Here is a 61033-nt window from a genome sequence, read left to right on the forward strand (position 1 = left end):
TCTTAGGACTTGTGATTGTGTGGAGAGAAAAGTCAGAGAACCATCTGGAAGTGTGCTTCAGTTCATGGGATGCAAACACAGCCCTGGATGTAAGCACATCAGATGCCAATGTGTGTCTCTCCAGACCTTTAGGATGTGACAACCTTAGAGAGTGATCTGTAAGTCACTTTACAGATAAACTGGTGTAATCCTCCATCTCAGAAGGTAAAGTATGGATAGCCCTGCACCAATGGCCACGGCCATCTGGGAGGGTCTGGGCTGGCGAGGGATTGGGGAATGATTTAACTTCAACTGTGGTGGTTTAACTTGTTTCCAAGAAAAAAATTTGTTCACTGCCTCCATGTTTTCCCCTCAGAGTTTCCAGTGAGCCCTGTTTCCCATGCCTTTATTCATTATGAGTCAAATTGTGTCCCCCCAAATTCAAAATGTTTAAGTCCTTGCCCCCAGTACCTCAGAAAGTGACTGCATTTAGAGATAAAACTTTCAAAGAAGTGATTAAAATGAAGCCATTATGGTGGTCCCTAATCCAAGATGATTGGAGTCCTTATAAGAAGAAAACTGAACATAAGAGACACCCGGAGTGTGCATGCAGAGTGATGACTGTGTGAAGAGACAGCAAGAGGGTGACATTGACAAACCAAGAGGAAAAGATCAGAATGAAACCCAACTCCTGAAAGACTGGAAGCTTTTCCTCTGAGATCAGGAACGAGCTAAGAATGCCCACCTCTATTCAGCAGAGTACTAGCAATCCTAGCCAGAGTAACTAGGGAAGAAAAAGAAATAACAAGCACCTAAATTATAAAGGAAGAAATAAAATTATCTCTGAAGATGATATGACCAATATGTAGAAAACTTTAAAGACTACACTCCCCCACACACTCCAGTTTTATTAGAACTAATAACTGGATTCAGCAAAGTAGCAAGATACCAAGTAAACCCACAAACATCCTTTGCATTTCTATCTACTAATGATGAATAATCTGAAAAGTAAATTATGAAAACAATTCCGTCTACAATACTATAAAAAAGGATAGAACACTTAGGAATTAATTTAATCAAGGAAGTGAAAGACTTGAACAATGAAAACTACAAAACATTGTTGCAGGAAATTAAAGAAGACATAGAAAAATGGAAATTTTTTGCTACTATAACAAAATATCTGAAGCAGGCTACTTTGTGAAGAAAATAGACTGATTTAGTTCTTGAGGTTCAAGGGGATAGCTGTGTCAATGGCTTGGCTCTCGTGAGGACCTCATGGTAGATGGTGTTAAACAGCAGTGCATGTGGGAGGAGAGAATGGGAGTCACTGTTTAATGGATGCAGAGGTTTGCTTTTTAAGAGGTCTGAGTTCCGGAAGTGGAGTGCAGTGAATGTTAAGGGTGATTAAGACAGTAAATTTCACATAATAATGGGGCGGGGGACAGTGAAACCAAGTACTTTGTTCTTGAGCTTCTAGCTTCCAGAATTGTGAGGAAGTAATTTCTATGATTTAAGACTCTCCGGCTCTAGCCCCTTGCTACACCCTCCCATGTGGGCTGATGCAGTCACCTGTCACTTCTGACCCTGGGGGAGGCTACACTCTGCACATCAGAGGAGGCCTAGGAGCACATGACAAGATCGAAGCCCTTTCAGCATGCTGTCCAGTGGCTCTGGCAGGCAGTCTGTGGGCCCTGGAAAGTCAAGCTGTGGGAGCAGGGAGTGGAGAGCAGGAGGGCAGCTGGCCGGGCATTGGGAGAGGGAGGCCAGGGGATATGCAGCTGGAGCCTGAATCTGAGTAATGGGAGCCAGCCAGGAGAGGGGAAGGGGCATGAAGGTCAGGAGAAGGAGGGGGACAGGGTCAGGGGAGGAAGGTCCTCAGGCCACAGAGAAGAGTGTGCTGGCTGGGAAGAGGTCAGAGAATCGGTTTTTGGGAATGAGGCTGAGGGAAGCAGGAAGAGAATGGTGACACGGTTCAGGGGAGGATGAGTTGAACAGGGGTAGGAGAGCCATGTGGTCAGGGGAGGAGGGTGAGTTTGTGGTGCTCCCTCCTGTCCCCTGGCCCCTTTGTGTGGCTTCATTTCCTGTGCTGGGAACATTCCTCTCTCCTTGCTTGAGGGAGAGAGGAGGTGACAAACGAACTTGGAAGTCGTTGGCACGTGTATTTAGGGGAAGAGACGATGGTCCTGGATGGACTACTGCAGGTCATCAAGATTTAAGGAGCAAAAGAACTGAGGGACAATGCAGGCAGAGAAGAAGGTGGGAGGCCAGGACAGTGCAGAGTCACTCACGCCAGGAGGGGTTGGGAGAGGTTGTGTTAAGGTGCGGGGAGTGGGGGGTGGGGAGGGCAGTGGTATCAAAGGAGAGCAGAGGTTCAGGAAGATAGGGTGGAGGGGCCTTGTATTTGGCAAGGAGCTAACCAGTGACCTAGAAGGACCTGTTTTCTGTGGAGTCCTGGGATGTGGGATCTGAAGTCAGATTGTTGTGGACTGGAAATAAAACGGGATTTTTGGGGAGGGGCAAATGTAGCAGACCAAACACATGTGTCTACTTTAGTGCCTTCTCACAGTCACCCTCAAATGACAGCAGAGGTTGTTCCTAAAAGGTATCCACCTACATGGACGGGGCCATAGGAGACAAAAACATCACAATTTGGGAAGTTGAAAGTCAGGTGGAGGAATGGCTCTGGTTTATCATCCTAGAGAAAAAAGTCCTAAGTGCTGAGGGAAAGCCTAGGACCAAGCCTAGGTGTATAACACAGAGGTCTCCAGAGGCTCCGGAAGGGCTACCCTAGGGAGCCTGGGGAGAGGGGACTCCAGGGTCTAAAATAAGAGTGGTCAGAGGATCTGTTCAATAAGGAGAAAGATCTCCCCATTCTCCTCCACCCTGCAGAGGCGGGAGACTCCTCTAGACCTGTGCCTGGAATGGTGAGGAAGGGCAGGTGTGCCACCCAACACTGGGGCACCCATTCCAGAGTACCTACTGATGGGTGCTCTCCCTCTGGGATCCCACCTGCAGATGCTGGCCTTTCCCCACTAGGTGAGGAAAGGTGAGACTTGGGGTGGTGAGGTTCCCTCACTATGTAGCCTCTCCCGGCCACCCAGCAGTGATTCCTGGGGAGCCCACTGCTGCACCCAGAATGTCCAATCAGCGTTTAGATCCAACTCTCCTTTTCGGTTTGTTTTCTGGTTTTTTTGAAATAGGGTCTCACTAGGTAGCCCAGGCAGGCCCTGATATTGCAATCTGCCTGCCTCAGACTCCGGAGTGCTGGAATTACAGGCATGTGCCACCACACCCAGCTCTTAGGCCTTTTTCTTCCTCCCTCCCTCCCTCCCTCCCTCCCTCCCTTCCTTCCTTCTTCTCTCCCTCCCTTCCTCCCTCCCTCCCTCCTTCCCTTCCTTCCTCCTTCCTTATCTCCCTTCCTTCTTTCTTTCCTCCCTTCCTCTATCCCTCCCTTCCTCCCTCCCTCCCTCCCTTCCTTCCTTCGTTTCCTTCCCTCCCTATCTTCCTTCTTTCCTGCCTTCCTTCTCTCTTTCTCTCTTTCTTTGGTGGTACTGGGGTTTGAACTCAAGGATTTGCATTTGCTAGGCAGGCACTCTACCACTCAAGCCATGCCTCCAGCCTGAGAGCCTACTTTGAATATGAACTAATACATAAAGGAAACATTTAAAGAGAAAAATGATAGCAATCCCACACAAGTGGAAAAGGAGGGTACTATGGGTCGAATATGGTTTGTCCCCTCCAAAACTCATGTTGAAATGCAATCCCCATATGAGATGTTAAGGGGCAGGACCTTTAAGAGGAGATTTGGGCTCTGCCTTTGTGAATGGACTAATCCATTCATGAATGGATAGTTAATGGGTTGTTTTGAGAGAGGGTCCACTCTAAAAGCTAGTTTGAGTTTGGCTAGGCCATGTGATGTCCTGTGCCAAGTCAGTAACGAGGCCATCACCAGATGCTGCCCTTGACTTTGGTCCAAAGCCATGAACCAAAATAAGCCTCTTTTCTTTGTAACTTACCCAGTCTGTGGAATGTGTTATTAGAAGTAGCAAAAGAACTAAGACAGAGAATGCTCTCCAGCTCATTCTATATGTTTTTGTTTGGTTGGTTGGTTTGGCTTTGGTGGGACTGGGATTTGAACTCAGGGCTTCACACTTACAAAGCAGGTGCTGTTCTGCTTGAGCCACACCTGCAGTCTCTCAGCTCAGTCTATGAGGCTAGCATCACTCAATTACCAAGCCAGGCAGAGAACTCTACAAGAAAACTGAAGACTAAAACCCCCTGTGAACACCTGCAGGAAAATATTTCAGAAAATATTTGAGAGTTGAATCCAGCAAATTAAGTATATCATAACTAAGTGGAGTTCAGCCTAGGAGTACAAAGTTGGTTTAACATTAGAATAGCAAGTGTTGTAATTCACCATACTAAAAGAATGAAGAAAACCTATATGACCATCTCACCAGATGCAGAAAAAGCATCAGACAAAATCCAACTGTTCATGAGAAACATTCAGGAAATTTCTTCAAGCTAATATCGACCATCTGTGAAAACACTGCACCAGAGACTGCAGTTAATGGTGAAATACAGAATGTTCCAAGATTGGCTACAAGGCAAAAATGCCCATTACCACATAACTACCCAGCATTACCCTTAGGTCCTAGGCAGTGCAATAAGGCAAGGAAGAGATATAAAAGGCCCTCAGACTGAAAAAGAAAAAAGTCATACTGTATTTGCAGATCATATGATTGTAGATGTATAACATCTGTAGGAATCTGCAAAAAGCTATAGAACTAATAAGTGAATTTAGCAAGGTAAGGCAAAATCTATCTATTTATCTATCTATCTAGTCTCTAAAGAGAAATGTACATAAACAAGCTTATTTATTTATCAGCTGATGAAAATGTTGTGACCATAGGAACCTACTCCTGGTAGCAGCAGTTCAATATTCACTAATTCAGTGTTTGTGGTGCCGTTATAGAACCTAACTGTGAGTAACAAGAATTGAATATATGTATTCTTTCTTTCTTCCCATTACACAATAGAAAATGTACAGTAGGGGCTGGGTGCAGTGGCTCATGCTGGTAATCCCAGTTACTTGGTAGGCAGAGATGGGGAAGATTGCTTTTTGAGGACAGCCAGGGCAAAAAGTTAGCAAGATCCCATCTCAACAAGCTGTATATAGTGATGTGCACCTCTAATCCTGGCTACAAGGGAGGATCGGGTAGAAGGATCATGGTTGGAGAATGGCTCTGGACAAAAATGTGAGACCCTTTTCAAAAAATAACTAAAGTAAAAAAGGGTTGGGGGTGTGGCTCAAGTGGTAGAGCACCTGCCTAGCAAGTACAAAAGCCAGCATTCATACCCGGTACTGCCCACTCCCCAATTACATATGTACAAGCTGGGGTTTAGCTCAGTGACAGAGCACTTTCCTACCATACATGAGGTCCTGGGCTCAATCCCCCAGCACTAATGGGGGAAAATGAAAAGAAAATTGAGTAGTCAAGTAATAGAAGTTCCAACATGGTGCAAAAAAAAAAGGAAATTATCCAGAGCAGCAACTCTGGAAGCTCGGATGTAATCGAGCAACGTCTATACAGTTTTAACCCAAATTCTATTCCCAGCTAAACTGTCCCTCAAGTGTGAAGGTAGAACAAGACATTTCCACACAGGACAATTAAAAACCAAACAACTCGACCCCCATTAAGGGAAGTTACTGGACCAAGAGTTCCTGCACATGAGAGAGTGAGCCAGACATGGGCAGGGGCTGTGGGGGCTACAGAAAGCAAGAGAACAACATGGGGGACACAGAGGATGATGACATGGGGACAGCAGTTTGGGGGCTCTGGGAGAGAAGTCCTCAGGAAGGGGGAGCTGACAGAATGTCTGGTGTATCTAATGATTTTTAGATAGATTCAGAAAACTGTCACCATATTTGATATATTGGAGTTGAATTTATGATAAATAAATAGAAGATAATAAGTTCCTTCCTTGGAAAAAATAAACCCCAAAACAAAACAGCCACAGGCAATAGTTAGCTCCATGAGAAAAAAACTAAAAGAAAAGAAATCGTGGTCCACCAGGTGGCCTGTCTCAGAATATCTAGTTATTACTCTAGAGAGTGAACCTGACCTGAGCAAAATGACCATGTGTCCTAGTCCTTTCTCTGCTGCTGTAACAGAATACCTGAGACTGGCTTATGGTTCTGGAGGCTGGAAAGTCTAAAAACATGGTGCTGGCGAGGGCCTTGTGATGTGTCAAGTCATGGCAGAAGGCAGAAAGGCAAGTGGGGGTGTGCAGAGGACAAGGGCATGAGGGCAGCTTGGCTTTGTAATGGTCTCCAACTCCCCCCCCCCCGCCGCCCTTTTTTTTTTTTTGACAGTACTGGGGTTTGACCTCAGGGCTTCATGCTCACTAGGCAGGTGCTCTACCACTTGGCCAAGCCTCCAGCCTTTTATTTTGGAATTAGAGTTTTACTTTTTTCCACCCAGGCCGGTCAGGAACATGAACCTCCTATTTTAAGCTTCCCTCTGTTGCTGGAATGACAGGTGAGCACCATCATGCCCAGCTTTTTTCTCTTGAGTCTTGGAGTCTTGCAAACGTTTTTGCCTGGAGCTGGCCTTGAATCATGGTTCTTCTGATCTTTGCCTCCCAAGTAGCTAGAATTGCAGGCATGAGCCACTGGAGGACCTTGGCTCAGACAGATCATTCTTGCAGTAACTAATCCAGTCCTTCAAGAGTGAGGGCTCACTCCCTTGAGAAAGACATTAGTCTCTCTTAATGACCAAATCACTTCTTCATCCTGTCACTTTTCAGCACAGCTATATTGGGAATCAAAAAATTTCAGCATGGCAAACCACATTCAAACCACAGTACCATGTAGCCCTTACAGGAGGGTGGAGGGATGGGAAGTGAGTGTGGAGGTGGAGGAGGAGAACTAACTTATTATCCACAGCAAGAAGTTAGTAACTAAATCCTAAACCTAAAAGCCCCATGAAACTCATCACATGTTTATTATTTATGCCCATTAGCGAACACCATGGGGATCAACCACAGGGGTAAAAGTGGTTGTTGTCTCGGGGGAGGGGGACAGGGGAGGATGCAGAGGGCAACAGTACAGGGTAATGTGGGCTTTTTAAGTACAATATTTTGAACTCTTCAAACCATGTGTATGTCTAAGCTTGATAAAAATAAAAGTTTAAATTACTAACAAAGATCAGAAGAGGACGTTGGAGGTAAAGGAGGGGATTGAGCGATGGAGCTCACTCTTCCAGGAAGTCTGGCTGTGAACTGCTGTGAAGGAATGAAGAGGAGCAGGAGAGATGGAGGGCTTGGGTTTCTTTTGGGTTTGGTTTGACTTGAGGAGTTGTTAGTTGGTTATCTTTTGGTTTTGCTTGCTTATGTGTTGGTCATGGCTGGTGGCACTGTCTTGCAGGAGGCAGAAATTTGAGTACAGCAGTCTTTCCTTTTCCATGGAGGATATGTTCCAGGACGCTCAGTGGACGCCTGAAACCGAATAGAACCAAACCCTATCTGTGCTAAATTTTTTCCTGTACTTGCACACACACGTTTAATGCCTTTTCTGTCTCAACTAAGCACTTGTCACACAGTTTCCACATTTGTAGTTTGTGTCGCAACAGCAAAACTAATGAATTTCTTTTTCCTTCATAATTTCACGTATAGAAGTTTCATTCTTACTGTAAATCTCAGTGACCATAACATGATTTTTTTTTCTTTCCTTATTAGTTGAAACTTATACCTTTCTACTTAAAAGAAGTACTTTATGGCATATTCAAGTTCCCAGCATCACTACTCTTGTGCTGTGGGACCACTGTTAAATAAAAGAAGGGATACTTGAACACAAGCACTGTGATACTCTGACAGTCATCTCAGACAGATACTGTGTAACTAACGGGTAGGAGGCATATACAGCATGGATACGCTGGACTAGGGAATAATTCACATCCTAGGCAGGATGGAGGGGAATGGTTGGAGACTTCATCAACACTACTCAGAACAGGACATGATTTATAGCTTATGAATTGTTTATTTCTTAAGTTTTCCATTTACTGTTTTTGGACCTCAGTTGACTGTGGGTAACTGAAACCATGGAAAGCAAAATTGTGGATAAAGGTGGACTCCTACACATACTGTAGGGAAGACCCAGCAGGAGGAGAGCAGCCACTGGAGATTGGGGTGGGAACCTCCTTCTGGAGGGTCAAGGTTCATGAAGAGGGGTGCATAGGACTTGGGCAGGTCATGGGACTCAATGTGACCAGGAGGATGGAGGTGATGGGGAAAGGGCCCAGGAAGGATAACGACAATGGGGAAACTTCTTAAAAAAATTTTTTTAAAAAATTTTATTTTTTGAAGTAGGAGATAAAGTTACTTGCTGTCCCAGAGGGGATAACCAACAGGGACCTGGGGAAAGAGTTAATTCATGTTTTGGTTGCCTGCTGAACCCTGCTGAGTTAGAGACAGGGAAGGACGGCCATGGCCAGGTGCCCCAATTCTATGATGCCACAGAGTGCTTCTAGCACCCTGGTAGAAGGATAAGAGAGAGAGAGAGAGAGAGAGAGAGAGAGAGAGAGAGGGAGAGAGAGAGAGAGGAAGAGAGTCAGAGAGTCAGAGAGGGCAAGGGAGAGGGAGAGGATGAGGGTGAGGGTGAGGGAGAGGGTCAGCTAAGGAGATATCCTTCCCTGACTAAGGAGGAAGGGAGGGTCCCCAGGGCCCACCCTCTGGGCAGGTGGCAGGAGAGCAGCCTGTGCCCCACATTGACTCAATGGCTGATGTGGAGGCTCCAAGACATCCATTGCCACACAGAAATCAGGTCCCTGAGCCCACAATGCCAGGGAGGGGTTCCCTTTTCCCTCCCTGATCCTTGCAGCTCTCCTGCTACCTGGCCACTCACCACAGACCTCTGGAGGCTTCTATGCCACAGTGGTTCTCCCTCCTGGCCTGGCCTCTGGGAAAAACTTGGCTGAACCTTGCTTATGCCAGTGGGAGCTTCCTGATTGGGTGGAGGTCGGTCCCCTACCCTAGAAGGAGGAACACTCTCATTGAGACAGATAATTCGGGTCAGGAGAGAGGACGAGAACTAAACCAGCTGAACCTCTGCAGAAACCGGGAGTCCTCCGCTCAGACCTGGGCACTATGTGGACTGACCCTTACAAGCCCAGAGAGAGAAACTCTGCGATTCCATTTCCCCTCCCCAACCAACCAGGGCACAAAACAGAGGCAGGTGATTTCTTTTTTTTTTTTTCATTTTTCTTTTATTATTCATATGTGCATACAAGGCTTGGTTCATTTCTCCCCCCTGCCCCCACCCCCTCCCTTACCACCCACTCCACCCCCTCCTGCTCCCCGCCCTCAATACCCAGCAGAAACTATTTTGCCCTTATTTCTAATTTTGTTGTAGAGAGAGTATAAGCAATAATAGGAAGGAACAAGGGGTTTTGCTGGTTGAGATAAGGATAGCTATACAGGGCATTGACTCACATTGATTTCCTGTGCGTGGGTGTTACCTTCTAGGTTAATTCTTTTTGATCTACCCTTTTCTCTAGTTCCTGGTCCCCTTTTCCTATTGGCCTCAGTTGCTTTAAGGTATCTGCTTTAGTTTCTCTGCGTTAAGGGCAACAAATGCTAGCTAGTTTTTTAGGTGTCTTACCTATCCTCACCCCTCCCTTGTGTGCTCTCGCTTTTATCATGTGCTCATAGTCCAATCCCCTTGTGTTTGCCCTTGATCTAATGTCCACATATGAGGGAGAACATACGATTTTTGGTCTTTTGGGCCAGGCTAACCTCACTCAGAATGATGTTCTCCAATTCCATCCATTTACCAGCGAATGATAACATTTCGTTCTTCTTCATGGCTGCATAAAATTCCATTGTGTATAAATACCACATTTTCTTAATCCATTCGTCAGTGCTGGGGCATCTTGGCTGTTTCCATAACTTGGCTATTGTGAATAGTGCCGCAATAAACATGGATGTGCAGGTGCCTCTGGAGTAACAGTCTTTTGGGTATATCCCCAAGAGTGTTATTGCTGGATCAAATGGTAGATCGATGTCCAGCTTTTTAAGTAGCCTCCAAATTTTTTTCCAGAGTGGTTGTACTAGTCTACATTCCCACCAGCAGTGTAAGAGGGTTCCTTTTTCCCCGCATCCTCGCCAACACCTGTTGTTGGTGGTGTTGCTGATGATGGCTATTCTAACAGGGGTGAGGTGGAATCTTAGTGTGGTTTTAATTTGCATTTCCTTTATTGCTAGAGATGGTGAGCATTTTTTCATGTGTTTTCTGACCATTTGAATTTCTTCTTTTGAGAAAGTTCTGTTTAGTTCACGTGCCCATTTCTTTATTGGTTCATTAGTTTTGGGAGAATTTAGTTTTTTAAGTTCCCTGTATATTCTGGTTATCAGTCCTTTGTCTGATGTATAATTGGCAAATATTTTCTCCCACTCTGTGGGTGTTCTCTTCAGTTTAGAGACCATTTCTTTTGATGAACAGAAGCTTTTTAGTTTTATGAGGTCCCATTTATCTATGCTATCTCTTAGTTGCTGTGCTGCTGGGGTTTCATTGAGAAAGTTCTTACCTATACCTACTAACTCCAGAGTATTTCCTACTCTTTCTTGTATCAACTTAAGAGTTTGGGGTCTGATATTAAGATCCTTGATCCATTTTGAGTTAATCTTGGTATAGGGTGATATACATGGATCTAGTTTCAGTTTTTTGCAGACTGCTAACTAGTTTTCCCAGCAGTTTTGTTGAAGAGGCTGCTATTTCTCCATCGTATATTTTTAGCTCCTTTGTCAAAGATAAGTTGCTCATAGTTGTGTGGCTTCATATCTGGATCCTCTATTCTGTTCCATACATTCTTTTTCCGTTTGCTCATTGTTAGTGTATAGAAATGCTAATGATTTTTCTATGTTGATTTTATATCCTGCTACCTTGCTATAGCTATTGATGATGTCTAGAAGCTTCTGAGTAGAGTTTTTTGGGTCTTTAAGGTATTAGGATCATGTCGTCTGCAAATAGGGATATTTTGACAGTTTCTTTACCTATTTGTATTCCTTTTATTCCTTCTTCTTGCCTAATTGCTCTGGCTAGGAATTCCAGTACTATGTTGAATAGGAGTGGAGATAGTGGGCATCCTTGTCTGGTTCCTGATTTTAGAGGGAATGGTTTTAATTTTTCTCCGTTAAGTATAATGCTGGCTGTAGGTTTGTCATATATAGCTTTTATAATGTTGAGGAACTTTCCTTCTATTCCTAGTTTTCTTAGAGCTTTTATCATGAAATGATGTTGGATCTTATCAAAGGCTTTTTCTGCATCTATTGAGATGATCAAGTGGTTTTTGTCTTTGCTTCTGTTAATGTGGTTTGTTACGTTTATTGATTTTCGTATGTTGAACCACCCCTGCATCCCTGGGATGAAGCCTACCTGGTCATGGTGAATAATCTTTTTGATGTGTTGCTGAATTCGATTTGCCATTATTTTGTTGAGGATTTTTGCATCAATGTTCATTAAGGAGATTGGCCTATAGTTCTCCTTTTTGGAGGTGTCTTTGCCTGGTTTTGGGATAAGTGTAATAGTGGCTTCATAAAATGTGTTTGGCAGTTTTCCTTCCCTTTCTATTTCATGGAACAGTTTAAGGAGGGTTGGTATCAGTTCTTCTTTAAAGGCCTGATAGAATTCAGCAGAGAATCCATCAGGTCCTGGACTTTTCTTTTTGGGGAGACTCTTGATTGCTGCTTCAATTTCATTTTGTGTTATAGGTCTATTCAGGTGATTAATTTCCTCTTGGTTCAGTTTTGGATGATCATATGTATCTAGAAATCTGTCCATTTCTTTTAGATTTTCAAATTTATTTGAATATAGGTTCTCAAAGTAGTCTCTGATGATTTCCTGGACTTCCATGGTGTTTGTTGTTATCTCCCCTTTTGCATTCCTGATTCTACTAATTTGGGTTTTTTCTCTCCTCATTTTAGTCAGGTTTGCCAGGGGTCTATCGATCTTGTTTATTTTTTCAAAGAACCAACTTTTTGTTTCCTTAATTCTTTGTATGGTTTTTTTGGTTTCTATTTCGTTGATTTCAGCTCTTATTTTTATTATTTCTCTCCTTCTATTTGTTTTGGGATTTGCTTGTTCTTGTTTTTCTAGGAGTTTGAGATGTATCATTAGGTCATTGATTTGGGATCTTTCAATCTTTTTAATATATGCACTCATGGCTATAAACTTTCCTCTCAAGACTGCCTTAGCTGTGTCCCATAGGTTCCGGTAGGTTGTGTTTTCATTTTCATTGACTTCTAGGAACTTTTTAATTTCCTCTTTTATTGCATCGATGATCCATTCTTCATTAAGTAATGAGTTATTTAGTTTCCAGCTGTTTGTATGTTTTTTGTCTTTACTTTTGTTGTTGAGTTCTACTTTTACTGCATTGTGGTCAGATAGTATGCACGGTATTATTTCTATTTTCTTATATTTGCTGAGGCTTGCTTTGTGCCCTAGGATATGATCTATTTTGGAGAAGGTTCCATGGGCTGCTGAGAAGAATGTATATTGTGTAGAGGTTGGATGAAATGTTCTGTAGACATCTACTAGGTCCACTTGATCTATTGCATATTTTAGATCTTGGATTTCTTTACTGAGTTTTTGTTTGGATGACCTATCTATTGATGATAATGGAGTGTTAAAGTCTCCCACAACCACTGTGTTGGCGTTTATATACGCTTTTAGGTCTTTCAGGGTATGTTTGATGAAATTGGGTGCGTTGACATTGGGTGCGTATAGATTGATGATTATTATTTCCTTTTGGTCTATTTCCCCTTTTATTAGTATGGAATGTCCTTCTTTATCTCGTTTGATCAATGTAGGTTTGAAGTCCACTTTGTCAGAGATAAGTATTGCTACTCCTGCTTGTTTTCGGGGGCCATTGGCTTGGTAAATCTTCTTCCAGCCTTTCATCCTAAGCATATGCTTATTTCTGTCGGTGAGATGAGTCTCCTGTAAGCAACAAATTGTTGGATCTTCTTTTTTAATCCATTTTGTCAAACGGTGTCTTTTGATGGGTGAATTAAGTCCATTAACATTAAGTGTTAGTACTGATAGGTATGTGGTGATTCCTGCCATTTAGTTATCTTAGTTGTTTGAAGGTTTGATTGTGTGTACCTAACTTGATGTTACTCTCTACTGTCTTGCTTTTTCTTATCCTGTGGTTTGGTGCTGCCTGCCTTTTCATGGTTAAGTTGGGTGTCACTTTCTGTGTGCAGGATCCCTTGCAGAATCTTTTGTAATGGTGGCTTTGTGGTCACATACTGTTTTAGTTTCTGCTTATCATGGAAGACTTTTATTGCTCCATCTATTTTGAATGATAGCTTTGCTGGGTAGAGTATCCTGGGGTTGAAGTTATTTTCATTCAGTGAGGCAGGTGATTTCTTTGCAAGCGTTCCCCATCCCTTAGGTGAAAGGTTAGCACAGACACAGTAGGAAGAACTTGGTGAGGTTGTTCTCTGCCTTCCGAATCTCTAAATACCCAGGTGGTCCTATGCACTACCTGGACAGCTTTCTTTGTCTATTCTCAAGGGTCACCAACTAAAATGCAATGTCTTGGTGGGGGTGGGTGGCATTGAACCTTTCCAGCCTCAGAAGGGAGCCAAGGGCACTCTGGTCTGGGGACCGGGCTGATTGTGGGGGCACAGTAGGAACATGGAGGATGTTTTAATCTGTGCAACACTTCTGACTGGGCGGCCTAACCTGGGACAAGGTCTGGCTTAGCCTCTTGGCAGGGGCACTAGCTGGGTGCCATCCAGTCCCTGGAAACCTGCTTCCTTATCTGCACAGTGGGAAAGGAGCAGTGTCTACCTCATGGGATTATTGCAAGGTGACAGCAGAGAACGTGGGTGGCACTCTTAGCTCCCATCCTTTGGGGAACACACATGGGCCACTTGGGACCTTATAGTTAACATAGGAGGGGACAACGTCCAGCCAGTGGAGAGAGGAGGGAGGCCTGACATTGACCAAATGGCTGGCTTTGTCCCTCCAGCATCCCTCTCCCCCATGTTGCTGCTGAGTGAGGTCAGAGTCCCTGTCCCTTCCCTTCAGGGGCACTGGGCCAAGGTGCAGGAGAGTGTCTTGTGGGAGGCCCACTGAGAGGGTCCAGAACTCTCTACCCAACTGGAGGAAGTGGGGTAAAAGGCAGGACAAGGACATTGCCCAAGAGGCCAGCTGGGCTGGACATGCATCTCGGGGCACATTCCTCTTACTGTTTGCCCAGGTGAGGCACAGGCCAAGAGTAGAGGCTCCACCCCCAACTTCAGATGTGAAAATATGCTGTATGTCCACTCTACCTTCCCCATAGGCCATTGCTCGCAGGAATCAGTCACAGGATGCATGCTGGAGCCACTTCACTTCCTCTTCCCTGTGCCACAACCAGTCCTAGGGGCTGGAAGCACCCCTAAGTCCTTTTGGCCTTACCCTGTCCCACTGGGGGTGGGACAACGGGTGAGCAATGGCAGGGATCCATCAAGGTGTCCATCTGGAGGTTGTGGCATTGGGGGGATAGACTGGGGATGGGATCTTGTAAGCTTAAGGAAAAAGGAGGATGGTGTAGGGGCTTAGACATCCAGGAGCAGGACAGATGTGGAGACAGTTTCCTGAAGGAGGCAGTGTGTGAACAGGGTAGGATATGAGCTGGGAAGCATCATCAATCATCATCCAAACTCACAGTAAATGTACCCATGCTGCCCAGACTGACTTGTGTGAGATGTTTGGGGACAGCCATGCCCCTCGTTCCAGCCACTGCTGGATGGATGTCCTCTGTGAACCTCAGCTTGTTATGTCATTGGCTATAACCTGAGTAATTGGAGGCTGAGAACAACCTGTGGGAATAGGTGTTGAAGTGGCACCCAATGAGACTTCACTGGCATTTTTCACCTTGCCCTGTCGTTAGTGCAGGTCACCAGCTATTCTAATTCAGCCCTGTTGTTAACCTGTACCTCAGTGCAGAAAGCTGTAGGGTGTCTTAAAAGAGTCAGGTAGCAGGGGCTGCAAGATGAGGTTGGTCAGCAGAGGCAGTGCCTGGAGCCTGAGGCTGAGTCTCGTGCCCCTCAGGCCTGGGTTCTCCATCTGTAAACTCCCCACCGACTTCCAGCAACACTGTCCCTGGTGAGTGAGGCTGCTCAGGCCTGGGTCCTCATACCTGGGAACTGAGGACTCCCAGTTCTGGTCCAATGACTGACCATCTTAGGCCCTCATGGCACACTTCTCTGGTGGTCAGAGGGCTTTGGCAAGAACAGTCTCCTTTCCAAAGAATTGGAGTCTGGTTTACAAAGTAGGCTATTTTAAATGTTGTCATGGCCAATTAAATTCAGTTCTTTGGGGAAAAAAAATCAATCCAAGTTTATGACAGGGTGTCAGGAATATGGTTAATGGGCTAGAAACTTTGGGGTCATTCCAGACCTTTCCCTCCACCATTCCCATCATGATAACTGAAGCTGGCCCTTCTTGAGCCTGCCTTGGTCTCAGGCTCTTACTGAACCAAGTTCTCAAGTCCTCCCAACAACCTGTGAGGCAGGATTAATGTTCCCACTTTGCTGACAAGTCACTGAGTCTGAGGGAGGCAGCACACTTGGGCCAGCTCAGGAATCAGTCCTTGGACAATTTCTTCTGCCAGTTTCAGTTCACAAAATCGCATCAAGCTTGCCCCACCTCCTCCTGGTCCAGCTGCCTGCCACCCCCTGCCACTGCTCAGGCCCATGGTGATGTTACCCCTGCCCAACAGACAGCTTGCAGGGTCTGTTTCTTGGGTGAGAGCCAAGCTGTAGCTCTGCCTGTGGGACTCCAAACTCCTGAGACTCCCACCCCAAAACAGGCCTGGGCTGGGTCATCCTGGCCAACTCCTTTGTCTGGCAATTCTCCCTCATCTGAGATGCACCTCCCAGGCAGGTTTGGCTCCTGGCTGGGCTTCCCTGTCATCCCTCATGTTCTGTTTGAGGCCTTCAGCATTGGTGAGGCCAGTGTTGTGAATGTGACATGCCTGTGCCCTCTGCTCCTTAGAGGCACAGGGACCCTGTTGTGGTGAGACACTGCAGGAACTAGAATACCCTTCTGCTGGGGGGTCTTAGGAAAATCACTTTACCTCTCTGTGCCTCAGATTCCTCATTCTAAATGGTACTGACTTGTTATAGTTTGGGTCACAAAGGCCATATGTTGAAGGCTTGGTCATGAAGCTGTGGTTCTTTGGAGACATGGTAGAACTCTTCAGAGGTGGATAGTAGAAGTTAGGTCACTGGGGACATGCCCTCGAAGGGAATACTGGGACACTGGGATCTCTTCAGGTCTCTGTCTTTGCTTCCTGGCTGCCATGTGGTGAACAGGCTTCCTCTGCCACACACTCCCACCATGACGTACTGTGCTGCCACAGGCCCAAAACAACACTGTGAGCCAAAACAAACCTTTCCCCTTATTAAGTTGAGTATCTTGGATATTTTGTCACAGTAATGGGCCACATGAGGTTATCATGAGAACTAAATGAAGCACTAAAGTGTTTCCAGCAGCACTGGGTGCCTGGGCAGGGCCACATGCAGCTGACAGGGGTCCTGGCAGCTCGGCTACCTGTATGTACCAGACCCTGCTGGTGCCATCAAGCAAGCCCCAGCATCTGCCTCCAAAGCCCCAGCTCTTTGCAGCTGCCACCTCTGGGCATGATGGGGACAGAACAATAGCCACTGGATCACACAGAGTGGGGAAAATTGCTTCAAATCTGTTTTCTAAATCACATTATTTCAAATACCCTGGGCAGATGCCCACGTGTGCAGAGACACTTGGCTGGGCCAGAGGCGCTTTGTTCCTTGAAAGGCCCCATTGTGACCCCACACCGGTCCCAATTGATTCCAGGAACAACGGGCCCTTGTGTGGGCCCACAGGCCGGCTCGCTCCAGCCCACGGTTGGCAGCACGGGACGAACGCTTTGCTCTCTCTTTCAGGGCAGTGCAGAGAGGCTGTCAACCCTCCATTTGGTTGGCTTTTGTGACTTGTGGTTTTCAGAGTTAGAGTCTAGGATGCTAATGAAGTCCAGATCCTATTAAGTGTGTCTTTTCCAGACAGCCAGGTCCTGTGGACCTACAGTGTGCAGGACAGCCTCTGGGGCAGGGGGACTGTGTGGGATGTGCCTCCTGCCAGGTCATCCTGCATGGGAAAGGCCACCAGGAGCGTCCCTTACACACACACACACACACACACACACACACACAGAGCCTCCATAAAGCAAGGGACCATAGCCAGTAATGTCATGGGTGAGAGCTCGTAACGCCCTAATTGGATTTGATCTTCAGCTGCCTTTCACCTGGTGCCTCCCACTGGTGCTCACCCTCTGCACACATTTGCAACACCTGATTGTCAGTCCCATGGCGCTGCCCCTAAGGGCCACAGAGAGCAGGAAGCAGTGATGGCTCACCAAATCACTGTGGACCTAAGTCATGGTGGAGCTCTTCTGACCACTGTCCCAATGCCTAGATCCTCACCCTGACATGTGGCATCTGTCCACCACAAGATCTCCTTGCTGTCATTTCCCAAGAGACCTGCATGAAGACAGGTTGGCTGGAGATGCCCGAGGCACGGGCCCCACTCATTCATGCAGCTGTATTTACAGGGCACTGGCCTGTGTCCTGCTGGACTCTGGTTGGGCGCTGAGTGTTCATATGTGTCCGTGGGTGAACTGGAGGAAGATGAGGTCTGAGCAGTGACCCCCAGGCCCAGTTGCTCCAATGACCCCTCTTGTAAGGTGGAAGGGGAGCTGTCCCTTTCCTCAGCTAGACCTGTGACTCAGACTTTGGGCTCTTGGCTGCTTCTTAATCCTTTCTCATGCCCATGAGAGGTTTTAGTTATTTGTTCTGTGAGCTTAAAAACACCTAGTTCTTCAGGTCCTTAATAAAGTATCCACTGACTGGGCCTTTGGCTGCAAAGTGGAACTCAGAAACCACCTGACCTCACACTGTGATGACCCAGCAGCTCAGAGCAGTCAGCCTCTCTCGGGAAAACAACCCACCCACATGGCCTCCTTCAGGCCTGCTGGCAGTCTGGGTTGTCCCTAATGCCTGACTTCATCTTCCACTGAAGGCCCCTGGCCACCATAAGACCTCGTGGTCACTGCCTGAGAGGCCAGAGGACAGACCTACACAGGGACAGACCTGGTCTCCTCAGGACCTCAGAGTCAGAGGCCCAAACCCAGCTCCAGTCCACCAGCTGCAGGGGCTCGACTCCTCACCTGTAGAATGGAGAAGAGGCCAGGAGGCTGTGGACACATGTGAAAGTGCTTACTAGGTGCCTGGCAGCAAGTTGACTGCACAGGTGGGAATGGGGCGCTTTGAGTGTTTGTGTTGGTGTTGGAGTCAGGTGTTGGTGCTGCCTGATCTTTGATCTAAATTAGGGCCATGGGAAAGGCAGTATTTAGGGAATGTCCATCTACCCTTAGGAATGATACCAGAAGATCCTCCAGAGCAATTCCTCTTGCCCAAGACCCCAGTGAAATATGTGAGATGTGCCGGCCATGAGAAGCTCTGAGGTACAGATATCATCCTGCTTCCTTGAGGGACCAGTGGAGCCAGCACACAAAGGTGCTTGACCAGCACCTGTTTTCTGCAGCCTGAGTTCCTTCTGGTTATTGTCCAGCAGCCTCTTACAGGCCAGTGGGTTCCCAGAGGAGCAGGGGCCTTGGTGGCAGGGGTGCCTAATCTGCCAAGTGCTTTACCTCAAACCCTGAACTACTGGATACGAACAGAGCCGAGCACTGAGCTACAGGAGTGGGGAACCTGGGCATGGGGGAGATAGGGAGAGGAGGAGGAGCAAGATCTGGAGAAGGCAGTTTTTGAGACTGGGAGAGGTAAAACCATGTCTGTCCCTCCATTCACATTCAATTCAAATAAGATTCCATTCAAATGGAAAATGAAAGTGCAAATTTTAAAAATGACTCAGCATAGAAGGAATGATAGAGTCAGGTTAGAGAACCATCTGCAAAGTCCACAGCAATTCGCAACTGAGAAAAGAGAGAGGAAGATCATACAGAAGTTTCTTTAAATGGAAGTTTCTTTAAAAATGTAAAACATTGAGAAACTCTTAGGAAATTCAGCTAAGTCTGTCTGTCCATCCTTCCTTCCTTCCATCCTTCCTTTATTCCTTCCTTCCTTCCTTCCTTCTTCCCTATCCCTCCCTCCCTCCCTTCCTTCCTTCTTCCCTCTCCCTCCCTCCTTCCCTTCCTTCCTTCCTTTTGCCAAAAATGAGCCTCATTTGCATTGGGCCACTGGGTTAGTGTAATACAGCGGAGCAGTTTTATTGAAAAATTGAGACTTTCCTCAATCAACACTCAACTGTAAATTTTGTTAAACACATGGCAAACTTCCTGTCATTTTAAAATTTGTAGTTTAATTTTTAAGCCCCAACCAAACCTTTTATTTATAATTTAATACAAAAATTTGGTGTGCTAAGTAGACTCACCAAAAGTGACAGGTTTTTGGTACCAATGAACCTGGGACAACACTGGATCTCTTGAACATGCCACCAAGGTCCAATTTAAGGCTGGGGAGGTGGCTCAGAGGTAAAACACTTGCCTAAAATGGCCTTGGGTCCTTGGGTTCCATCCTAGCCCCTTCCCCCAAAATAAAAAATTCCGAGATCTAATTTTGTCATGGGACCAATTCCAAGTTGGAAGTAAAATGTCATCTAGTTAAGTCCTCTGCTGGAGGCTTGAATTTTTCTCTCTGGTTGCCAGCAGGAAGTCATGTTTCTGCCACCCACATACCTGCACAGCTGGGAGTGGACAGTGTTTGAGCCATCTTGTTTGGGGTCCCATCTCTGGAATGTAATTCACTTCTTTGACCCATGGGGCCAAGGGCTCTTCCTACCAGGGGAGCTGGGCTTTCTAGATCCTAACTTAGTGTCCTCCTTCCCAATCACAAGGTCTTCTTGCAGCCCAGCTATCTTACACCTGAAATGTGGCATCTGCTACTTGTCAACTTACTTCCTTTCACTGTGTAGTTTGGTCCCCTTTCTTTCCTATGGAGTGGCCCAAGGACATTCTAAAACCAGTTGACTATCACATCAGTAATTGGAACAGACACAGAGCACGCAGTCCAGAACATTTCAAATCAGCTTTGTGGGGAGTGAGAGGAAACATCAACACCTAGTTTCTTTGAGCTTAAGGAACTCAAGGACAGACTACTGTGTCTTGCAGAGAATAGGTGGGGAACTGGGCTGGCTCTTGGCCAGTTTCCAGCGGGGGACACCATTCTGGTGGGCATTGCAGGGAGCGTGGGGTCCCCAGCAGGGAGCTCTGAGAAGGCAGTGGCCAAGCACATGCAGTGTCATTTGAATTGTCACTTCATGCTACCTTTTGAGATTCAGGTGAAGTCAAAGAATTCCTCAGAAAGATGATAGGATGGTGTCCCCGATTTGGAGGAATTAAAAACAAAACAAAATAAAACCACTCCACAGAAAAATGGACATAAAGGCACTTTATAAAGTATTTCAAAGGGTATCAACTTCCACCACGGACATCTGGAGACTTGTGTTGAGTGAGCTGCAGTCCCTATGATACTCGGAACATCCACAAAGACTTAGAAACATGCCAAGGGTTGAGATGCTCAAAAGAGCCTGTGGAAAATTCCAGTAGGCAGTTCTCAAGGTCTGGTCCAGGGGTCAGCAGGGGTTCATCGTTTCCTTCTCAGATCTCAGTCCCCACTTCCCACCCCACTGGCGCCTCTCACAGACAGGAAGTGACCCTAGAAAGACAGCTCAGGAATGGGAGGTTAAACCTAGCAAGACCCCAATCCCTGGCGGAAGGCGTATGGGAGTGTAAACATGACACCCGCAAGAAACAGAGCATTGCTTATTTTTTTTGGGGGGGGTTGTTTTCTTTTCTCCACCATAGTGTCTGTGTTCTAGAGAGTTACGCTGGTAGATGGGCTGATGAGTTAACAAACACTGTCTGGGTTTCCAGCTCACGTTCTGCTGCTTTACGAAGACTTCCACCTTATTAAAGAGTACAGTGCGTGGATCACGTAGAGCAGTGTGACTACATAGGCAAACACCTGAAACCAGAGGAAAGACCATTAATGGGAGGGCATAGCGTGGGGCTGTCTACAGTGTGTCACATGGCACTCGGGGTGACACACGCAAAGCATGTGGGTAGCCATTGCCTCCTACCACTCATACACGTTCTTTCCTGCTGAGCCCAGATGCTCACCCTGGGCCTCTCAGTACAGAGCCCCAGATAATCTAGTTAGTGCGCACCAGCATTCAGTGTCTCATTGGAGTCAGCTGATTAGACACAGGGTCCCTCAAAGGCCCCTCCAGTGAGAGCATCCCAGCAAGTATCAATGACTGTCTATGGACAACTTCTCCACACACACCAGTAAGACCAGCATCCACCAGCTGCTCTCCCCTGTGGCTATTCTAGGAGATTATAGGTGTGTGGAGTTCTGGCTCTGATTAAGGGGTCCATGTTACCTGGATACCCTCAGACCCTGTCAGAATCTTAATTCCCAGGAATTAAGGATTCTTAATTTCCCAGGCACGGGTAAGGGAGCCAGGCTTCATGGGAAGTGGGGTACAGGGCAGGGGACACCAAGCTTTTGTTGAAAAGAAGGCCCTTACTGAGAAGCTGTTGTATGATGTAGCCAATCACTTTGGCACTAGAAACAAAGGCCCTGGATGGATGTGAGGGCAATCTGGTTGCGACATCTGCCACCCCATTGATTGCCAGGGTTGATTTGGCTGATATGGCCGGCTAGGTGGTGTCCCCTTCCTCCCTCACCACTCCATGTGCGTCCCTCCCGAAGATGTGCACTCCCGATTAGAGAGGACGACCATCCCCAACAGAGGAGGACCGTTCTTTGGTCAAGGGTATACGAGTAGCTGCGGTCCCCTGCTAGACCCTCCAAACAAGCTCTTGAAGACCCTGGACATGTGGTAAAGGGCCGGTATGTTCACATGGGCACTGTGTATTCCCATCACCCTACTCTGAGTGGCTGGCCTCTTTAAAGGCTTGCCTGCTCCCCAAGTCTAATATCTGCACCTGGTTTTGTGACCTTGGGCAGGGGTCAAGAGTTTCTAGTCCAGGCTCTACATTTAAAACAGTCATGCTTCTGTGACTCTTGAAAATGTCCATAAATACCAGCCAGCCATCACTGCACCTGAATTTTCCCTGCCCCCATGCATGGCCGAACTCTCCACCCTTATTGGCCAGAGGCCCTGAGTGGCCGAGTTACTTAATAACAAATTTCAGAGAACTTGTTTGGGAACTCCAAAGTACCCTGTAGAAAAGCAGCAGTCACACACCAATGAGCAGGCCTCCCCCCTCCCATAATCACCTGTTCTGGCCAGGTGGGACTTCCAGGACCAGTGGGAACCTGGGTGCTTCCAAAGGCCAGGGATGTGTGAGAGAGGTTTGAAGGTGCTCCCTGGACTCCTAGGCCCTTGGGAATGACCACTCCCAAGACCATCTGAAGGGCATAATGGTTGGGCAGAATCTGGGTTAAATCCCAACTAATGATGACTCTTTCTCCCCCACGTGCTGATCCGGTTGATATTTTGAACAGAAACTCCTGGCTTTATGTTGAACCAGGTACACACTTCACCTTGGTGGTTGTAGTTCTGTGCATCTGCTTGCTCTAGAACATTCTGATTCTTGATTCTAGCGCTCCTGGCTTTGTCTGGGCATTTTCATGTCTATCCAACTCTACTAACGAAATGTGGGGAGATAATCAAGTGTGGAATGGATAAATTGATGTTGTGATTATTCTACAATGGAGTACTGTACAGCAATGAGAATAAGCAATCTACACCCAGCCACATGGAGGAATCTCACAAAAATAAGGCCTGATGAGAGAGAAGTCAGACATAAAAGAATGCACCCATTAGAATTCCATTTATATGAAGTTCAAAGGCAGGACAAACTGAACTGGAAGCTAGAAATCAGAAACTGGCTAGTGGCAGAGGTACACAGTGAAAGGGACAAGACAAGAAGGGGACTTATCCTGTAATCCCAGCTACTTAGAAGGCAGAGATTGGAGGATTGTGGTTTGAGGCCAGCTTGGGCAAAAAAAAGTTAGTGAGACCTTATCTCACAAGTCAAACTGAGTGTGTAGTGAACACTTATAGATGTGGCTACTTGGGAGGCAGAAGTAAGATTATAGTCTGAGTTGGCCCAGGCAAAAAGTGTGAGACCCTATCTGAAAAATAACTAAAGCAAAAAGGACTGGGAATATGGCTCAAGTAGAAGAACAATTGTCTTGCAAGCTTGAGGCCTTGAGTTCAAATCCCAGGATTATCAAAAAAAGTGTGTGGGGGGGGGAGGATTTCTCATAGCTGTTTATTTTGTCCTCTTTCTTAAGCTGAATACTGGTTATTCAGGGGTGTTCACTTTCTGAATATTTGCCATTCTGCACACTTGTAACCTGTGCACTTCTCTGAATGTATGCCTCCCTTTGATTAAAAAGTCAAAGGAAAAATATGGAATTCAGTAGAGCTTAGTGGTTCTAACTATAGACTACCCAGCTGGAAATGGTTTTATATTGTGAGTTAGTACACTGGTCCAAGGGCACACATGTACCACTGAGAAAAAATGATGAAACAATACAGCCGCTGACTCCTGTCATTTGGACTCATTCCATTAAAAACAAAATCCAACCCTGACCTGAGTGCCCTGGCCCTGTCTGCTCAGTGGATGACACTTGGAGAGAGTCAGGAGACCTAAGTGACCAGATATACTGCTCCAAACTGGTGCTAAGAGTGTGGTGGCAGAGCACCTGGCCTTGACAGCAGGCCTGCTGACCTTGACAACTTGCCCAGATGAGAAGTAGGCCTGCTTCTCCATCTAGGAAATGGGTGGGATAGTGCCACAATGTCACAGGGTGGCTGCAAGGTGAGTGTTAAATGAGATTGCTCAAGAAGGGCTCCATGGTGCCAGTCATTCAGTGGCCATTACCTGCTCTGATGCCTGTCACGCCCAGCCACCCAGCATGAAGGCCCTGTGGCTACCCAGGCTGCAGCCCCAGAAGCCCTGACCTGGTGATTAGTGAATCCTGGGGACGTATGGGGACATAACATCCCCTTGCAGGAGGTTTTGCCGCTTCAGAAATGAGGGGAAGGTTTGACTTCCTTCCAAAGTTAGCACAACTGCAAAAGGAGAGGGATACTGGTAGCCTTTGGCTCAGAGCCTCTGCAGGGGGCAGTGGGAACGACTTGATGTGCCCACGGCAGGTGAGGGGGCAGCCAGGGACTCACCACGGCAGAGATGTTCTCATGGTAGTGCTTGAAGGTGAAGCCTTCTTGCATGTGGATGGTGGCCAGGGCTTCCAGGACAGAGGCGCTCAGGTAAAACATGGCAGCTATGCAGTGATAGGCTGCGTCCTGTGGGTTAGAAAGGGTGGGCATCAGAGAGGTGGGGTCCTCTGATGCACCCATCCCCAACTGGCACAGCTTAGGCCCCTCCTAATCTGCAATTCCTTTGAATCCCACCCATCATCCCCCTCCTCCCACAGGGTCTGAGCATTGCTTCCTGGCTGAGCTGTGCTGCCTTGGTTTGGGTCCAGAGTGAGCTCTTTGGTGGAAAAGATGCTGCCTTCCCTGAGGTGGGCTCAGGCTTGGGGTCTTAATAGGCAGGTGCTGATTCTATACCTGAGACATGTCACACGTGGTTGCAGTGTGGCTTGGATGTGGCTCTCTTGCCCAGGGCCAAGTGATAGAGGCAGGGCCATTTCCATTGTTTTGTTTTATCGTGCTGGTTTTACTATTTATTGCTTTTGGCTCCTGGTACATTTCAAAGCAAAAAGGAACTAAAACAAGATTTTCGTAGTTGTAATTTGGAAGTGATTTCAAAGGTTTAAGTAGGAAGCCTTTTGAGAGAAAGAGGCCTGGCCAAATGGCCCCTATCCCCTTCTAGAAAGGAGCAAGCAGGTTTTCCGTGGGTAAATGTTGCCCTTTTCCAGGACCTCAAAGCAGAACTTATCCAGAAGGAAGACCACAGCCATTTAGGTTCCCAAATCCTCTGGTGTAGAAGTCAGCGTTTAGGGAGCCAGGCAGTAAGTATAGCCTGACCACTGTGGACCTGCTCCCCCAAGATGGAAACAGCCCTGCTTGTTGACAGGCTGCCAATGGCCACCCGGTGGGTGCAGGTGGGTGTGGAGGGGGTTGGGCTGCTGGTTATGCACGCCACTGGCCTGTGCCTCCTGACTGCCTCGCTGTGGGGACTGCTGTGCACAGTCTGAGCCTTAGACTGTTCTGGGAGATATCTCCATGACAGTCTCACTCTACCCTGGAGAAGCCGACCGGCCTCCCAGGACAGAGGGTCTGACGCTACCTCCTCCCTGCCCCCCAAAACTACTCTGGGCTGTACTCACCAGGGCGATCCAAGAAGTCTCCCCACCATGGGCACCAATTATGTACAGGATGAGCAGGGTAGTCGTGGCCACGAAGCAGAACACAGACACGAACATCACCCAGCCCTGGACCAGGGCGATGGGCACCAGGGAGGAAGAGATCAGGATCCACACCAGGCCGCCGAAGACCTGTATGAGAGGAGGCAGGGGGACTGTCAGACCAGAGGAGAGCACAACCTTTGGGGGTCCGAGCCCTAGTGGTCATAAGGGACTGTGAGGAAGCAGAAACCCAGGAAGAAGGCAAAGAGAACAGAGTGGGCATGGTCCTCACCAAAAAGGACTTCTGTCCCCCCAAGGCCCTAGTCTAGGTGTCCAATTTCCTGCTGATTTGCTTGCTTTCCTTCCTTCATTCCTTCCTCCCTTCCTCCTTCCCTTCCTCTCATTTCTTTTTCTCTTTTTTGTGATACTGGGTTTGAACTTAGATCCTTGTACTTGCAGGTGCTCTACCATTGGAACCATGCTCTCAGCCCTTTTGCTTTTTACATTAGTTATTTTTTTGGACAGGGTCTTGAATTTTCCCTAGGCCCAGACTTAGACCTTTGTCCTTCTACCTACAGGCTCCCACATAGCTGGGACCACAGCCGTGTACCACCGTTGCTGGCTTGGCTTGTTTGTTGAGATGCAGTTTCGCTAACTTTTTGCAGGGCCTGGTCTTGAACTATGATTCTCCCAATCTCTGCCTCCTGAGTATCTGGGATCCCAGACATGAACCACCACATCTGGCTGCTTTTCTTTACTTCTTAAGTACAATTTAAATTCTTTATTTAGCAAACACTTACATCACACTGTGCTAAGTACAAATATTAACTCAGTTAACTCTTGTAGCAATGCTACAGGACGTCTGCAACCAGACATCTCAGTCTTCTGTCCAGGAGCCGATGAGGACCAGGGCAGGGGAGCAAGGCCGCTGGCCCCAATGCAGTGTACTGTGATAGCTGGCCTCAGAGAGAACTGAGAACTCCTACCCTTGAGCCACCTCTCATACAAACCTGACTCAAGTGATGGAAAGGTTTTTAGCAGTATGGAAAATCTGGAGAGGAAACATTTTGTGTGTGAAAGAATTGGGTGGTGGTAAAACTTGCTCTAGGTCAAGACCATGGGGTACAGAATTATCTTGCTTGCTAAGAAAATGGCAGAAATGACTGCCCTTTTACACTCCAAGCCATCTACATCCCAGCTCCATTCATCTGGTGAATCCCTCCTTCCCCTTCCTTCGGGTTTCAGCCTACTTATTGCTTTCTCCAGGAAGCATCCCATCCCCTCTGGATGTGATTAGGTCCCTGTCATGGGTTCTCCAGCACCCTCTGCCTTCTCTGCAGCATTCACTTGGGTCTCTGATTGCAGTCTGTCTTCCTCAAGACCCGCCATCTTCTGTGGTTGGGGAGAGCCCATGATGTTCACAGACCTGGGTCCTCACTGGTAGGGCACCAGTCCTCTGACACTGCCCCTTCCACCTCATCCACTCACTTCCCAAATGTTTCTCTTTGACAGATCCCTCCAGGTCCCTGATATCTAACAGTTTGCCATGTTTTTCCTTCTACCTTGTCTCCATCTTCTGATTTATGTGGCTAATGATCTGAAAAGTAACGTTTTCATGCATTAGGGGCATTGATATTTAAGGGTGCCAGCCAGCTCAAGAAAATGTCAAATGAGTGTCTATTCACAACTGATCAGTTCTGGCTTAACTGGATCAATGCCTCTTGCATGGTAGGAGCTAGGCCAAAATGGCTGGTGTTTGGTCACACAGGAGGTGGGCCAGGAAATTGGGATTGGTATTTAAATGTGGGGAAAAAGCAGAGTCTGAAATGAGAAGAGCGGGGGGGGGGGTTGGAAATAGCAAGGGCTGAGATGTAGCTCAGTGGTAGAGCACTTGCCTAACAAGGGCAAGACATGGGTTCAATTTCCAGCATCACAAAACAAAACAATCAGGCAAAAACAGTAACACCCACCAGATTCTTTTGATCTTTGCTGAACAAAACAAAATTTTTTTTAGAATTGACTCCTTATAGAAGTCAGATTATAAGACAGACCCCTTATAGCACAAAGCTCAGACTATCAGAGTCCAGGTTGAAGCAAACAGGCCCAGGTCTGTCCCATCTCCTCATATGACTGGGGACAAGTGTGAGAAAAGCATGACCCAGGGTTAGCCAGAAGACACCCCATCTGGTGAATCAGGGTCAGTGAACTATTTTCAGGAAGGAGCACAACGACAAACACAGCTCTGGTAATACCCTTGGTGGCCCAGATGTACAAACTCTAGCTGGGGTTTGTCTACTTCTCCTTGACCCTCTTCATCCTAGCCCAACCTCATCTACCTGTCCCCCACCCAAATAAGGACTGGACTGGGGCCAATGTGGAGAAGGCTCTGCTTGGCATTGACATCTGAGCATCTGGGGCTGAAGCTGGGTTGTGCTCCCAGCCCTACAGCCCTGTGCTGACAACTGGTTTTGTTGTCAAACCAGGGGATCTCCCTGTACCTACTGCCCACCTGCTGAGTAAGAGATACCACTGTCTTCACAGGTGTCCTCTTGGCTTGGAAGCATCAGGAAAGAGTCACATTTAGGTAGAAAAATCAGTGTAATGAAGAATCTGGATTTATCAAAAGCAAGTTATGCTGACTGAATAGACATGGATGTCCTCTGACCAGAAAACCTCCTCCAGTGAGGATTCCAAGATTGCCTGAAGGCATGTGGTAGACCAGTGGGAAACACTGCACTCTTTATTAAAATCAGAGCAAAATAAACTAACTAAAAATCCTTAGACAGCCATCGAATAAGATGTACATGTGGATTTTATCCACAGTTGTGTTTAGGATCAAACAGATTATTTGATCTTTTCCATAAAGAACACTGACTCAGGGATACGAGTGTGTCAATGACAGAGCAGGACTTGGATTTAGGAGGCATGAGAGGGTCACATGGAGAAATGGGAGGGTCAGTGGGTCTGTCCATCTAGTGCGCAGAGAGAGGTATCACCTGGGACACCCTTCTCCTCAGCATCCTTGGCCTGGTCTCCTTGTGACCATCTGAGGAAGTCAATGTCATCCAGGTCCCATTTTTGTAGGCTCCTAGGGAGTCCTGCACATGTCTGCAGCCCTCAGCTCCAACAGAGCTGACAAAATGGCACTTTCCCATACCAGATAATTGTGGGAGTAAAGTCAGCCTTTCTCACAGCAGGTGACTTCCTGGGGGACAGCAGGAAGGTCCATCCAGCCATTGGCACCCAGATTAGTTAAGTGGCCTTCAGTTCTCTGGTAGATGGGCACGGCTAAATTAGAGCATTTGAGGAACCAAACCCCAAAGGGGGGACTTAGGTTGCCCATGGGTGGGAGAGGGAGAGGACTTCTCTGTGGAATCCATGTGGAACACTGGGGGTCAAACATGCTTATCAGTGGCCAATGGACTTGGCTTTGGGGAACCTGAATGCCACAGGATTCTCTCCCTCTCTTTGGGTTTTCTGACTCCTGTGAGAAGGACTCAGGGTAGAGCCGGATATCGGAGGTTCTCTTAGAGCAGGCAAAGGTGAATTGGATAGTGATGTTGTCTTTAGGTTTACTGCAGTAATATTGTTATTTTGGGGAAAAGTATGTATAGAATGCCTACAAGGTAAATTAATGCACAGGAGGCACCTGGAAATGACAAAGTCTGAGAAGTGACTGTTAATGCCTGGTCTGTGACAAGCAGACTATTTCTTACTTAACCTCTTTTTGGCTCCCTCATCCCTGTGTGGTCTGTGGCTTGTGGTCAGGAGTCAAGGGCAGGACAAAGAAGGCAAGTCAGAGCACAGTCAAGCTGAGTGCTTGCCAACGCCTTGTACCTGCACCATGCTAGACGCAAGTGCTGGCTCTGAGCTGCCAGTGACGGTCAGAGAAACCTTGGGATTAAGCCAGACTGTCTTGGGTGTGAGCTTTTACCAATCTGACAAAGACTATGTTTTGGTTTCCTGGAAAACCAGGAATGTTCTCTCTAATATCCATCTTTCTCTCTCTCTCTCGCTTGCTCTCTCTCTTCCTCAATCACACACACACACACACACACACACACACACACACTTTCATGCAGATTCCTGGAGTCTATAGTAAGGACCCCTATCCACAGTTGTCCAGAAGCCCACCTTGTGCTCAAGCCCAGCCCCTGGCAGACCCTCAGGACCCTCTGAATGTGTCACCTTACAAATGGGCCCTTTAAATAATTAGGCTGGCTTCTTTTCTTTTTGTCTTTTTTTGGTGGTATTGGCATTTGAACTCAGGGCCTCATGCTTGCAAGGCAGGCACTTTACCGACTACTTGAGTCACTCCACAAGTCCTTTTTTCTTTGAGCATTTTTGAGATAGGGTCTCAAGAACTATTTGCCCAGGCTATCCTCAAACCATGATCCTCTTTATCTCTGCCTCTCAAGCAGCTAGGATTACATCTATGAGCCGCTGGTGCTCGGCTCCGGCTTGTTTATTAGCATGGCTTATCTATATCACCAGGTTTCATAGTGAGATGGCAGGAAGAAAGTCTCTTGCTCTTTCTTTTATAATAGCTTTAACAAGATGTAAATCACTCAGTGAAGGTATGCACTTCAATGGTGTTCGTATGCAGACCATCGCCACAGTCAACTCTAGAACATGTGTATTCATCACCTTGGGAAGAAAACCATAGCCATTGGTCATTGCTTCCCTGCTGCTCCCTAAGCAGTCACTAATTTCCTTTCTGTATCTATGATTTCCCTGTTTTGAACTTTCATATGAGTGCAATCATATAATATATGGACTTTTGAGACTAACTTCTTTCATTTAGCATAATGTATTCAAGGGGAGACATTCTCTCTCAAGGGGGCCCTTAGAAAACAGCTCTTCCCATAGTCCCCACATGACCCATTCTCACCCCCACCATTTGGGGTGTCTTATCTCTCTGGATACTCTGGGACACTCTTACAGGAAAGATGCCACCAGTTTCCATCCGTCCCAGAAATATATTTTAAGTTACACCTCATTTGGCAGTCACATCCTCAGCTAGTGAAATCATTCCAAACCAGGGTGGGCAGTGGGAGCAAAACCCCTGTACCCCTCACTGCTCTGTCTGGGAGGTGCCAGGGGATGGAATAAAGGACTGACTGACACAAAGGAGCCACAGGGGGACCATCTGGGAGGGGCTGAGGAGGGTGCAGAGCTACCCTGAGGGGTGAGGAAGAGAAGGAGGAGGAGGAGGAGGAGGAGGAAGGAAGGAAGGAAGGAAGGAAGGAAGGAAGGAAGGAAGGAAGGAAGGAAGGAAGGAAGGAAGGAAGGAAGGAAGGAAGGAAGGAAGGAAGCACAGATGCGGCAAAGCTGAGGAGAGACAGTTCCTGGCTGAATGTCTATGAACAGAGACAGCTTCCCATGTCAGCTTTGCCATGGGCTCTTGTCCTTCCCTGTGGAGCATAGCCTTTTGCTCCTGTGTCTTCTCTGATGTAAGAATTGCAGTGTGGAGGTTCACTGGCAGCTGTGACAGCTGTGATGAGTGAAAGCTCCCTTCTCTGGACACGTAGCACCATGGTGACATCTGTACCACACAGCATCTGCACAGGGTCCTAGAGGGGTGCTCTGCCTGCACAGGTTGTGGCAAGAGATTCAGTCTCTAGCCTCAACCTACCCCTCTGTAAATGGCAGTTGACAGATGTCTCCCCACCTTGTAGGCTGGTGTGTATTGGCTGAAATTATGGATGTGACTGTGAGCCTTCTGACACTGTGCCCAGCACTACCCAGTTACTGGGGATAAGACATCACTTACCAGGAGGCTGACAGTTCAGTGGGAATAAGTAGTCAATTACTCTGTATCCTCAAGTTCAAACAATCACAGATCAAAAATATTCAGAAAAGCCAGGCATGGTGTCACATGCCTATAATTCCAGCAATGAAGCGGGCCAAACTAGGCTACGTAGCAAGTTCCAAGTCAGCTACATATTGAGACTCTATCTCAAGAAAAAAATATCTGGAAAAAAATTGCACCTGTATTGTTTATTCCCTAAACAATACAGTATAGTAAGTATTTACATAGCATCTACATTGTATTAGGTACCATAAGTCATTTAAAGATGATTTAAAGTATATGGAAGGATGTGTATAGGCTATTACAAATACCACACCATTTTATAGAAGGAGTCCTGGAAACAATCCTCCAGGGATACTGAGGGATGACTGTACAATGAAGGCTGACAGTCTGCCCTGAGCAAGCAAAGCAGGCTGAGTGGTCATGGTCTCATTCAAGTCTTCATGGGAGAGGTGGACTTAGCTGGTTACAGGAGACAAAGGGCCAAGGAGAACCCTCCGGGGGAAGGACAGAACATATGCCAAACCCAGAGGATGCTGAAATAGCCACAAGGGCTTCAGTTAACTGGGGTGGAAGCATGAAGTGGGACAAAGGGCAGGAGGAGATGGGCTGGAGAAAGGGTGAATCATGAAAAGCTGAGATTCATTGTGAATCACAGGAGCTAAAGTCAGTTCCCACCTCACTCCACCTACTAGGTGGACAGAGAGCAAACAGAGAATGCAAGCACTGTGCTCACACCCAGGAGATAAAGCACTCCTAGGCAGTGAGCAATCCACTCCAACCTGGCCACAGGACCCGTTGGCCAAATATTTATCAAGAGCAATGGGTAGGTGAGGGTTCAAGCATTTTTCTTTGCAAAGGAAACTCTAGGTGATTCCCAGCTTCCAGATGACAAGTGCTCAGAGGCAATTATTTAAAAAGTGTCATTCACTCAAGAGATGGCATGGCCCCAGGTTCTGCTCATCTCTGTCCAAGTCACATTCTCCCTCCCCACCAATACCCATCACTATCTGTCCTAGCAGAGACAGGGAACTGTCACTGGTGATCTCAAGACAAGGCTGTCCAAGTCAGTGGCCTGAGAGTCACATGGATTGAAAGCCACAAGCTTGGAAATGGGGGTGGCCTTGGCTAACATTCTATGGTCTTTAACCCTGACTAGATTTTAAATCATCTAGGATACCTTAAAATGAACAAACAAAACAAAACAAAACAAAAAAACACCAATGTCTGGGACCAGGCCCACCATCTGGTTCGACTGGAGCAAAGTGAGATACGTGACACAGACAGAGAGCCCAGGCTCTTTGCCAAAGTCTGGAAAGATGTTTTCATAACATATGCCTTAGGTAATTCTGGTAACACCTGCCAAGAAGAACAGGAGATGGTCCCGTTTTGAATGCCCTGAGGGCTTTTCAACAGTGCCAATAAGTGCCCCTTTCTGGTTTCTGCCTGGCCTGTCATGTAAAATGTTACCCCAAAGTTTCCTTTCCTTTCCTCTCCTGTCCTCAAGCTTCACTCTCTGTCTTGCCTTGACCATGAGACCAGCTTGTCCTTGGGTGTCCTCCAAATGCTGGGACCTGGCCTCACTGTGAATGAGGGGCTGCGCTGGGGATGGGAGACTCCTCCCTACCCTAGAATGTTGGGGCTGGAAGCCACTTATCTTTAATTCAGTCCATTGTTGGTTGCTGGATAGCATTAAAGTTCTATAAGAATCAGGGATAATGTATGAAATGGAACAAAATTTCCAAAAACTTAAATTTGAGTTCACATCCATGACCAACTGACCTTGGTGAAAAAAATCTCTCAGGAGGTAGTCTTTGAGGGGCTTTCACATGAACCCAAAGAAGATCCTCATCTTTTGTGAGTCAACCCATGGGAGGCAGACTAGAGGGTTATGAGTGTAGACTTTAGAGCTAGAGTTAGCAAGTTTGAATCTCAGCTCTGCTACATACCAGCTGGTGACCAACATTTAACCCCTCTGTTCCCTTATCTGAAAAAATAGTGATAGCAAAAGTTAAGAGATGAGCTTATATCTGTGAAACGCCTGGCACAAGTAGTGCTCTCAGTGCTGGTCGTAACAACTGTCACAGGGCAAGGCAAAGTATCGGTGGCTTCACCCTACCCTCAGAGTTTAGGCTTCCTTTACTGACTTGCTCCCTTGCTCACTCTCTCACTCATTTGTTCATTAAACAGGTGTTGAATGACCGTGGTCAACACTGGGGGCGGGCCCATCCTGCCTTCCCTCCTTGTCATGGACAAGACACTTGTAACTGTGTGAAAATCCCAGTAGCCTATAATCTCAATATGCCCAATTTCCTGTTCCCAAACTTGCTGGGAGCTACAACTTACAAATCACCTCAAAAGTATCAAAAAGAGAAGAGCCTACGATCTTCCAGAATCTGAAAGTTAAGAAAAATGCATCTGCCTTTGCAGAAGAGAGCATAATTGGCATGGAGAGTTGAGAAAGACTTCTTTCTAACAATGAGCTCAGTTATATAACAGGGGAAAAGGAATTTTCCAGCACATTCTAGAGATTCATCTGAAGTTTCCATCCCATGTGTGGCTGAAAGAGCTCTTCATCCACATCCCCAGTGCTCCCGATGCCTGACTTTGGTGACTGAGGTCAATGCCAAGGACTTGCTCACATTCTCTGCATATTTTCCTGGGGCTCCATTGTACCCCACCAGCATCCCCAAAGCAGGAACTGCCAAGAGAACATGCCAAGATGTGAACCAGAGAGGACTCCTACTTAGGGTGTCCCACCCACATCCTAGTGGTGTGGCCCCTGAGTGGGGTGGCCCAGCCGCAGAACTACTCACAGCACCCCTGAAGGCAAATGTGACCAGGAGTTTGTGCCCGGACCTCTTAAAAGTAAAGGAGACCCAACACAAAACAGGCTGTGGACCAAATGCTGAGCTGTGCTGCCACTTTGGTGAAGTAGCAAAAACCATGCTACTTAAAGAAGATGGCCTCACCAAGGGAGAGGTGCCACACATGTACCCCAGGCTGCTGAAAGGGCTGTCATGAACGCCACACCCACTGGTGCTCTCTCAAGGCTATTAGGAACAGCAGCCCCAACTCCTGCTGCTGGCTCACTATTTTGGCACTCAAGGTTATTTCAAGTCAGGAGGTACTGTGGAGGCGATCTGACCGGTGTAATCACTGTGTGCTCTAGGAGAGGCTGGACAGGCTTTGCCCAGCAATAAGGGTGGATAGACTAAAAAAGTTAATCATTCTGTGAGTCAGATAGAGGACAGGGGACATTTTCCTTCATGTGTGCATGTATGTGAACATGTATTTATGTGTGCATGTGTGCACTTGTCTTGTGTATAGTATGTGTGTAAATCTATGTGTTCATGTGTGTGTGCATGTTTTATGGATGTGTGTGCATGCATGACACACCTGCGCACACGTGTGCACATGCATGTGTTCTCGTGTGTGCAGGCAGGTTAAGGATGAGCTACTGCTCAGGAGGGAAGTAACAGCATGGAACAACAGGCTCTGGTGTGAGGCTGAAATCAAGTGGACATGGAGCACAGGTTGGAAGAGGAAGTCAGAGAAACACCAAGACCCCTAAACACCAAAGCCTTCCCAAGATTCCTTGGCTCTGCCTTCAAAAAATGGGTCTGGAGGGAGGCTGGGGACTCTTTCATGCCTGAGAGGCGAGGCTGAGAAGGCAGGAAGCAAGCACCTGCCTCCTGGGTCTAGAGAAACTCAGCTCCTGATGTGTCAGAGGGCAGGCGCTCTTGCTCACCTATTATACAGGTACAGAGAGTGGCCATGGTAGGCACTGTAGCAGGCACACCCCAGAAGAGAGGCCTTTTTGAAACACACGCACAAATAGACACCACTTATGTCTCCCTTCTCCTCCTCTCACAGTCTTGTCCCCCCCTGGGGTAGCTCTGATTCTACTAAGGACAAATTCAGGTTCTGGAGACAGTATCAGACCCCCAGTCTGCCCCACACTGGACAGGGGCAGAGTCTGATCATTTGCCCGGGATCCCCTCACTGACACCTCGTGAGGAAGGATGTGGGGGAGGGGATCAGAAGATTCTTTCTGTGGTGACCCCCTTCCCCCCTGCCAATGAAGAGGCAGCCTATTGAGTGTCTGACTTCTAGGGCTGCTCCCCGGGTAAACACCAGGCATGTTCGGTGAGGTGGCGGGGCATCTTACTCAGATTACCTATACCAGTGGCTCTTTCCTTCCAACCCCTTCATCAGCAGGCTCCTTCTTCCTGGGGGACCTATCATGCCATCTTCCCTTCTAGGTAGGCTTGGTCAGTGACAGTGTTCTTTTATCCAATCTGAAGGGAAGAACAGGATTTAAGGGACCTTGGGTCTGTTTGTAAAGAGGGCAAGGGTAGAGATTAGGAATTCCTAGGGGTAGGGACTGAGTTCAGGGCTGAAGTTGACATTAACAGGGTGAATATGGCGTGGGAGGAGCGTCTGCTGAGCATGCAGTCTCACCCACCCATGCAAGGGAAGCCTATGTCCTGCTCCCTCACTAGCGGGAGGACTGCCACCAGTTCCTAAATGAACAAAATTCCTCTTAGGTCCACTGGTCTAACTACTTCCCGACAGCCATGTCCTCATTTGGGTGGAAAAATTTGTTAACCACATCTATACCCGTTGGTTTCATTCAATAAGATAAACAGAAACAAGGAGTTTCCAAGAAAAAAACTGGGTAAGCCACCTGAAAAAGAAAGTGGAAACACTAGACCAGAAAGGAGTGGCCGTAATGCAGGAAAATAAAAAGTACTGACAGAAGTCACCATGTAGGTTAGTAATGTGATAAGCACACAAACAAAGCAGGTGCATACCTGCCAACCGTGAGAAGAAACACCCACCAGCCTCAGTGCTCCTCCCCAGGGTGCCAGGGCTCTCTTGGGAATTGGTGGTCATTGTCAGTTTCTCCTTCTGTGCACCTTCAAGTCAAGATATCATCTTGTGATCCATAAATATTAGCCAGGCAGGAGAGCTGACGCTCACTCCTTTCCTAGCGACACTTGCTGAGAATGAGAGTTGTAGAGTGCCCGTGCTTTTGCTGGGAACATGGGCACACTCAGGTACAACCAGAAGATAGACCACAGCAAGGACTTGCTGAGCGCTGAAAGAGGCAATAGGTAAGCCTGGGCTTGCAGGACCACCTTTTACTAAGGAGCGTCACATGTCCCCACTGCATTGGACATGAATGAGTTCTACGGCTGGTTTTAGGAAGAGTCCTCAGACTCACAAGCTGGGTATTTCCTTCCCTTCTGCCAGGTCCCTCAGTCTAACTGTGCCTGGCCTGTTGCCACACACCCGCACGACAGGAAGAAGGTTTGGGAATGCAAGGGCACCCTTTTGTGTCAGAAGCTGCCTCTCCTTGAAACTAGGCTCTTCTGGATGGTCTAATGATATAATGTCACCTGACAAAATCACTCTGGGAAGGTTAATCCTAGGCCCGCTGTTAATTCGTTCCTATGCCTGCAGGCACATGCAGCAATTTGTGTCACGCTCAGGCACAAAGCTTTCCCCACCTATTTTGGCACCAGGCTGGCTGAATGGCACAGAGAGCAGCCTGGGCAGCACCCAGTCTCCAGGGCAGAAGGAAGGACATGGCTATCACCACGCCCTCTTCTCTCTGCCTGCCCTGTCAGGTTGGCCAGGGGCAGCTGAGCTCCTAGCTCAGTTGTCCTTTCTTGGTACGAGAAGAGTCAATGGGAAGGCCTTACAGAAGGTTGTGACTATGAAGGACGTGGTGAGTGGGAGAACAAATCCTGTGCCACCTACAGCTACCTCCCCCATCCTAGGTCTTATTCTGTCCAGCCTTGCACACATGCCCAGTGGAAGGGCACCAAAGGCAAAAAAAGTGGTGAGGGATAGGTAGGCTTTCCAGCAATTGTCATCCATGGGCACAGGATGGCCAGTTGATTCCAGAGCAGGTGTTCGAATTATTAGTGAATCAATAATTATACCTAGTAACTTTAGACCAGTGACTAAATCATGTTGTTTAAAAAGCTTTGTGCATACATTTGCACTGCATAATGGTACTTTGGTCAATGTCAGACCACATGTGTATCAATGGTTCTGTAAGATTATATCTCCTGGGATGTCATGGATGTCTTAGTAAATGAATGTTTGAGTAAATGATGTTCACACAACGAAATCGCCTAAAGACACATTTCTCAGAACATAAAAATGTATCCCCATCCCTAAACTAAGCATGAAGGTTATGCTCACTTAATCCTTACAACAATCCTTGACGCTTGCTATGTCATTTGATTATTGCAGAAACTGAGGTGCTGGTCCCAAGCCACATTCTCATAGAGAGCCCAGGTCTGGGCCTCAGTGGGTGGGGAAGATATCCTGGGGGTGCCACCAACAGTTTACCATGAAATCTACTCCATGGCTGGGGCTAGCTTTGGACATGGCCATGAGAATATCAGCACTGAGAAGAGGTGAGAATAGCCCCTTGGTCCTCTTGGGCTGCCTGAGGTCTGGAGAGGAAAGGAAGGGACCTTCAGATGAGATGGCTTAGGAGGCAGCCCCTGCTTCCACTGAGACAATGAGTGGAAATAAGCTCTGTGCCTTCAAAGGAAAAGAATAGCGAGGTTTGTTTTTCTCATCCAATATCAAGCCAAGGATTAAACATAGAGGGACAGCATGTTCCTGTTCCGGAAGTTGTAGTGACCCCACCCTCACTAGTGGTTCAAGGATTTTACCTTCAGCCCTCTCCTAGAGTGACCACCCCCACCTCCCCGCCATGGGGCCTTCTTAGAAGTTGATCCAGAAGTTGTCCAGGGACTGTCCCCTCTTCTGGGCACCCTCTTGGGGTACCTGATCAGCTGAGACTGGTTGTGTCACCCTGGGCCCTCCTTGTCCCACTGCCTGTATATATTGATCTGTCATACTTGGTGACAAGGCTTTTCTGTCATTTCCTACTTGTTTTTCTCAGACCCCAGGACCTTGGTGCATTATAATGACTTCACACCAGGGTTGTTTTGGCCAGTAGGCAAGAGTGGAATGTGGCATGTGTATGAGGTAGCAGTGGCAGAGAGCTGAGTGTGGCAGAGGATGGAAAACTGTGCATTAATTACCCTGGGAAATGATTATGCTGCTGGTGCCCAGTCGGGAGCTAACCAGAAACCAAGCCTTTCCACCAGAATATAGAGGGCAATTTGGAGCTGCCATGGTTTAGAACTACCAGAAACCTTCTTCCTACTCCCCAGTCCAGTACGAAGGGGATGGCCACATTACTCAATGGTGTTCCTGCTTCAAGGACTTGGGGTGCTGCTACCACTGTCCTCACATATTCTGACAGCAGAAGGGACACTTGCTGTGGTACCCTTCCAGCCCCTACCCGTGGGACTGAGGGTCCAAAGGGCCATGTCCAGGAACAGACACTGAGAGCTCAGGGGAGCTCCAGACTGACCTATCAGTGAGACTAACCAGACAGTCAGGGCTCAGCGCTGAATCCATCAGGAGTCCACCTCCAGCCTCTGTCTAGTTCAGGACTGGCTGGTTCAGTGGGCCCACACCAGCCACTTCTCTCAGGGAGTGTGTCCTAGTCTGGAGCAATGCCCAGCCATTCTTCAGGCTGTGTGGAACTGGCCTGGGCTGGTAACACCACACCCTCTCCACTTGCCCAGCTGCTATGGTGGGTGTAGGTGCAAACAGTCAACCTCTGTCCCTGGTCAGCCTGAGACCTGCATTCTCTCCCCAGCAGCAGCATCCCAGGCCCTCCTACTTGTTCCTGAATGTTCTCCAGCACAGAAGATGCCTTGGTACCTTTCCTGGCTTCCCTTATCCCTATGAGGTGGGGAGTGACTTATGAAATGTTGAAAGACAATATTTCAAAATAGAGCTTAGCTGTGATGGCCCTGTATGACAATTCCACAGGTGGTCACATTTAGTTTCCAGAGAACAGCTCAAAGTCACTGACTCCTAATCAAAGCAGGAGGCTGGCTCTTGAAAAACTGAAAAAATCACTTCTCAAAGCCAAGAACTGCTCACCTCCCCCCACCCCCCATCTATAGAGGAAGCCCAGGCAAAGTCTGGCTGTCTGGCTATACCCCTCTCTAAATAGCTCCAAAGAGGTGTGGTACCCATAGCACAAGACACACCATATGGCAGAGCCAGGAAAGGCCAACTCAGCTACTAGCTCTCACTGGCCAGATACAGCCAACCCCCCTCCCCAGAGACTGCAGAGGTGGTTCCTGGCTGGGCCACAGGGACATTTCTCCGGGAATACAATTCACATCCTGGGTTCAAGAGAACCTCAGGACACATAGGTCCTTGGCTCAGACTCACTGAGAACTGTCCCCTCTACTATCCCTTCATAAAAAGGCCATGGCCTGGCTTATAGATGACCACTCCCACTCAATCAGTGCTTATCAACTGTAGATTATAAGAACCTAGAGGGTGTATTTTTGACAAAGATGGTGCCTGGTGGCAGTGGTGAGCTTCCCAGTAGCTCTGAGCTGGCTCTTCATTCCTTGGGGGACAGGGACCCAAGCCCTCCCAGGTGTGCAAAGCTGCCTGCTCATGATCCTTTCTGGTGTAAGAAAAAGTTCACCATGAGTGTGTGGGTAAAGGCAGACCTGCTCTCACCACAAGAAGTACTCGGGGGACTCAGGCCCTGGGGCCTGAGCAATGGCTCTTTCTCTGAACCTCACTTCCTGTCCGCATCTAAGATTTTGGTTTCTGTTATTTTGCATCTCTTGTGCCCTAGCAGATAGGCTGCCTTTCCAATGTAGCTAGAAGGTGGACCCCTATAGAAAACTGTGTCATTGTCCCATGGCTCTGCCATGGCTCTGTGGGGCAGGAGCATCCCCAGCCAGGTAAAATCTAGGGCTTGTCTGGTCACTCTCGGACAATAAAAAGTTTCTCTTCACTTTGGATCACAGAAAGAATCTAAACTGCAAACCAATTTCAGGTGGCTCCCTCATCCTGTACTCTACAAGTGCTGGCTCTTACTAGAGGAGGACCCTACCCTTCTTCTCCATGTTCCTAAGACATCCCAGCCCTGGAATTCCTAGCACGCTTTTAGCCAGGAAGTTTTCTCCCTCAATTCCCAGCCATTCTTTGACTCCCTCTTGGAAGGAGGGAGTTGGAGTAATGATCTTCTGTGTGTTTCCAGGCACTTCAGTCACAAGTCCTGAAAGGGACTTGTGGAAGTTGCCTTCAGTCCAGACAGAAAGCATTCTTCTTAACCTCTTCTCCTGGGAATGGTAGTCAGGAAGTCCCTGACTTGAAGAGAGGAGGAGGAGGAGGAAGAAACAGACATTATGACTCCAAAAACAAAAGCTCCTTATTGGATGGGGACTTTTGTCCCCCCCCCCTTTTTTTTTTTTGCATGGGAAGAGGCCAGAAGCAAAGCCTTGGCTTGAGTTGTTGGAGGAAGGGGAGAACACTGGACACTCTACTCCCTGGACTCAAATAGGGGTACATCTGTGACCCCACTGCCTGTGGCCCTAAGGGCACTCAGAAAGATGGGGTTACATTGCTTAGGTGGACCTGTTTTTCACTTCCCATGAGGACCCTGTAAGTCTTTGAGGTCAGGAGCTCTGGGATGGGGCACTGAGCCAGGGAGAGGTTGCCAGGCCCCACCCAGAGGCACAGTCTATTCCTGTTCCAGTGGGCAGTCTTCCCTGCCATCGGAGTGGAGTGGGCTCCACCCTTTTGGTCCTGTACTCTGCACCTCCCAGGCTACTGGGAGGTCAGGCATGGGAAACAGAACCATGAGTCATCATCAACTTGATGCACTACAGAATTAAAAAATAATCAAGCATTTCACACCCATCAGATGGGCAGAAAATTACAAAGTCTGACGCTACTGAATGTGGCAAGGATGAGAAACAATGGGAACTTTTATATGCTGCTGGTGAGAGTTGGGGTAAGTCCAGGTTTAGCCTGAAGCTTATTTTTACGATTTTGGGGGAACTTCATTATAAAATAATACAAAACGAGGCCGAGTCTTGGAAGGGCTCTGAGGAGGTGAAGGTTTTGTCCTTAATTCAACTGTATCGACTTCCTTGTAAACCCACTGCTGGGATATGTCAATTAGAATAACCCTTTGGAACAGCAGTGTGGTGACAACTGGGAAAACAGTTGCCCTATGACCCTGCAAGCCAAATTTTCCATGTGTTCAGAGAGAAATTTCCAGCAGCAATTATAGAAATGTGCTTGGAAATGTTGCCTGTAACAGCTAAAAGTAACACACTAGAAATAGTAAAATGTCCATCAACAGAATATCAGAGAAACACTGTCAAGTGTATGAACCTCAAAACATCATGTTGCATGTTACAGAAGGTATGTGCAGTGTGATACCATTTTCCTGAAGTGTGAAAGCAGAAAACAATGCCATGTTCATAGCTATGTGTGCAGTGACAGTCTGAAGTGTGCTTGAGAACACTATTTCAGCCTAGGGCTCTCCCCGAGGATAGGAAGGAGAGTGGGTAGGGACGGGATATCCAGCAGGCTTAGCATACATCTACAAGGCTTTTTTTTTTTTTTTGTAGCACAGGAGTTTGAACTCAGGGCCTTGCACTTGCTAAGCAGGCATTCTTATCGCTTGAGTCATTCCGCCAGTCCTTCGAGTAATCTAAATAGCTTTATTTCCTTAATACCCAAAAGCAAATAAGGTAAAACATTAACCTTTGACAAAGTTGAGCAATAATTATGTGGGTGTCTGATCAAGTCTTATGTATACTTATCTGTAGCATTTGAAGTATTTCTTAACATTTTTATTTTTTAAAATTGAGGTGAAATTCTTGTATCATAGAAACATTTAAAATTCACCAGTCCAGAGGCATTGGGGACATTAAAGGGATATACAACCATCACCTCTATCTAATTTCAAAACATTTCATTACCCTAAAAAGAAACCTCATACATACCGCAGTGGCTCACCTGGCAAACCAGTTTATGTTCTTTCTCTATGGATTTACCTATTTCGAATATTTTATATGAATGGAATCATACAATATGTTACCTTTTCTGACTGTCTCCTTTCACTTAGCATAGAGTTTTCAAGGTTTATGATCTCTGTAGAATGGGTCAGTAGGACTTCATTCCTTTCTAGGGCTGAGTAATATTCCACTGTAGTGATATGTCACATTTTGTGTATCTAGATCATCTGTGGATGAACATTTGGGTTGTTTCCACTTGTTGGTCATTGTGGACAGCTCTCTGAGAACATGTATGAACACGTATTTATTTAAGTTGCTGCTTTGGGTTATACTTGGGTGTGGAATTGCTGGACCATAGGGTAACTTTTTGAGGAGCCCCAAGCTGTTTTTTTTATGCTGGTTGAACCATTTCACATTCCCATCAATAATGCACAGGGGTTCCAATTTCTTCATATCCTGGGAAACATTTATTTTCCCATTTTTTGGATGGCTTATTTTAAAGTTTTATTGTAGGCTTTGCTGTTGAGCCTGTTTTAGATAAAAGCCAACTTGCTGAGTATGAAGTGGTATCTAGATGTGGTTCTGATTTCACTTCCTGAAGACTAATGCGGTTCAGTATCTTTTCATGTGTTTATTGCCCATTTGCATTTCTTCTTTGGAGAAATGTCTGTTCAAGCCATTTCCTCATTTTCTAATTGGGTTGTTTGTCTTTTTGTGGTAGAGTTGTAATATTCCATAATTTAAGAAAACCCTCCCAGGGTTGGCCAGTTCTTCTTCCAACTCTTTAGTTCTCTACTCCTTCTGTGTGTCGTAACGCATATACGATCATATGTTCAGTTCACACAGAGGAAAACTTAAAGGACCAGTATGTGCAGGCCTTTCTCTCCCACTCATCCTGTGTGCCTCAATTTATAGGCAGACGAGCAGTGGTTGAGGAAGAGCAACAATTTCTAAGACAGTTGAGAGGGAAGTGAACCTGGCAAATGAAAATTATTTCTTCTGGAAACCTCTACTACTGCAGGTCACAAACCACACTGAAGGAGTAAGTTTCCATTAACAGGCAGCCCAGAAATTTCCCCACCCCCTACTCTCTGCAACAATGGCAGTGGGAGAGATCCTCCTGTCCCCTGCAGAGATTATATCTCCCTGCCTGGCTGGGCTGTTCCTACCCGCAGGGCCACTCTTTTCCCCAAACTGAGCTACTAAGAAGAGGCAGAGAGAGTCCTGGGAGGTCATCTCTCTGAGAAGCCAAGCCACTATCTGCCACCACATGAGCTTGTGGTATATTGGAGCGTCACACCAGATTCTTTGCTAAAGCACGAAGCCCAACTACCATATGCTCTCTCATGATTCTTTTTACAGTGTTCTCCAAATAACTGAATTCACTGGGCAAACTCTGAGATGCTAAGATCTGTTTTGCATAAAAACCTCTGCTCCACCACATCTCCTGGTGAGACCTGTTCTTTCTTGGTTGAGACACTCTGCCTCTGTAAATCCCTTTTTGTAAAACTTGGAAGGAGCCTTTCATTACTTATTCCCAGGTCCTGACACTATCTGCTCATTTTAAGAAATCCAACATTGGGTGAATACAGGCTAAGAGATGATAAAGAAAAGCACCCAGAGCAGCCATTTGGGGAAAAAATGATTGAATGGCACTCTCCGGTATGGGCCAGCCCGGTGGGGATTCTGATGTGTGTATGTGTCTATATCAAATACATTCAGCTGGCACTGTTCCAGATTTTGCCTGGCAACCTTGAACATGGAAGAAACTCACAGAGGCAGGAGAACCAGCTAAAAAGCAAGCTAACCTTGGACAAGCCCCTCCCCACTTTGGACCGGAGTGTCCCTATTTATAAACGATGGGACTGGGCTCAGTGTCCTGGGTTTCTTCTAAATGTCACCTCCATGACTGGTTATCTCCAGGATTTGAAGTCACTCTGGATACACTCAGGTTTGGGTAAACTGAACTCTCACTACAATTCAGTGACACTCCTATTACCAATTGACTGGACCCCCTCCCCCATTGCGCCTTCCATGAGGCCCCCATCATGGATGTCTTTGGTGTTACACACTCACCCCTCCAATCAAATAGAAAACAGCTGGGGTCCGGTTGTTAAACAGCCCCCCACATTTTCTTTCCCAACCAAGGCTCCACCGAGAACCAAGGCTTCTGTGGTGGGGCACAGGAAAAGGTGTCCTTATGGCTGCAAGGAACAAACCACACCTACAGAATAAATAAATCACACCCCTCCGGGTAGGCGCTAAGGGCCCCTAAGGACTTGAAGCGGAAGGAGGTCTTGAGCCTTGCAGCACAGTGAACCCTTTTTACTTTGAAAGAGTAGGAAACTCTTTCCCGAAGCCATAGCTGCACCTGCGCAAGGCGGGACCAACTGCAGGTGCAGACAGCTCAAGGTCAGCCAAGGCAGAGGAAGACGCTCATCAATCCTACTCGCTTCCCCAACCCCAAAGACAGGGCACAAAGAATGCGACGAAGCAAAGTATGGCTATTACTTTCTTCTTTCCCGATCATATCTGTCGCCAATATAGTCTCTTGCCAGAAACTTCAAAAGTTCAGAAAAGAATAACCGGATCCTGCTCCTCCTAATCTCTAAACCTCGGTTGGTAATACTGAGGTTTCTTTTGCAGCTTTTTTTGAAACGAAACCCTCTCTCTGGAAAAAGCTGGGCACTTTTACAAGGACGTTGCGCTTCCACAAGGGGCGAAGCGTGGAGATCAGTTTTCTCCGCACCGCCTGAGCAAAGCGAACCCGGTGCTCAGATTTCCAATTAGCACTCAAATAAACCCTGCCTGGTCAACATCTGACCTGGTCTGCAAATTTGGTTTCTTCACCCAAGACTTGGAGACTGTTTCCCCACTGTGGTTGATTGGAAGGGGACTAATGACCAGGGATGGGGAGGACTTTGGAACTTGGTCCCCCTCGTCCTTCCTCATTCTCTCGCTGCTCCCGGGACTCACGCGGCTTGCAGATCGGGCTGGGACACCTGTGCGGAGCCCCAGAGGGAGCCCATCCCGTCCCTTCCCTGCCTGGGCCCCGGGTGCGCGAGTCACTCACAAATTCAAAGATGAAGAGCAAGTCGGGGAAGGTGGTGAAGACCGAGAAGCCACTGGGCAGGGTGCTGCCACCAGAAGCCGCTGCTGGGGCCATGCCGGCAAGCTGGCGTCGGCCTCGGGACGCGACGCGTGCAGCTCTGGTTCCGCGCTGACCACTCGCTTGCTGCTCGGAGCCCAGTGGCCCGGGCGCCCCCACGCGCGGGTTAAAAGCGAGGCGAGCCCCGGGCAGAGGAGGGAGGAGTCCCAGTCGCCTGCCCAGCCCCTGCCCTAGAGACTTGGTCAGCGCGCAGCGGGCGCGGCTCTGTAGCACATCGAGGGCGTGCTGCGCACCTACAGAGCTTGGGGTTGGGGGGTCTGTCCTGCGTCCCACTCCTGGATACCACCTCCTTGTGGGGAGCAGAATTAAACCACTTTGACGAGGCGCTTCTCAACTTTGCGCGTCTCGCAGGTGATCGCCATCCCTTAAGAAAGATGGCCATCAATAACCTGTTAAGAAAGATGGCCATCAATAACCTGGCCAGGAAACCGCCCCACTTTGGCACGCCCCCCAACCCCCACAGTCACCATTGCTTTAACTCCAGTAGAGTCTCGGTCTTTCCGCTGGGTGCATTAACGTGCGCTGCGCGACTCCCGCTTCCAGGCTCACGGTGGGATGGGTGCCCAGTCCTGATGGCAGCTGCAGGCCTTGGGGGGGGGGGCTGTAGGGGCGGAGCTGAGACCGGCTCTGACCACCGACCTCCTCCTTGCGTAGCCAGAGCCCAGCTCTGAGAGTAGTACACCTGGCCCCTACTCCACTTGGTGCGGGGACTACGTGCCTGCAGGAGGGTAGAAGGTTGAACTCTGTCGCGCCAGCCCAGGAGGAAAGCTGACGGTGGGGACGCTGGGACAGGTTTGGAATCCATGGGACCGGAAGGAAAATTACCAGAGGACATTCCTTGTGCTTCTGCAGTGGGATGACCTCCAGCACAACCCCTCATCGGGCCCATGTCCTTTGACTCTTGCCTTTTTTTTGTACCACACTTTCAAAATTCTTTTTTGCCTTATTTTTGAATACTGAGTTTTCTTTACACATACTACAGCCTAAACTCTACACCCAGCACAGGGCAAGTGTAGAGGGAAAGGCCCTGAGCTGAGACCTCCACCCCTTTCCCCTACCCCCTCCAGCTCAACCCAGGTGCCCCATCACCTGGCAATGTCTCCCCTTTTACTAGTGGGGCACCCTCACCCTTTTCCTCTATACATCTCTTTTTCCTTTCCAGTTTTACAGAGAGAACTAGATTCCTGGACTTTTCCAAAAGCAAAAATCCATGCAATTAGCTGGTCATTGTAATTGCTTATGGAAAGGGGCCAGACATTTGTAAGTGGGAAAATCCCACTGTGCCTCTGTGAGCCTCTTCCAGTTGCCAATCTTGGTGGCCTGTGACTGGGTGTCTTCACCAGGTCCCCAGGGCAGAACCTCTCTGGCCACGTTGGGCTGTTGACCATCAGGGGCCCTCCCTTCATGTCTTCACTAACCCTGGACATCTTACAGTTTGTCAGTTGGACCTGAGAGAACATCTGCCTCCAGGAGACCATAGTGCCTTAAGGGAAGCCACTGCCAGCAGCAGGTGTGATAATTTGAAATTTCTCTCTGAATGCATACCAATTAAAAAGCACAAGGTTGCTATCAACTCACTAATGTCTTTGCCTGGCCTTGAGGTTTTCCTTGTGTTTTGGTTTGGTTGGTTATTTCACAACTTTGTAGCTAAGTCCTTCACAGTGTGGCCTGTGACTCTGGGGAAAAGACTTGGCTCCTGGTGTATCCTAAGGAGGCTCAACAGTCCTGGCCTCCTTGGAAGAGGTATGGTGGGGAGGTCTCTGAAAGAGTCTGCAGAGGGTTAGAGAGGCATCCTGGCCAAGGTTATCGTGGCTTGCCCCTGTTGTGGTGACCCTCTCATCTCACCTAGAGTCCTTTGCCTGATGTTGACCTTCCTGCCCAGACACCACCTGCCATCTTCTTCCTGGCCACAACACATCCTTGGCACCTAACCAAGGGCCCAGCCTTGTTGGAGGTGGACCACCCAAGGAAGGAAGTGGAATGGCCCTATTTGAATGCAAAGAGCATTAGCAAATGGAGACCTATCTGTCTTCACTTCCCAACAGAGCTTCCCCAGGAGCACTGGGCCACTTGATATTCTAGGCCATTCCTATTGATAAGAAGTCCTGGGCCACACTTTGCTTTCCAGCAGGATATGAAAAAACAGCCTTAGTCAATAGCTCACACTGCACTGTCTTCGATTTCCCTAGAGACATAATGGGTGTGAATTTGGGTGTGGTTTGGGGGTGAATCGAGGGCTTCCATCAAATGACAAGAAGGCCTAGGGCAGTTTCTACAAGTAGAAACTGGAAAGTTATGATTACAGTGTTTCCTGAGTCAGGAAGATGTCACCTCCAGCTTGTGTGGGGGTTGGGAGGGAACTGAATAGGAGAGAGAGATGTGTTCAGGGAATGATTCATGGAGAGAAATTGCCAATAAAACATCAGCAGGTACAATTTGGTTTCAAGGCCAATAAAATGACTCCCATTTTACCAATGGAAGAGCTAAGCAGCTGTCCAAGGCCACACAGCTGCTGAGTGGTGGAGCTCAGCCTTGAACTTGAGAGATGCTGGCTTTCAAAGCTGTGAGCACTTGATTAAGACCATGCTTGGATGGGCAATTGCTAATTAAATGCTATGCTCCGTGCAACTTTGGGCTTTCCTACCTGGCATGAAACACTGAGGGCCCCTGCTGGCCGGGTGTATCAATGGCAGTCACAGCTGCCTTGCTCACATGACTTCTTTTGATCCTGAACCTTTTTGGTTGCTGTCAACCCACCCACCATCCAGACTCAGAGTGGGCTGCGATGTCCAGGCCACATGGTAGCAACTAGGATTCTTGAATCCAGAAGGCAGGCTCAGTCCTCCTGCCTCTGTCTTGCTGCACAAAATCTACAAATTTGAAAACCAAGAGGTGACTGTTTACCAGAGGACTGTCCTTTGATGGGCCCAGGAGGCACCACGTGACAATAAGCTGCCCTTTTTTCTCTCCTCAGGATCTCTTGGGTCATGTTTTCTAGTGCCAAGAAGACATTGGATGTGAGGGCGATCTGGCTGCGACATCTGTCACCCCATTGATCGCCAGGGTTGATTCGGCTGATCTGGCTGGCTAGGCGGGTGTCCCCTTCCTCCCTCACCGCTCCATGTGCGTCCCTCCCGAAGCTGCGTGCTCGGTCGAAGAGGACGACCATCCCCGATAGAGGAGGACTGTTCTTCGGTCAAGGGTATACGAGTAGCTGCGCTCCCCTGCTAGAACCTCCAAACAAGCTCTCAAGAAGACATGACCACAGAAGAGGAAGCCATAGCCAGATTTGGAGATTCTGAGCACAAAGCAGGGACCAGCATCTTTGGGTGTGTCAGGGATGGGGATGGAGGGTTGAGGGTATGTGAGTTGGGAAGAAAAAAAATCCCTGCTCTCTTGGAGTTTCATCTAAATGGACATCAAACTCTAGTTGACAACACCTGGCCAGGTTCCTCTCTGGGCTGTGTTTGCACTGGGCCTTTTCCCTGTCGCCATGGACTAAACACTGAAGGGGGTTGTAACAAACCACCAAAACTGTGTGGCTAGGAAACATCAGAAATTTATTTCTCACAGTTCTGGAAGTCTGAAATCAAAGCCCTGGAAGATTTGGGGTCTGGCTTCTTGGTGTGCCTTCTTGCTGTGTCCTCACATGGTGGAAGAGGTGATGGGTGTCTCTCAGGCTTTTTTTTTTTTTTTTTAAATAAGGGCATAATCCCATTTGTGGGAATGAACTTTGCTTTCATGACTTAATCACCTCCCAAAGACCTCACTTCCTGATACCATGAACTTGAGGGTAAAGTTTCAACATATGGAACTTGAGAGGACAAAAGTACTCAGACCACAGTAGGTACTTTTACAATAAGGTCGAGGGGGAGACAAGCTACATAGTGGGGCCCCTGTGTCGAAGCACTTCTTGGGTGGCAGCTCTGGGCCTGTCTTCCAGATGTAACAGCCACTTGAATAGAGGGCCCTGCCCTCAATGTCCCCATCAGTTCAAGTTTGTTAGTGCTGGGCAATGGGGAGATCATGGAACAGGTTGAACATGACTTCTGACTTTTTGAAGCTTGTCAGGGGGTACAGGAGATAGTTGTCAATCAAACATGGCATAATAAATGTGTAGTGATATTTGGTGCTAAACACAGAGTTCAGGGGGCTCAAGAGCATCTGCCAGCACAGCTTGTCCCCCGCTAAGTATGGGGAGCTCATGGGAGGAAATGCCTCTTGGGCTGGTGGGCAGTGGCTAACCAGGTGAAGGGGGGAAAATCTTCTGGACAGGGAAACAGAATGCAGCAGCCCCTTGCCCTCTCCTGGAGAGAGGGGCACACCACACACAGCAGGCCTCCAGCTACAAGAGATCAATAATAAAAACCAGAGGCAGGTAGCAGGACTGGGGGGTGAGGGAGGGAGACAGCAGGGAGTCTAGGGCTGAAGGAAAGAGGCGTAGGCCTGAGTTCTGGAAGAACAGCCTGGGACTGATGCTGGCAGAGGAGGCTGAAGGGGGCCTGCGAGGCTGTGTTGAGTGTAGGTGAGTAGAGAAGAGAGAGAAAGGATGTCAGGCCCAGGGAACGGTGTGCAGGACCCAGAGGCAGGAAAGCCTTTGATCTATGTTGAGAACGGGACAGAGGAGGAAACCAGGCAGGCTGGACTCAGGCAGAACAGGTAAAAGCCCAAGGGTAGGAAACATACAAGGGTCTTAGACACTTCCTTCTGTTCTGCCCTAAGAGTAGGGACTTCACCTCCTGCCTGCCCTGAGCCCATCCTCTTCCCCCCAGGCAGGGATGGGAGTCACACCTTGGTGGGAAGCTCTACACTTGCCCTGCAAGCTGCACCAGGAATTTGGCCCAAGTTGACCGAAACCTCAGGAAACATGAACCACAGGCAGGGCTGGGTTTGTGGGTTCAGAGAATGTAGTCTTGGCAGGTTCAGGGCTGGGGCAGGCTTGTTCTGAGTGAGGCACCTTTCCTCATGGTTTTGCTTCTAACACCCTTCAATGGCCACAGCCCACCTCCTTAGCTGGTGAGGCAGTTGTTGAGTAAACACCAAAATTTAACAGGTGCATTCTGGAACCACCTTGGCCCCAGGCTTTTCATTCTCAAACTCCCACTTCTACTTGGGAGGCAAAGGCCTCCCCAGGAGACTGACTCCTTTGGGGATAACCAGGAGCCCACCTTCCAGAGACAACACCTGGTCCTCCAGTCAGGGGGAGGGAAGGGGAAGCCTCTGAGCTTCCCCCTCCCCACCGACCATGGGAATGGACAAGCTCCAGTTGTGAATTCTTCTTAGCATTCCTATTTTCTGGTGGAGGAAACACACGCACGCTTAGAACATAGAAAAAGAACATCGTACTGATGTCACCTTATTCTTACAAATCAAGGCAACTATTTTCATCTCTGCATATTATTTTTTTTTTGGAACTTATTTATGCAGAAGAAAATGCATCAGCTCTCTGAACTTCTGTTTCCCTGAAGTGACACGTTCATTCATTCAGCCTCAAATTCTCTAAGTGCACTGGTGGAGGGTGGGGAACGGGGGAAGGGGGTAGACGTGGTGGCAATCAAGGCTCCTGCCTGGGCCAGTGTGTTTCCCCCTGGGGGAGCAGAGTGGAGTCCAGTGAGTACCAGTCCTCAGAGTGCCTGGCCAGTGCCAAACACTTGGAACACAGCCAAAATAGTCAGGGAGCTGGGGCCATCCCAAAGGTCCCTGAACTGGCCCAGAAACCCTGGATATTAGGAACAGCATGGGGTCAGAAAACAAAAAAACCTCAACCAAGCAGAATACGAAAACTCGCTGCAAAATGAGATTGGAATTTTCTCATGCAAAGTAGTGGAACTCGCTCATTCATCTTTGAGTGCCCAGTACTTAGCACCGCACCTGGCCCAGGGGACGGTCAATGGAAGGCCAGGGGGAGAGGGTAGAAGAAAGAGAAGGAAGGAGAGAGAGAAGAAAAAGAAAGCATGCTTTGTGCAAGTTGAGCTATGTTCCACTGTGTCCTAAACCTGCCACCACTGACACAAAGTGTGTCCTTTGGGTGAATGCTTCTTCTCAAAACAAGCAGACCTGTTTTATCAGCTGTGGGGAAAGGAAAAGCTCTTGGCTGCCCCAGGTCTTGGTCTATGACTCAGAGCAGCCAAGCCTTGGAAGGGAGGTACATCACCAACATCCCACCTGAATGAAAGAAGAGTAGCACCCAGAGAGGCACTGCTAGGGGTGTTCAGGAGATAAACCCTGCCCAGGAGGCAGACAGCAACCACAGCTAGAAGGGAGAGAGCTGGTCCCTTGACTGACCTGCCCAGCCTGTTTGGGGAGCAAGCCTGACTGCAGAACTGGTCACTACATGACATTGGTGACTCAGGCCCATCAGACAGACCCATCACCTCTGCATCACCTCCTAGTCCTCATCATCTCCCAGATCTCATCACTTCTGAGACTTCATCACCTCCCAGATCTGTCACCTTTCAGACCCATCATCGCTCACACCCATTGCCTCCCCTAAACTCCTTTAAAAAATCAGAGAACTCAGAATCCTGGTCCTACCAGGTCCACTGTGACATGTCAACCTCCCACCTGGCCCTACACCATCGTTGTATGAGGAAGGACAACCCACTCTCAGGAAAGTCCAGGCCACTTAGCAATGGACAGTCACCAGAAACAGGAGGTCTGTCTCTGGACTATGGGACGGCATGCTGGGAGTAGAGGAGGTCACTAGGTGTCATGTGACTACACAGGAGCGTGCAGAACATCTCTTAAGGGTAAAAAGAGACAACTGCAGCAGCAGAGCAGTGCACAAGGCATGACCCATTTATTTTCATTTAAGAAAATATGTTTGTAATTAAGCCACACTTTTCACAACATCAGTGGAGGTTGTGGGTGAGGAAGAGGTGGGATAAGGGCAGGAGAGTGGACCATATGATATAAAAAACTTATCATTAAAAAAACCATCAAGGGAAAGCATACCCTGGCTGCAGCCTGCTGACCTGTGTGAGGCCCTATCCCTGCAGGGGCCCTTAGACCTCAGAGCTCCCCATTTCTGGGAATGTCACTTTTCTTTTCCCCACCCCCCACATGGCCCCAACCTCTAAGAGACAGGAGGCATGGTGGACAGACATGGCCAAATACCTGAGGCCCTGCCAGCAGGCACTTCTTTTTTTTATTATTATTGTTTTATTATTCATATGTGCATACAAGGCTTGGGTCATTTCTCCCCCCTGCCCCCACCCCCTCCCTTACCTCCCATCCCACCGCCCCCACCTCGATACCCAGCAGAAACTATTTTGCCCTTATTTCTAATTTTGTTGTAGAGAGAGTATAAGCAATAATAGGTAGGACCAAGGGTTTTTGCTAGTTGAGATAAGGATAGCTATACAGGGAGTTGACTCACATTGATTTCCTGTGCGTGGGTGTTACTTTCGAGGTTAATTCTTCTTGATCTAACCTTTTCTCTAGTTCTTGGTCCCCTTTTCCTATTGGCCTCAGTTGCTTTTAAGGTATCTGCTTTAGTTTCTCTGCGTTAAGGGCAACAAATGCTAGCTAGTTTTTTAGGTGTCTTTCCTATCCTCACCCCTCCCTTGTGTGCTCTTGCTTTTATCTTGTGATCAAAGTCCAGTCCCCTTGTTGTGTTTGCCCTTGATCTAATGTCCACATATGAGGGAGAACATATGATTTTTGGTCTTTTGGGCCAGGCTAACCTCACTCAGAATGATGTTCTCCAATTCCATCCATTTACCAGCGAATGATAACATTTCGTTCTTCTTCAAGGCTGCATAAAATTCCATTGTGTATAGATAGCACATTTTCTTAATCCATTCGTCAGTGCTGGGGCATCTTGGCTGTTTCCATAACTTGGCTATTGTGAATAGTGCTGCAATAAACATGGGTGTGCAGGTGCCTCTGGAGTAACCTGTGTCACAGTCTTTTGGGTGTATCCCCAAGAGCGGTATTGCTGGATCAAATGGTAGATCAATGTCTAGCTTTTTAAGTAGCCTCCAAATTTTTTTCCAGAGTGGTTGTACTAGTTTACGTTCCCACCTACTGTGTAAGAGGGTTCCTTTTTCCCCACATCCTTGCCAACACCTGTTGTTAGTGGTGTTGCTGATGATGGCTATTCTAACAGGCGTGAGGTGGAATCAGTGTGGTTTTAATTTTCATTTCCTTTATTGCTAGAGATGTGAGCATTTTTTCATGTGTTTTTTTGGCCATTTGAATTTCTTCTTTTGAGAAAGTTCTGTTTAGTTCACTTGCCCATTTCTTTATTGGTTCATTAGTTTTGGGAGAATTTAGTTTTTTAAGTTCCCTATATATTCTGGTTATCAGTCCTTTGTCTGATGTATAATTGGCAAATATTTTCTCCCACTCTGTGGGTGTTCTCTTCAGTTTAGAGACCATTTCTTTTGATGAACAGAAGCTTTTTAGTTTTATGAGGTCTTATTTATCTATGCTATCTCTTAGTTGCTGTGCCAGCAGGCACTTCTACTTCCTGGGAAGCCTCTGCTGGTGACCACTCTTGCTCTTTTCTTGCTTAGACTGCCTTAGGCAATGGCGTTGTTGTAGCCCTCTTGCCTTAGGTTTCCTTCCCAAAGAAGGAATTGACCATTTAGGCATCTGGTAGCATTCTGTGCCTCTGTTTCCCCACAGCTATCACCCTCATTCTGGTCTATGTTGAATACACAACAGACATTCATATATTTGGAGAGTTGAGAGCCCTCAAGTTGCAGGGTGAAATTGAGACCTGATTGAAAAACCTCCCTTTTCCTACTAACTCTGAAGCTTCAGACAAATTACTTGACCTCTGTGTGCCTTGGTTCCCTTGTGACAGCAATCCCTCTCTCACAGGATTATCTGTGGATTAACAAGAAAAAGATGTGTTGGGTGCTGTTTTCCGTGCCTGCTGCAAATGACACTTCAAGATGTGGAAGCTAGTACCAGCATTAGCAGAGGCTCACAGAATTACCCCAGAATTTGTCACTGCTACCCGTCACGTGTGCACTCTGTCACATGCCTTCATTCTCAGAAGAAAAGTCTTCCCTTGTTTGGACAAAGCTCACACTGGAGGACCTGCAGCCCTTACCACACACCTGTGTTCCCCATCTTTTTTTTAGGTGGTGCCTCCCAGACCTGAGGCCATTTCTGTCCTTTCTCCTTCCAGTAAGTGGAAGTTCCTGTTTCGGTCACCACAGGGACCACCACATCAAGAATTTGCGTAAAGCTAAAGATGAGAATGCCATCTGAGCTAACCCCACCACTGGGGGCTCACCTGAGCCTACAACTGCACTGAAGGATGACATGGCTGTTTTCACCACTGCTTAACTTTGAGTTCTTCTAAGTCTTCCTGACTTTGCAATGCTGGAAACAAAAAACAAATTCCAAAGGGCCTCAGAGTTGTCATCAGCCACAACAGACACCCAGCCCTTGGTGGACTCGCTTCCTCCATTGCTCACTGTGCCATCAGCTGCTATGTCATGATGTGTGTGGAGCAGGTGACACCCAGGGCCTTGCCAAACCTTAGTCACCTGGTCAGTGGGATCTGGAGAGTTCACCTCAGAGTGGCCTTTGGGATTTGTGAGGGTAGTTGGACCCGCACAGCTATTTCCACCCTCTTAATACCACCAATATACCACTTTGGGGTTAAATTCCCATGTGACTGTGTGTGTGTGTGTATGTGTGTGAACAATATTCAAACCACAGCATAAGAGTTGTCTGTTTTTTCATTATGCAACATGGTGCTCTCTTGGAATCTGATTTCTTTTTTTTTGCAGTGCTGGGAATGGAACCCAGGCCCTTGTGCATGCTAGGCAAGTACTCTACCACTGAGCTACATTCCCAGTTCTTAGAATGTGACTTTTATTTACTAAGACTAAGTTTTCAAAATCTTCCATGGTAGTCCACATGGCCCATGGGAAATGGCTCTGGGAACTCATAATACCCTCGCAGAGTCAGAGGGAGAGTCCAAATGGATTGCCCATTGCTTACAGCTCAAATGTGGGGAAAGGATTTTAAGTGGTGGAAATTTAGATTTAATGAGTCCCTAGCAGATGGACAGGTGTCTGGCCATGAGACAATCTCCAGTTAGCAGTTCCCAAGGAAGCCTGTGCCCTCTCTCCAGCCTCTAGCTTTTGTGGGTTGGGGGCAGGACAGGAGATTTAGGAAGCTGAATTAGGGGGAGACATTATTTAAGGGACTACATGTAACAAGTCTCCTTTTTTTTTGTGGTACTGGAGTTTGAACTCAGGGCTTACACCTTGAGCCTCTCTACCAGCCTTTATTTGTGATGAGTTTTTTCAAGATAGGATCTCACTAACTATTTTCTGGGGCTGACTTCGAACTGCCAGTCTCCTGATCTCTGCCTCCTGAGTAGCTAGGATTACAGGCGTGGGTCACAGGCACCCAGCTAATGAGTCTCCTTATCTACATGGAGCCAACTGGGCAACTTCTTTCATCTGAAGCCCAGGGTCTACTTATGGCCAGCACAGGTAGTTAGAGACTTCAGGAGGCCCAAGCGGGGATATGAGGGCGATCTGGCTGTGATATGTCACCCCATTGATTGCCAGGGTTGATTTGGCTGATTTGGTGGGCTAGGTGGGTATCCCCCTCCTCCCTCACAACTCATGTGCCGTCCCACCTGAAGCTGCATGCTCGGTTGAAGAGGACAACCATCCCTGATAGAGGAGGACCGTTCTTTAGTCAAGGGTATATGAGTAGCTGTGCTCCCCTGCTAGAACCTCCAAATAAACCCTCAGGAGTCCTGAGAGGAAAGGAATCTCCCAGGGTACTCTTGGGAGTAGTGACAGGGGTCTGGAGATCAGGAAGCATGCTGGTGACAGCAGTAAGACCTGCAGCAGCAAAGAAGATAGGTAGGCTGCTACCTCCTGCACAACTCTGACAATGAGGCCAGGAACTGTTTCTCTGCCATGGGGGAACCCAAATGACACCTCTTGCTAGAGAATCGCTTGAAAAACACAGGTAACCAGAGTTCTCTGCCCTCAATAATGACAAAGAAAACACTGATTCCAAAATGCATCAGAATGCCGAGCTGGTCTGAAAAGTGCCACACAAGTGGTTGTCACTGTAGCCTCTCCTGGGCTGATGTCTATCACAGAGTTTAGCCAATTAGCATGGCTCATTTAGGATATTCCTATGCTGAAGAAATGTGGGTAAGAAGGGTGTTGGCAATTGCTGGTAACACAGCAGTAGGCAACAACGCTGAAGGGCAAGTTCAAGATGCTCACAGTGGTCTGGAACCACCTAGTAGCCAAGAGCAGTCCAAGTTGCTGTGCGGGAGTCAGAGGTCATGGCCACACCACCCGGCTCACAGTGCCAATTGTTTTATAAGGTTTAAAGCATCTTTTGACAGCGGACACAGCACAAAGACACTCTGGCAGATGTGAGGCAGAACTCTTTGTTCCTTTCAGCTACAAACATGAGGAGGCTGCCAGGCAGGGCCACGCAGGGGGTAGCACCCAGGCACAGGGGGCCAGCAAGCTGGGGCTGTCAGGGCAGCTTGTGTTGGCCCAGTGGGGTGAGCTTAGCTGGATTTTGCAGGCTCAGAGTGATTGGGGCTGATGCATGGTGACCTGGAGTGCGACAGCCTCTTGAGGGAGGGGCCGGATGGTGGACTTCAATAAACTGCTCAAGAAGATAAAGTCATTAGACAGCATTAAAAAAAGAAATCAAGCTGGGCACCAGTGCCCCAGCCTATAACCATAGCTACTCAGGAGGCAGAGATCAGGAGGATTGCAGCTTGGTTTGAAGCCAGACCCAGCAAACAGTTGGTGAGACACTATCTCAAAAAATACCCAACCCAAAAAAGGGCTGGCAGAGTGGCTCAAGTGGTAGAGCACCTGTCTAGTAAGCATGAAGCCCTAAGTTCAAACCCCAGTACCACCGGAAAAAAAAAAAAATCAACTATGTTACCGCTGGTGCAGGTGGCTGGGACCTCTTCTAGGTTAGAGAGAACAACATCTGAGCACCCCTGGAGCCTGCTCATTTGATGTGATCAGGTGAGAATGTCATTCCCCCAGTTTACTAGCTCAGGTGAGAGCAGGCAGCACAGCCTAGTTAATAACAAGACTCATGCATTCATCTCATACCTCCACTTCTTCCACTTCTACTAAGCACCTCTTCCTTCCTAGGCACTATTGTGAGTATGGGAAGGTGACCACTGAGCAGAACCAAGGCCCACTTCACAGAGCTTGTGCCCTAGTGAAAGAGGGCTGCTGCGGTGGGAGGTGGGGCATTAATTGCCTTTCACTCCCCCTGCCCTAGAGGTCCTTGCCCTGGGGTGTAGGGAAGGCTGAATATGCACATCACACATTGCACTAATGAGATGCACAGAAATTTAGACTCTTGTACATCACAGCTTGACAGAGGAGGACTTGGGCCCACATGGGGGCTGCACTTGGGAACCCATGGGCCAGCAAGGGTCAAGGGAGGCAGCTTTGCAGTGTTAAGGGTGGGGTACCTCCTGACTTTCCTGACCATGGGATTGGCTTACTGAATAATTCTGTGGGCTTGTAAGGAACTGAAAGCCACTACTTAAGGCCACGCTAGAGCTGTGCTTGCCCCCTCGATAGGAGGGTGTTTGGCTGTGGGACTTTCCAGGTGTGGGAAGGAGAACTGTGGTTAGGCCATTTGAGGCCACTCTGGTTTCACCAGCTGTGAAGCTAGCACATAGTACTGTTGATATTAGCGTTAGGCCTTATACCTCAGAGAGGGGCTTCTGGGATGTGACTTTTTTCTGTCCTTAGTCCTTATTGTATGAGGATTTGTTGCATGGAGCCTCACACAGCAGCCTCTCTGAGACATTGAGAGCAAAGCCATGGAAATCACAAATGGGCAGACCCAGAGCCTGACTCTGCTCGAGTCACTGAATTAATCTGCCCTGGAGGTGCCACGCCTCAGTCTTTCCTTCTGTGAGTTAGGGCCATGCGCTTACTGCTTAACCACTCTGGGTTGGGGATTAGGTTGCTGCCTTGGAAGCACTGCTTGATACTGTGCATAGCAGGGCCGTAGCTCCGCAGCTCCAAGGAACTCAGCACAGCTGTGGGTTCCCTCTGTCTGTGCACATCTCTGTGCATGCCTGATATGCATTTGTAAACAATGCACAAGCCCCAATATCTTATTGGAAGGCACTGGGAGAAGTTGGGCAGGGGCAGGGGCAGGCTGGTGGGCCCTGTAGAGCTGGCTATGGTCCTCTTAGGAGGGATGTCCCATCTTGGGAGGGATGCTGAGCTGATACCTCAGCATGACCCACCTCCTGGATGAACTGCCTCTTTTTATAATTTACCTCTATTGACTAGAGGAAAAGGAGAGGATGAAGCTGATAATGGAATCCTGGGGTCAAGTCCCAGGTCTTTTGAGGAAATCACAGATGAAGCCATGGTCCTGTCTTCCCCACAGCAGAGCCCAAGGAGCCCAAGGCCTCTTGCCCTCCTGGTCTCTGAGCTGGCTCCAAGGTCCACATGCTCAGAGGTGCGTTGTGCACATTTGGTGAGACCACAACAGGTTTTACCACCTAGGGAGAGCCTGAAATGTAATCTGGGCTTTTGTGGCTGCAGCTGGGATGGGACAGGCCACCGCTGGCCCTTGATGACCTGGGTCACTGGTCACCAAGTGCCTTTAACTCCCTGTCCACAGCAGATTGCCAGGATGGAGCCAGGGTGCCCAGAGCAGGAGAGACTAGGGGGAAGAAGGAGAGATGAGGCCTTCCGAGGGTTAGGGAGAGGCTCAGCTATTGAGGGCCTAGGAGCCAAGGCTTTCCAGCTCCATAACAAACCCTCCCCTGCTCCCAGTCTAGATCATTGAACCTTACAAGTAATTGAGGAGTAGAGTAGGCTTATTAAATGACTGCCTAGATAATGCAAATTCAGAGTCACCACTTTGTCTGTTTAAATCACCAATCCCACAGGGCCTTAGGCTTTGGGGTTACTCGGCTCCCTCTGGCCAGCACTCCAAGAAGCCTCCCACCATGGTGTCTGTAGCTGTCTTTGTGGGGGACAGCATTTGCTGCTAGAAAGATTAACTAAAATTGCTCTGCCTTACAGTTTTAATATCTCATTCATTTCTCTCAAAAATTCAAAAATCTACTTTTTACTTCAGCACTACATTTCTGCCAACAAATTTTTAAATGCTGCATATCGTATCTTACCTTTTTAGCAATTACTTTATGGGTGCCTTTATCTCATCATAATTAAATCCCCTTAAGCCTTTAAAACCGTATTTGTAAATGTAGTAGTTTCGATTTTCCTTGTAATTATTCCAATTCCTTAACTTAAAAAACATCCTAACTGCTGGGTGCTGGTGGATCCTGCCTGTAATCCTAGCTACTCAAGAAGCAGAGATCAGGAAGTTTGCAGTACAAAGCCAGACTGGGCAAATAGTTTCTGAGACCCTATCTTGAAAATACCCAATCTGAAATAGGGCTGGGTGGAGTGGCTCAAGTGCCTGCCTAGCAAGTGCAAGGCTCTGAGTTCAAACCCCAGTACCACAAACAAACAAAACAAAACTTCCTGACAATTTAAGTAACTGTTATAAATCTAATACAGTATATTTTAAGTTCTTTCAAGTGTTTAAATAGTTGGTAATTTAGGACATTTAATCTTCCAATCGCCAGTCTCCATGGTTATGCATGTTATATTAGAATCAAAAGAACTTTTGTATCAGATTCTTAAAACCTAACAAGGCCTGTAGAATTTGTGAACTATATATAAATTTACATGAAAATGGTCAGTATGGGTTTGGTTAATTCTCAAATAATTCTATCCTTTCTTCTAAACCTCCCTGGATTGTGGAGACTCAGAGACAGGGAGGAGCTGGGAGGATCTGAGAGAAGGCTAGTGGAGGTGACCAGGGCCTGTGTAAGGTGTCTGTCAGGGCAAGAGACCAAGGCAGCCAGGGCTAATCAATGGCCATCAGCTCAGGCGATTGCTTTCTTCTCAAGCTGCCACACCAAATTTCAAGTGACTATGACATAAACAGGTGGCCTTAAGCCAAGCTGGGAGGAAGTTTTAGCATACCTGCTTTGCAGAGATTTGGGGATCCATCACAGGGAAACAACTACAGTCACAGAGCACATAACGATGTTTTGGCCAATGATAACTGGTCTGGTAGGAAGATATCCTAGCTCTCTCAGTTTGTGTAAGTACACTGTACAGTGTTAGTTCAAGTATAGAATTCCCTAATGGTACATTTCTCAGCATGGATCCCTGTCATTAACTGATGCATGACTGTACAATGTATCCCCACAAAAGCATGGAAAGACATTCAAATATACAATATAAGAATAAAAACATAAAAGAGAACGGGTCCATTTTGCTTTATATGTGTTCCATAGCTGCTTAACTAGAAAGTTCGGTGGGAGCAGTGGGAGGTTGCAGACTCTGCATTTCAGGGAGATCTAGTCCCCCCCACAAAATTGAAGGAGGAAGGCCAAGTACAATTGACTAGACTAGACACGGAGAAAGAAGCCTGGTTCTGGACTTGACCATCTGCAGACATGGAGGATGTGACTACACACATGTGCAGCTGTGCTAGAACACGAATATTCTCTGACAGAGCCCTGTGGAGAGCAGAGTCACCTTTACCTGAGTGGACATAACACCGTGATGTCAGGTGGGCTAGTGGCCGTGCATTTGCTGCTTGATGAGATCCAGAAAGGGCCTCTGGAGCCGCCCTGAAGCAGCCTGCTCTATAATACAATTATAAGGATGCTTTTCCTGGCATTGTCATGGAAACCCCAGTTACCCGGTGCTCTGCTTTCCTGACCATCAGCATAAGCCTCATTCCGCA

General features: G+C 47.7%; 1 protein-coding gene across 2 annotated transcripts; it reads right to left on the reverse strand.

Moving 5' to 3' along the window:
• Window positions 1-20463: 20463 nt before the first annotated feature.
• Mal (mal, T cell differentiation protein (MAL blood group)) lies at window positions 20464-45810 on the reverse strand. 2 transcript variants are annotated; one of them, XM_074050239.1, is made up of 4 exons: window positions 45721-45810; window positions 25366-25533; window positions 24251-24376; window positions 20464-21054 (listed from the first exon to the last, which is right to left on the reverse strand). In XM_074050239.1, the coding sequence occupies exons 1-4, from the start codon at window positions 45721-45723 to the stop codon at window positions 20980-20982; spliced, it is 372 nt and encodes a 123-aa protein (XP_073906340.1). In that variant the 5' UTR covers window positions 45724-45810; the 3' UTR covers window positions 20464-20979. The 2 variants fall into 2 exon arrangements, with proteins under 2 accessions (XP_073906340.1, XP_020029763.2); XM_020174174.2 differs by lacking the exon at window positions 45721-45810 and adding an exon at window positions 45158-45545.
• Window positions 45811-61033: the final 15223 nt, after the last annotated feature.

Source organism: Castor canadensis, chromosome 12 (genome assembly GCF_047511655.1).
Source record: "Castor canadensis chromosome 12, mCasCan1.hap1v2, whole genome shotgun sequence".
NCBI classification, from domain to species: domain Eukaryota; kingdom Metazoa; phylum Chordata; class Mammalia; order Rodentia; family Castoridae; genus Castor; species Castor canadensis.

Bases quoted from the DNA above. Each gene is read 5' to 3' on its own strand.
- Mal (XM_020174174.2), bottom strand. From the start codon at position 45,250: ATGGCCCCAGCAGCGGCTTCTGGTGGCAGCACCCTGCCCAGTGGCTTC. The intron at 25,534-45,157 runs GTGAGTGACTCG...CCTCTCATACAG, and splicing joins TGCTCTTCATCTTTGAATTT to GTCTTCGGCGGCCTGGTGTG. The intron at 24,377-25,365 runs GTGAGTACAGCC...TCTAACCCACAG, and splicing joins AGACTTCTTGGATCGCCCTG to GACGCAGCCTATCACTGCAT.